The following is a 72,089-nucleotide window of genomic DNA, read 5'->3' as shown; positions in this document are numbered from 1 at the left end:
TCTGTGCATGAATATAATGACCAGCCAAGATTGTAAACTATCACTTTAACTGAAAACTATTTAGAGGAAACAAGTATTAAATGATACTTTGCACAGTTGAATGTAAGGTTTCTTTGTGACAATCCTATGATTTCCATACTATTATTATAAACTCTCACTTTTATGAGTGATGAAACTGAAGATCAGAGAGGTTGAGTAACTTGCCCACAAATATACAGCTAATAATTGGCAACTGCTATCTCGGGTCAGTACTCACCATAGCCTCCGTACTAAGTAGCTTCTTGATAAGAAATGTATAAAACCAGAAAGTTTAAAATATTGGCACACACACTGTGAATTTAAAACTGTCTTCACCTTTCTTCCCAAATATCTTAAGCTTGTTTCATCTTTGGAATGGACACTTATAGCTTTGGAGTTAGAAAAAGAAAGGAGAAAGGAGTGATGAAGAAAAAATAAAAAAATATGAGGAAAGACCTCCTTCAGATCTGTCTGTGACATTTCAGAAGAAGAGGAGCTAAACAAAAGTTATCCTTCCTTCTCTAGCAGTCATATTACTCCCCTATAGTCAATCAAATACATCTGTTAAATTTCACAGACTTACCAGAAAGATAAATAAATCAAAGGCTAACATTTTCAGAAATGAGAACTGTCATGAATAAGTGAAATAATGTTCCCAGTTGAAACCCCCAAAACAGTTTTTAATTCAGTTGTTCGTAAAATATTTGTGAGGCTCTGGATCAGCCCAGGAGATTCAAAGAGACATACCTTTGAGGGGCTCACAGCCCCAAGGATAAAGCCCAAAATCACTATGGAATGTAGACAGTAATAGAAGTCTATACAATGTACAAATAGGAAAGGAGGGATGATTCTGATTTGGACATGAGGGGAGTCAAGAAAGTGCTTATGGAAGAATGTGACATATGCAGAACATCTAAAATGGACCTAGGATTTTACCAAGAGGGATAGATTCTTGCTCCAAGGGGAGAGAACACCAATGCTAAGAACTGAAACAATGAAGGACAATGTTAGCTGCATACCAAGTAGATAGAAGGCTGGTGTGGCACAGACCCAAGTATTCTTACCTTGAGTGGTGACTATGTTTTCTAGGATGAATCACTTAATCTTTCAAAAAGTTATGGTCCCCATTAGTAAAACAAGAATAATAATTCCTATTTAATAAGGTTATTATGGAGATTAAATGTGTACATGGAAAAGGGCCACTAAATTATAGCTATGATGATGATTATATATTTCTCATACAATATACACCAGACAAGCCATCTGGCTGAGCCTCACAACATGTCCACAAACATCAGGACCACAGCTGGCACAAAGGATGCTGAAATGGCCTTTCAAAGAAACTGATCTTTGGCTTCCCAGGTAAGAAGCCAATGAGGGCTGAGGAAGATGAGAAACGTGTGATGTGGAACTTTCACACCCCCAATATGCTTGGAGCTATAAATCTACTCCTTCCAATCCAACCCTGATCATCTTTTTCTTTAGGAGCCTGGAGGCTATGTTTTTCATACCCAACCCGGTTTACCCTCTGCACATGGTAATAAGTTACTGATTCCATGATGTGGGGCCATCTCTGATGTCCTTTCATGCAGCAGAGGCACTGGTGTGGAGGAGAATATGCATCCATGGGAGAAATCTCAGGCATGATACAGAAAGAGAGCTTAAAATAAAATAAGACCTCCAGAGTCCCAGCTTTCACCTCCAGAAAGGAAATTCCAGCAACCTTAGCCTAGTCCAGTATGGACCTTGCAATCTTCCTTAGCCTGGTTTTGTCTGAAACTTGCAATCTCCCAGGTCTGTCGCCTACCTCCTCCTTTCACATCGTCCTTTTGAAATCACTTTCAGGTCCTTGTACATTGACTTCTAGTCTCCACCTCTAAATGTTTGTACTGGACATGTCCTTGGGATGGAACACCTCCCTCTGCTCAACCTTTCAGCTAATTAACGTCTATGAACCTTTCTAAAAAACACTCAGCTCAAACTTCACCCTTCTCCAGGAAGTTTCCTTGACCACTCCCATCCCATTTAGATTCTGATGTTCCACCTCTGAGCTTCGTATTCACTCAACAAATATTGAGCAGCCACTCATTGGCTAATAAGCCCTGCATTCTCATGGCTCTCTGTGGATGTTAACTATCAAATAATTTCACACTATTTTATAATCATTTGTTTATCTGCCTTTCTCACTTGAACGTATGCTCCTTAACGGCAGGGATCATGTTCCATTCATCTCTGATTCCTCAGTGCATAGCGTAAGCCAAAAATAATATTCCCCCCAACTGACTGATGGATCCCTCTCTCAGCCAAGGACCGTCTGAAGTAAACTTGAAAATCTAGTTCAGGCCATGATGGGAGTAAGGGTCAGATATGCCTCATTATACTCTCCTCTCTTTGGAATTCAGAAACAACTGACCAGCATTAACATTAAAACAGAGATCTAGAGACGTTAAGAATGACAAAACAGATTTTTTTGTGTGAATAAGACACCAAATTTCAGCCTCACTCTACCTTATTATCACATGACAGATAGCAGGCCCTGAGAGAAATTGAAATATTTTACCCCTCAATATATTTCTTTGACATATTTTGAAATGGACCTGCAAAGCTGTCTTTCGTGGAGAAAATCTACATTCTGTAGGGAGTCCCCTTTCTTTTCTGGGTCTCTCTCTGATCTGAGAGGGAATTAACCAAGGGTCTGGGACCTTTGTAGGTCTGCTAAGAGCTCTGAAGCTGGCTACCTGGAGGCTTCATCTGCAGAATAAAACTTTTCAACCAATTTCCGATCAGATAATCTTTGAATCCACCTATGACCTGAAAGCCATCCTTCCCACACCCCCAACCCCCACTTCCAGTTGTCCTGCCTTTCCGGACTGAACCAGTGTACATCTTACATATATTGATTGATGTCTTATGTCTCCTTATAATGTATAAAACCAAGCTGAAGCCCAGCCATCTTGGGCACACGTTCTCAGGATCTCCTGGGGCTGTGTCATGAGCCCTTGGTCATTCATATTTGGCCCAGAATAAATCTTTTTAACTATTTTACAGAGTTTGACTTTTTGTCAACACTAGTACAAGGCATTCAATGTATTTTTTGCTGAATAGATGATGGAAAGAAGTAGGAATGAAGGAAGAAGAAAGGAAAGAAGGAAGGAAGGAAGGAAGGAAGGAAGGAAGGAAGGAAGGAAGGAAACGAGGTAAGGAGGGCAGGAGAGAGAAACTAAGAAAGAAAAAAGGAAAGAAAAATGAAGGGTGGACCTCTCTTTCAAATCTCCCCTCCCTGCCACCATACCTCCATGGTGGACAGATCTAATTTTGCAGCCTGTCTCTTCTCACTGAAGTGATCTACATCGAGCCTATTGGTGCCACGCCACTGAAACTTCCTCAAGCCTATAATTTGCTCTAAACAAGCACCTCTGTAGACACCTTCTGATATATATTGCAGACATAGCATGTGTTTGGGACTTCTCCAGACATCTGTTTAATCTCTCCCTGCTACTTAAAATCTCTCTGATGTTAGTAAAGTTATTTTGCATCTTTGACTCATTTTCCTCATCTGTAAAAACTATATTTATTATATCCACTGTGAAGGTAAAAGTAAAAGGACATAAGGAATGTTTGACTTGCGGGGAGTTTTATTAGGGCCTAAAGCAGTCAACAGGGGATCTCTCAACTCTTGGAGTTATTATTAGGTTTTTCTCATTTCATTCCCTTTTTGAAAACCCAAGGAACTCTTATAAGTAAACATTGTAAAAATGTCTCCTTCTGCTTCTTGCAGTCACACACCTAGTACACTAATAAAATTAGACCTGCACTTTTTTCAACTTATGACTCCCTCAGCTTTAATATTTCCTGCTAAATGGATCTTGTAAAAGTCCTTGGGAAAATATTTGCATTAAATATGCCAAGAAAATAAATACATACCTTCTGCGTAACAAGAGTAAATTCAAATTACTGAGAAAAACATCAAGTTCATAATAAAAAAAAAATAGGCAGTGCAGATGCAATTCATGCAAGAGGACAGATGATCATCAGTGAGGTCCAACAGACCCATGTTCCAGGCTGGGCTCCATCTCCCCTCACTCTCTGACTTTTAGAAAATTATTCAATTTCTCTCTGCATCAGTTTTCCCACTCATAAAATAGATTCAACAATAATATATTTATAATTGAGCTAAGGTAAGAATTAAAGGAGAATTCATACTAAACCCATGACCAGCTGTTTCATATCCGTGAAAAATAAAAAAAAAGCAGCTACAATTTATGGAGCATTTCCTACAATCTAGACAGTTGGTCACAGTAAATGCCCAATAAATTTTAGCCTTTTGTTTTCATTGAAATGATAAACTTCCCTTGTATTCAAAGAGACTATGGTTGTTAATTTTAGATTTCATCTGGAGGGGTTACTAAATGTTCAGCTAGCTCTTAAAACATTATTTCTGGGTATGTCTACAAGAGTGTTTCCAGAAGAGTTAGCATTTGAATCCGTACACTGAGGGAAGAAGATTCGATTCTTGCCAGTGTGGCCAAATCCAATCCCTGAGAGGCCCAAACAGAACAAAAAGGTGGAAGAAAGGTGAATTAACTGTCTTTTAGAGCTGGACATTCATCTTCCTTCTTCTGCCCTTGGACATTGGAGCTCCCGGTTACTGGACCTTCAGACTAGGACAGAATTATACCACCATCTTTTTGGTTCTTCCATTTGCAGATATCTTGTGAGACTTTTCAGACTCCTTAAACTCATGAGCCAATTTTCATAGTCTTCTCTTATATATCTATATATTCTGTTGGTTCTCTTTCTCTGGAGAACCCTGGCTAATACGATAGTGAGATGCCATTCATGCCGACTTCATTAACAAAATTCATTAGAGTGGCAATACCCAGTATAGTTGATAATCTGGTCTGCTTACAGTTTGCTAAAAGCAGGGCAAAAGGATTCCATTCTTTAAAAAAAAAAAAAATACACAGATTGAGAGTCATACAGAGAATTCAAGAAATAATTTTAGGCTTTCACTCAAAATTCTACCCCATTCCCCATATTTATTTATCCTAAAGCAGGAATTTCCAGCTTTTCTCATGAACTATGGGATTACCACTCAGAGGTGAATGACTAATAAACTTAATTTTTGCCCATTATACATACATTGTAAATCTATGCAGTATTTTATTAGGGAGAAGGGAACTTTTCTTCCAACCAAAAAGTTATTCTTTTAGAAACCCGTGTTCAAAGGCAAGAATCTAAAAGAAAAAAGATTTTAAATACAACAAAGTTTAACTAAGCAATAACTTATATAAGATTGAAAAAAAGTAAGTAGCCTAAATATCCAACAGAGTGTAATGATTTTTAAAAATGGATTGTTCACTTGATAAAATATTTTGCAAATTTTAAAAATAATCGCTATGAAGGCTTTATTCTAACACAATAATGGAGATATACGGAGGAGGAAAGTTAAAAGAAAGCCAACGTTTTAACATATACTGCTAATTATATGTCAAACACTGAGCTGAGCATTTACATAAAACATAGAAAGTACTGTACTATCTATTATTTGAAAGAAATAGAATTCAATACACTATCCATCATTATTATAACTTTACCCAACTCTTTATGTTCAGAGTCAAGGACTATAAGAGAATTGGGGAGAAGAAAACGGCCTTGATTTTCTGAGATGGAGAGGTGAATTTTTTTTTTCTTTCTTCAGTTTTGTTTGTTTGTTTGTTTGTTTGTTTGATACTGGTTTTGCAGTAAAAGGAAATTATACCCAACTCTGAAGATAAATTTGTAATAAGACATCATAATTTCCAGTCTAAAAGGGTACAACCAAAGTGCTTCCCAGTTTCCAAAAATACCTCATAAACAGATTGTTGAAAATAAGCTATTTTATACTAAACATTCTTTCTGTTGTTACATTTTAAAAATTAATAGAAACGCACCAATTTCAAGACTCCAAATAGAAACTAAAAATTGCAACAGCCTACCAGCTTCCAAACTTGCCCTTCTCTAATTGATTCTACTCAACAGCCAGAGTGATCTTTTGAAAACATAAATCAGATTGTGCCACTCTCCTGACAAAAAAAAAAAATCCAAAGGCTTCTGATTGCACGTATAAAATAATCCAGGCTCCTTATGGTGGCTTATGGTGCCCTCTCTGACGTAGTTCTCATCCCTCTCACTGGACGCCTCTCTTCTCATCATCTCTTGCATTTGTTTTGTCCTCATTCTTCTGTCTCAAACGTGCTTTATGATTCCACCTCAGGGCTTTGCACTTGCTCTTTCATGGCCTTAAACATGACTCTCCCTCATATTTTCTCAGACCCGGGTCCTTCTCATCTTTCAGTGTCCAGAAAGAGAAGGTAGCTGAATTAGAAGTTCTTGCCTACAAATCTTTATTGAACTGTCCAACTCTTAGAATGTACCAGGCTTGTATTCAGTGCTAGTTGTGAGTCCTAGTATTCAAAGAGCTCAAGATTTCTTGGAGTGCTCAGGAAGAAAACAGGTAAAAACAGTTCCCTATGATGTGTGCTTTGGTGCTGGGAAAAAGGGGAGATCTGGTGTTGAGGAGTTGAAATTACAGAACCAAGACTTGCAGGATTAGGGGAAAAAATATCCAGAGGAAGCAACATTTAAAGTGAAGGATGGGCAAGCGTCAGCTGGAGGAGAGGTAAGACAAATTGCTCCAGTCACAGGAAATCAGAAAGAGTGTGTCTCCTTCAGGGGCCTGCAAGCGGTTTGTTTTAATCACTAGTCTACTGGGTTCATCTAGAACTCTGCATAAACAGATAGAAGAGCAGCAAGTCATCTGATTTAAGAGGTAGGAATTTGGAGATCTTGACCAAGGTTTTTGCACACATATGAGGGCCAATTGCAAATTGAGTTATGTGCTGCTTCCTTCATAGCTGCACAGACACCCAATGCTGACTTTATTTTCATCTCATCCAGGATTTTCAGAAAAATGATCATAAATCCTAAGGCCTCTGAATGAGATGCTGACAAAGCTCCCTTTTCCTTCTAGAATAATCAAGAGTGTCTAGGGTAGTCTACTCACCCAATCTGCCCAGAGATGAGAAGGGCCAGAAGCCCCAAGGGGCTGTTATGCTTAACAGCAAGGAAACCACAAGCAATAGGACAAAGGCAAGACTGTGGGCTTTGAAAGGCTCTCCGTCGCACACTCGTCAGGTGCAGCTTCTGAATGGCATGGGGAGAGAGGGGTTGTATATTCAAGGACTGGATGTGTTTTCTTATGTTCTACAGACATATCCTAAAATGAGGGGCAGTGAGGGTGGAGTGAAGAGCAGAAACAACTCCCCTCCCCTTCCCAACGACAAGCAGCTCCTGGGAAAACACTGAGGTGCCATGAAACCTGGTCCCTACCCTGCTGACTGTAACTGTCTTGAAAATTTCCTCTCTTCTTTGTTGTTTGTAATTGTTTCAACAACAATTACTTACAGTTATAAAGTACTGTGTGCCAGATACTAAGAGTTTGATGCATATTAACGTTTTTTCTTCATTAACTACTTTTTTCTCAAATTTATTATTTTTCATTGACAAAAATGGTTTAGGAATATGTATACATTGTAAAATTGAACTAGTTAACATATGTATGATTTCACATCTTATTCTGAGTGAGAACACAAACTCGACTCTTTTAGCAATTTTCAAGAATATAATACATTGTTATTAACTGTAGCCATTATGTTTTACCACAGATCTTTTGAATTTATTCCTTCTAACTGAAATTTTGCACCCTTTGACCAACATCTCTCCAGGACTCCCTCTCCCACGTCACCTCCACCATTCTACTCTAGCTTCTATGAGTTCATCTTTTTAAGATTCCACATATAAGTGATAATCTTGTAGCATTTTTCTTTCTGTGTCTGGCTTGCTTCACTTAACACAATATTCTCCAGATTCATCCATAAGGAAATAATATTTCTTTCTTTTATGGCTGAATAGTATTCCACTCTGTAGGCCTAACACATTTTTTTTAATCCATTCATTCACTGATGGACACTTAGGTTAGTTCCATATCTTGGCTATTGTGAATAGCTCTGCAATCAACAGGGGAGTACAAATGTCTCTTCAAAGGCACTGATTTTATTTGCTTTAGATAAATACCCAGTATGAGATTGCTGGACAATATGGTGGGTCCATTTTTAATTTGGTGAGGAACCACCGTACTGTTTTCCATAATTGCTGTACTAATTTATATTCCCACCAACAGGGTATGAGTGTTCCCTTTGCTCCACATCCTCATCAGTCCTTGTTACCTTTAATCTTGTTGATAACAGCCATTCTGAAAGGTGTGAAGTGTTATCAAATTGTGATTTTAACTTGAATTTTTCTGATTATGAGCATTTGAATTTTTCATGTTGAGAATTTTTATATACTTATTGGCCATTTGTATTTCTTCTTTTGAGAAATGTTGATTTAGGTATTTTGCTCATTTTTATTTATTTTATTTTAATTAATTTATTAACTTATTTTTTAATTATTTATTTATTTATTTATTTATTTATTTATTTATTTATTTTGAGATGGAGTCTCACCCTGTCACCCAGGCTGGAGTGCAAGGCAGAATCTCAGCTCACTGCAATCTCCACCTCCCAGAGTCAAGTGATCCTCCCACCTCAGCCTCCTGAGTAGTTGGGACCACAGGCATACACCATTATGCCCAGCTAAATTTTTGTATTTTTTAGTATAGACAGAGTTCACTATGCTGCCCAGGTTAGTCTCAAACTCCTGAGCTCAAGCTATTTGCCCGCTTTGGCTTCCCAAAGTCTTAGGATTATATGCATAAGTCCTTTTCTCATTTTTAAATCAGAAGGTTGGTTTTCCTATTATTGAGTTGTTTAAGTTGCTTACATATATTCAGCATTAACCCCTTACAAGATATATGATTTTCAAATAGTTTCTCCCATTTTGTAGGTTGCTTCTTCATTCTATCCATCGTTTCCTGGCTTGAAAATATATTACAAAGCTGTAGTAATCAAAATGAACAATACTGGCATAAAAGCATAGACCAATGGGAAAAAATTGAGAGCCCAGAAATAAATCCATGCATTTATAGTTAATTGATTTTCAACAAAGATGCCAAAAACACAATAGGGAAAGGGCAATATCCTCAATAAACAGTGTTGGGACAGCTGAATATCCACATGCAGAAGACGATTGGAACCTTATCACATACCACATACAAAAATCAACTGAAAATGGATTAAAGACTTAAACACAAGACCTGAAACTCTAAAGTCACTAGAAGAAAATGTAAGGGGAAAGCTCCCTGATGATTGGCTGGGTAATAATTTTTTGGATATGATCCCAAAAGCATAGGCAACAAAAGTAAAACTAGACAAATATGATAACATCAAAGTAAAAATCTGCACAGCGAAGGAAATAATCAACAGAGTGAAGAGACAACATATTAACTCTTTTATTCCTCAAGCAACCCCAAAGAGGTAGGCACCATTATTATCCCAGTTTTAGAGATCAGAATATTGAGACACAAAGAGGCTAAGCAACTCATACAAGATCAATCAAATAATTCCCCCAGGGAAAGAATTCTAAACATGCAAGGAACACTGAGTTTGAGAGACCCAGCATAAAACAAGGAGGGCAGGGCTGGCTGGGAAAAGGTAGTGAGCATGGTTATGACAATTGGAAGCCACAAAACACACCATCAGTGCTTGGTATTAAATGAGTGGATCATTAGTGACAAGATCCAAACTCTAAGTTAAGCTCTTTAGGAGGTCCATGTTCCATATGCCAAAAATGATTTTCTACTCATCTCATTTTTACAATACCTGAAAAGAGAAACATATTAATAAAATAGATAAGAGGAAAAGACAGGTCAACTTGGAGTTAACTTCCAAGGAAGATATATGCTTATTCATTCAACTTTTAAGAGGCTGAACCCACATTTGTGGAAAGGAAATTTGGTGGCAGTAGTCCAGGGAATTGTTGCTGTTTTCTGAAACATGGTAATTGGAAAAGGAGCATTTCATGAATGCTGCTTAGAGCAGGACTGTCAGGGATGTAGCCCCTGCAATTAAGGCTACTGTACATAAAGGATGCATATTCAAAGATGTCATCGTGAAAAGTCAGATGAAGGGGTAGAGTTAGTGAAATAATGGAAGTTAATTTCTATTTTCCTCTGTCTGAGTGAATGAGGCATATAATTAAATCAAATCACCTTCACCCACTCACACGTATGCCAAGCACGTGTGCATGTGCACACACACATACGCGTGCACGCACTCACACATACACACCGCCTCCTGAGTTCACAGCCACTCAGATTAGAAGGGCATCGAGCAAAAAAGTAATAGATGTACATGAAAGAACTACACTTTCTTTCATTTCACACCCACCACCATTTTATGGTATTAGTTAGCTGCTTTACTAGGAACATATTTGTTGTTACTTTATGACAGGTAATTTAGATAGAAGTGGATGCCAGTCCTGGGTACGTCAAAAAGAGATTTGCTTACCCTGACCCTAAATTCCCTCACCGTACGTTGATATGACAGCATGGAAAGGGGCAGCAATTTCAGTGTTGCAGCTACTCTTACCTTAAGAATGGAGACTTCCTCAATGAGGCACCTAAAAGCTGTTGTAAGGAAAGAGATCATATTTTCTCACTGTGAAACTGCCTAGGCTAGAACACCTGCCCCCAGGGAAGGCTTCCTTCTGGTTTGTACATGTGTTCAGCTGGACATGCAGCCTTAGCACATTCCTGAGTCAAATCAGCTGGCAAACCTACCAAATCCTGAGCACCGAAGGGCTGATGAAGACCAAGAACTCTACCATGGCCAACTCAAGTCTCTGTATTTCTCAGGGTGGGGGTTAGGGTGAGTCTAGTGAGATGCCTTGAGTGGAACATTAAGGAGGTAGCTGCCTATCCTTGGGTTATGTAGCTACCTACCCTTCCTTACATTTTATACTCTGGGTGCCTCATTCATCTTACCCTAGTCCCAGCCTGATCTTTCCCCAGGTGGCTAATGTTCCATTCCTAGAATCATATCTCTTACTGTAGCATCCCTTACTGCTTTGGGGGGAAGCTGCTGATATACCACTTTCCTTATACAGCATCTCTTCTCCTCACCAAAATGTTCAGATAAGCTTCCAGCAGTTTAACCCACAACTTAAGCAAAGTTCCTTTTCTTCTCTTAAGCTATCAGGGCTGGTACTATTTACTGGGACAGAAGCGTCTTTCTGTCTTTTGGTTTATGACTTCAGAGCTTTCTGGGGCAAAAGGTGAAATACCCACTTGTGGTCCCGGAAGGATATATATCGGAGACAAATTTAGCATGAGGGCAGTTTCTCTCAATCTTGTTTTCATTATCACAGTCATCTTCTGGGCCAGATCCATAACACATGTATTCTCAGTGAAGTCAATATCCCATAGGAGCTTTATGGACTTTGTTTTTGTCCCACCTGACCCATGAAATTTTAATACTACAAACATACTATATATCTGCTTATGTTGTCAGGTAGAGTTGAGTTTTGGAGCACTAAAAACTATGATAATGCTTAGGATTAATTTTACTAAATTTTTACTATCCCAAGAATCACTTTTAGGGGTGACTTTGCCATCATCCAGAATGCATATATTTGGGAGCTGGCCCAAGAAGATGGTAGCCCGACTCTCCCTATGGGCTGTGGATCTCCTCCTACAAAGGAGATAGATTCACTCTTGGTTGACCATGGTCCCAGGGGTTAAGTTAATAGGTTAAGAGAACTGAAACATCAGGAAAGTGTCAGGAAGAGTACCGGCCTTCACTTTCTTCCACCGTCCCCCAGTCTCCCAGTTCCATGTGCGAGTTTCCCTGCTTTATCTCCCCACAGGTCAAAGGGGATGCTTAGCCACCGGTCCACATTTCTTTCTTGGTGTAGCTAATCCGCCAAGAATTTGCAAGCCTTGTGGATTCAATCGCCCATTTCCTTTCTTCCCAGATCTGTCATGAGGTGATAATTCCACTCACCTGTGTCTGCCAAATGGCCCTAAACTTCACTTCAACTGGAAAGGCCTTAAATGTATACTCAAGGAAGAGGATATTAACACACTTCTTTGGCTGCAGTTCTAAAGCCATTAGCCAATCATTTACCAACAGGAAAAGTGAAAATCTGATCCCTATCTTTCCCATTTTTTAATTTTCTCATGTGGTTTTAAATCCAGGAGTGGAAAAAGAGATTGTTATTTCTAGGAACCCTAACCCTCTAGTACATAGCGTTTTCACATAGGTTGTAGGCCTCTGAGAGAACACACCACTTGTCCTAGAACCTAGTATAATATATTGCAGATAGTAAATTTTGTTGAATATTTGTTGGATACTTGACACAGAGCTTAATGAATCAAATATTTATTTAACCTGCCATTCGAACCTTTTTATTCCAGTCTTGACTCTGGGATAAATTAGCTGTGTGCCCTTTAGTAGATCATTTCCTCTTCCTGGGTCCTTGGTTTCCCCATGTGAAGGATGAAAAGCAACTTTGCCTACGTGTTCTGAAGATCCTTTCAGCTCTGCCATTCTAGGATGCTGGAACACAGATGCGTAGATGTAATGCTACTGAAACGTTTAAAGTGATAGGGTAGCAGGCAATGAAAGAAATCTCATGACATATCCTTGGACCTAAACCATAATTTCTCACTGGAGTAATATTGCTTCTTCTCAGTTTCTCAGGATCTGGGTGACAGCTGTTCAACCTTTTTTAATAATCCTGTAGCAACTAAGAGAAGAAAACAAGGTAGGAGGGAAAGGATGAACAAGAGAGGGAGGGGAGCAAATGAGGCAATAAACACAGAGATGGTCGGAGAGAGACAGGAACAGAGGGTCATAGGGAGTCAGAGAGAGGCATAGAATGAAACGGAGGAGAGAGTCAGAGAGTGAAACACCAACATAGTATCACAGAGAATCCGAGAGACATAAACAAAGGAGAAACACACAGAAACAGAGGCGAGGAAAAGGAGAGACAGAAAAACAGATCTAAAATAAAATAGAAGCAAAAGAGAGCCACAGAAAGAATCAGAAATAGACACAGGCAAAGAATTCAGAGATAGAGACAAACAGGAGAGAAGGTCTTCGGGGCTGATGACAAGACACAGGCGCAAAGATTTCCAGGGTGGAAAAGGACAAAAAGAGGTATTTTTATCACTTTTCAAAACAATCACCATTACTAGATTTTTCCCCTCTCAGGTAGCGTGGGTGGGGAGGGAGCCTTGGGCCCCTCCTGTCTCTCTCCTCCTCTAACACTCTGCTTATGCACAAAAGACAAAGTTATTTGAATCCTGGGTGTCGTTAAATGCTCTCTTGCCTTCATTTACAATGTGCTAGAACATAATGTTCCTTGGGAGATTTCGTGTAGGAGAGAGTCCCCGCAGCCAAGAATAGCAGGGGCTGCCAGTCGTCCTCTTGAAACCACAGCGCAGCCCAGAGTGGGAGCACGTTCACACTTCAACTTCATGCGTTTGCAACTTCAGTTTAATAGGCCCAGCAGGGCCAGCACCAAACAAATCCACCCCTGGCCCAGAAGCAACCCCACCCCCGGCTGAGCTCCTAAGAAAGCACTTGCTTAAAATGTGATACCCGAAGCCTGGTGAAGACTCCACATACTGCAGATGTTTGTTGATTCTTGGATTTCCTTCAGGGAGCCTTTGAGCTCCTTGAGAATAGAGGGATTTATTTATTCATCTCAGCTTTTCTGAACTTTAGGCTCTCACAATTTGAATGGTACCTTCAGTCAATTGCCTCAAGTTGTGGCTCAGCATCCACATCAGGCCATGCATTGCCATGCTTTTCTTTGTTTGCTTTTTTAACCCCACATTTTTCCCCAACATTTCTTTTCCCTTCAGTTACTCAGGCATCCATTCTCATTTCTGTTTCGTGCATGTCTTTTCCAAACCACCCTCCATATGTTGAATTGCAGACATGTGCCTCCAGGAACATGGGCTGTACTGCTCTGCATGTACCATCTCATTTTTACGTAACTGACATTGCTGTCTACCTTTCATGCTACCTTGTATTCACTGCATTTCTGTTTTAAAAGCATCTTACATGGTGCTTGCCACTTAGTAGGTGCTCCACAAGTATTTTGAATAAAATAATGAATTTCCACATCTATTTATCACTCTTCCTTACAACAGTATATGACCACTGCATATGGTTTACACACAGGGCTTCAGTGCTTTCTACAAGTGGGAAGGCATAAACTTCCTTTTTTTACTTTCTGAGCTTATTCACAGAAGGCTTGAATCATCCTGGGAACTCCAAGGGTAAAGTGGCATCACCATTGGAATGGGAATCTGGAGATCTGAGTTGGTATTCTCAGGTCTACACATTTGTTAATCAAGAGATCTCATTTTCATTATTTCTAAAATATGGACAGCAAAATCTACCTTGCTAACTTCTCATGGTGGTCAAATGTGCTAAAACTTGGAAAGGTTTTGGTAAATGGCAAGAACTTAACCCTCCACCCTTATGTTAGGTTATTTATACTGTCATTAACTTAGAGGTCAATAAAAATTAGTTCATTTTAAGCTCCATGGGGAATAGTGCCTGGCCGCATAGTAGAAACTTAACCTTCATTGAATGGAGAAATGATCTTGGTCCCCTTTGATAACTTTCTCTCATTTATTTTCTACATTCTAGTACCTAGCTTCTTGCTATTCAGCTTTGTCTTCTTTTTTAAGCCACACACACGTCCTTGATATAGAAGACTGAAGAGTCGCCATTTTCTCATGACCTTCATTGCTCGATTGGATATGGAGGTACTTCACCTCTGATTGCATGAATATCACTGTCTCTAGAATGCAAGTTCTTTGAAGGATGTTGACCACAATATCTTCCTTAATTCACACTCACATTTTTATATCAAGTCAATGACCAAAAATCAAAGATCTCTGTACAACAGCTCATGAGAAAGGAAGAAATTAGTATCAGAGTTGGCACCAGAGATTTAAAAGGCAATACTCTGCCCTGAAGTCTTGGAGAGGTAGCAGAAGCAGGTGTTACAGACCTGGCACCAAAAGGAAGGGATACAGTTGAAGCCATTTGACCAATCTCCGTCCCACCTAAATAGTCCCTTACAGTACTTTCAACCCCATGCCTGAGGTTCAAGGGTCAGTCCCTTACAATATCAAAGGAGATCAGCAATGCCCCATCTGTGAGGATGAAGAAGATTTCTTCATATCTACAAAATTCCTAAGGAGAAACAGCACTACTTTTGTTTTCTCTGAACACTTTCCCTGAAATACTCTGCAAATAAAAACAGCTTTGAAATTCAGGCTCCGTTTAAGTTCAAATTTCCAAATCTTCGCTGTTAAGCCTTTTTTAATTGACGTGGAATGTATCCTCAATTATTAACAGAAAGTGTACTTTTTGGAGTCTAATTAAATGCCCTAATCACATTCCTACCATTAAAAATGGTTTTAGGTTTTTGTTGTTTTTTGTCTTTTAATGAGCTATTTACTCTGCTGATAACTACGGTGTGGCCAAAAGAGGAGATTCAAAAACAGCTCCACATACTCAAAATGAAGTAGCTTTGTTATTGACAAAAATAATAACCTCATGTACAGCAGGGGGTGGTAAGAAAGCCTAAATTTATGGCTGCTGTGTTGAATGCACAAATGTCACTTCCTTGAAGAGGGAAAATTAGTTTTTAAGCCTGGTTTAGCAGCCAGAATCTCTGGCTGTCTGCATAATATTGGATTTTTCAAGGCTTCTATGATGCCCTGGGGTGGGCTGTTTTGCATGCAAATTGCAAATTATATAATGTTAAAGATGTTATTTAAGGAAAAAATGAAAACTGAGTTCTCATTCTTTTTTTATTCATTCTCCTTTTCAACCTTTCTTGTCCTTCAACTTTATCTGACATTTATTGAGTACCCATTGTGTCTTAGGTGCTCCTATATCATTTGAAACGCATGACAATCATTTGAAAGAGGTGGAGTTATATAATTTCAGTGGATGAAGAAACTGAGTCTCAGAGAGTCTAAATGATTTGGCTCAATGCTCAGCTACACCAGAGCTACTGAAACTTGAGCACGCATTGGAATCCCCCAGAGGGCTTGTTGAAACAGAAATTGCTGGGCCCCACTCAGAGTTTATGATTCACTAAGTCTCTGAGTGAAGCCTGAAATTGTCTTTTCAACAAGTTCCCAGGTAGTGCTGATATGGCTTATCAGGGGACCACACTTTGAAAATCACTGCTCAACGACCTTTTCCTCGGACTTTTCGGCCTTGAAGCTGGAAAAGATTCCAAGAGGTCATTTGATCTGTGTCCCTGCTCTCAGATAGATAAGATATTAATTATGCCTATTTTATAGATGACTCATTCAAGAATTGTTATGGGCAGCAAAGGGAGAAAATGTCCTGACCAGAGTCAGCCAGGTGGTGAGTACTGGGCTACTCTCATTCATCATTAGATTGACATTTAGCAGATAGGACACTTTTAAAGTATAAACTCATCTTGTAAGCTAATTTCCCACTCTACCTGCTGCCCTATAGGCCAAGCCTCAATTGAAAGCAAGTGAGCTGGTTGGAGCCAGTCCCTTCCAGACACCAGGATCAATGCCCATCGCTCACGATGGGGGTGAGAGTAGTGGAAGAGGAGAGTGTGGGAGGCAAGAAGCATCCCTCAGTCTAAGCCTAGCCTTCAACTTTGCCAAGGCCTTTGTCCACTCAAGAGGAGGTTATCCAGGTGACTCACAAAGTTACAGTGAGGGTCTGGGGTTGAAGGAAGACATTTATCATTTCGTTTTACCTTGTGTGTTATACTCCCAGTCATACCCTATTTTAGTAATTTAGTAAGTTATTGTCTTCCTTTGTATTTTTGCACCTGCAAAAAGTTTAATTGAAAAATAAAGCGTTAAATGTTTCAACATACATATTTAAAATAAAATATTATTTCTATAAGCCTGTTGTCATATTTCTTCACTTCTTCAAATTAAAATGACCTTCACAAGAGTGGCCTCTCCCCCTCTGAGAGATACTGACCAGGGTACCCATGGCTGTACAGCAGCAAAACTGCAGGAAGCAGCATTTATCAAAGTATAAATGAGAGGAGAATTGCAGAGAAGTCCTGGATATGTGTTCAGGGCTGCACACTCTGGGAAAGCCCCATTCTGTTCTGGAGAAGTAGGAGGAGCAGAGCCTCCAGACAATGCCTGATTACGAAATCAGAGAAACCTCCATCTACAGAGAAACCTCCAAACAACCCCCATCCCAACCCCTATTCTTCTGAAACCTGTGCTCCACCCTGCACCAGGGTGTTTGCAGGAAAGCTTAGATCTGAGCATTTCATGCCCCTTGTTGGATCTTCCACAGGAACATCGCTCTAAAATAAAGCCCACATCCCTGGGTACAGATCACAAGACTAGGCACACCATGGGCCAGAGTTGAGACCAGCTAATTCTAATTGTCACTGATTAATGGCACTGGTTTGGGTTGCATGCCATCTCCAGGTTTTTATTAAAGAAAAGAAAAAGTTGTGTATAAAATCCCAATCACGGAAAGATTGCATTACCATGTAGGATTTTACAGCCATTGTTTGGATATGATTGCAAGGAAGATGGGGGAGGTTCAAATCTAATTGCTATGGAAACATAAGTACTTTTCATCTTGTGTTTTTAATAAAGTCTCAGTACCTCTCCTTACATTTTCATTAAATTTGAACTTGCACATTTAAATACCAGCCTATCTCTAGAACTGAAAATGCTGAATCTAGAGACAAAAACAGTCCAAAATCAGAGGACTGGAGGCATTTATCAGAAAACATGCAGCGGGAAAAACATAAGACTGAGATCTGCTCCAGACGCCTCTCGTTTCCAAGTCTGTGCTCTTCACTGCCTGGCCACACACGGCATTAGGTGGGGCAGAGGACAGGTAGAGTAGAGTATCTCCTGAGAGCTAGACCTGTGACAAACCCGCCACCATGCACAGTAAGGCTGGCATGCTGAACTTACTGTATGAACCTGGCCAATTTCTTTATTCAATTTGAGCCTTAAGTTTCTTTTCCCTTAGTGTCCTTCCCACTCTGAAATCCTGATGCAATAAAAACATTTATCTCTACTCATCTTTACAGACTTCATAGACAGGAGATAAAGAAAATGTATTGATTGTTTAAAAACTTCTTGCAGACCTAAATTAGAGGTTAATTTCTCCTACTTTCTTTCTGCTTTTCTGTCTGTCTGTTGTTCAACATCCTCCTCTTTCTCTATCTTTTCTTATTTTTATAAGAAAAATTTTTTCTCTCTATGCTTGCCCCTTGGTTTTTCATTCTTTCTCCTTTGCATTCTGTAAACAGCCAGCATCTTCCACAGCTCACTACCCCTCAGATTGCTAAGTGAGCAGAACTACTTGGGCAAAGGTCACAAGTGTGCTGGGTGATTATACTAATCAGCTTGGCCTACTAGAGCAAAATACCACAGGCTGATTGACTTAAACAATAGAAATTTATTTTCTCACAGTTCTCCAGGTTGAAAATTCAAGATCAAGGTGCCATCAGGTTTGGTTTCTGGTGAGGCCTCTCTTGCTGGCTTCCAAACAGCTGCCTTCTCTCTGTGTCTTCACATGGCCTCTTCTTTGTGTGCTGTGAGATACAAATAGAAAGACAGAGAGAGAGAGAGCACTCTGATGTCTCTTCCTCTTTTATAAGGACACCAATCTGATCAGATAAAGATCTCACCCTTAGTATTATCTCACTTAACCTTTATTATCTCTTCATAAGCCCTCTGTCAAAATGCAGTCAGTCACACTGGGGGTTAAGGCTTCAACATATGAATTTGGGGGAGGACATAATTCGGTCCATAATGAGGGTCTAGAATAAGCACGAACCTTTTTGCATCTCTCACCCTCAAGTGATCTCTTAGATCCTACATAACACGTTCGGCATATTCTTCTCTCACTAGGAGCCAGAAGAACCATTGATGGCGCCTCTTTGCTCCTGCCCACCTTCCCCAATGTCACCTTCTCTTTTGTCTTCCATTTGACTCCATGAAAGATGTGAGATTTCCCAGAAGTGCAGAGGGTCCCCATTCCATCTGGGAGGAGAGGAGATGAAGGCCTCAGACACTTCTTGGCAAGCAAGCAGCCAGCTAAATGGTGCCAACAGTGACTGATTAGCAAGTTCTGATTCAGCAACCAGGGCAGCCTAAGGGCACTCTCAGACACTGGACCCCAGAGCAATGAGCAATATGAATCTATTAATGACAAATCACATTACAAAAAAATGGATCCATCTTGGGATGAGCTTTGTAAATGAGGGCATGAAAGGAACAGAGTGGCTTTGATGTTGTGGACCTGAGGGACACTTCCAGCCACAGCCTGGTGACATCATGAGAGTGGCAGGCATAAGTTTAAAGGAGAATGCAGTGACAGATGAAAAAGTAGTTGTGCAAACAATTAAATTAACCAGAAACTCAAAAGCACAACATATGGAAGTCTTTTTTACTGCTTTCAGATTGAATAGTTCTGGCTGACCATGTTCCCTCTCCTCAGTGTCTTGGGTTTGAGTTTGTTCATTCAGAAGATGTACACCATGCTGGGGTCAGGGTAGAATCTTTGCTCAGCAACAATTTTATTCATGGAGGAAAGTACTTTCAGTAGTGGTTCTGAATCCTTGTCGATAGGATATGAAATGTGAAGCTTCAGATCACAAAATGAACCCTTTTTTATCCGATCCTTTTTTGCTCCTCAGACCTTGTCTACTGACTCAGCCATTCCAGCTGAAATGCTTTTCACTGGTTGCTACATAGTCACAGCCTGTGTTCCTAGAGTAATCTCCACCACTTAACTGTTAATTTCCCTAAAACTTTTCAGCATTTCCCAAGACTCATTAACTAGTGATGCCTTGCCCTACCAGGCATGTCCTGTTCTTGTTGGTTGGAGTTTGTGGCAGACAGAGATAGTCGGCCCAGATCCTCCTTCAATGAAGAATTTATCATTTCATTGCCAGGAATCCAATCATCAGACACTATCCAATATTGATTTTGGCTGTAGAGACCTGGACCATGTTCCTCTTGGAATAATCATATCAAACAAATGAGCAGGATGGAGTTTAAGGGCCTGGCCATTTCAGCTCAGTGGGGAATACCCCAAGAGGCAGGAATTTCTTGGAACTGCCTTTGATTGGCCAAAGCTTTGTTGGGTCTGGATCTTGGTGTAACATCATCCCCTGCCCAATCTTCCTACCTCTTCCTGCCACAAGTCAACACCTAATAAACCTTTGGGAGAGCTAATTCTGCCCCAGCATCTGCTTCCAGAGGACCTGGCCTGCAATAGTGCAGATTTTGTGAGTTGTTAAATGTCTTTAGTGTCAGTCCTGCTTATATAAACTGAATTGCTTTTAGTTCCCAAGACACCCCCTATTCACTCGGGTTTTCAAATCTTAACACCTGTTGTTCTTGAGTGTGCCACCACTGTTTGTCTGAATTATTCTCATTCTTTCAAAACCCATCCTAATAGTCAAAATATTTCAGTCCTGAGAAGCCCCTCATGATAGTATTAGAGTTCTATAGCTGTGCAACAAACTTAAAACAAGACAGAGGGACTATCTCAAAGTTTCATACGGGCATGGGCTAGCTGCATCCTCTGCTCAGGGATTCGCCAGGCTGAAATCAAGGTGCTAGCCAGGGCTGCAACCTCATATAAGGCTTAGGGTTCTCTTCCAAGCCCATTTATAGTTTTGGGCTGAAATTAATGATATTATCATTAATATCTTGTAATGATATAATTGTTTTCCCGTTATGTTGTTGGCTGTTTGCTTTCTTCTAGGAAAGCAGAAGAGTGTCTTTTTGACACTTCATTTTCTTTTAAAGGGCTCACCTGATTGGGTCAGGCTCACCCAGGATGACCTCTCTTTTGATTAACTCAAAGCTGACTGATTAGTAACCCAACCATAGGAGTGATAGCCCATCATATGCACAGATTCTAATCACATACCTGGGAATAGCCTCTATCCACAGCACAACCAGCCACCCTGGCAGAGGAAATAGAGTTTCATACTGACAATTGAATTCTCTGGCCTAGAAGTGACACCATGCACTTTAGCTCACAATTCGTTGACCAAAGCTAAACACATGGTCCATCCAACCACAAGTGGCCAGGAAGTGCCTTGGAGGTAGATAACCGGAAATATTTGACAACTATTACCACAGACTACCACACAGCGTAAAGATTGTATCTTTTAATTATGGATCCTTGGTACTTATTCGATGACTGAAAGATTGTCAACAAATGTGGACATCAAAAAAGAATATTCCCATCAACATTTTTTTAAGGAAAACATTTTCAAGGTACCTTACAGACCTTCTTTTCTTCCCTTCTACCACTTTAAAACCTAGAAAATGAAAATTTGTTCAACTGTGTTTTCATGACTGTCTTATATTTACTATTGGCTTGACAAAAATACTGTTAGTAAATTTTTTTTAAAACCCACATTTTTGAAATCAGAGAGCATAAAAACATTTCAATGCTTCATGTTTATGTGAAACCATGGATCTCTAAAATCTATCATTGTTATCTTCATTATGTATTTTAGGCCTTAGGGGTCTTCAGGGGACTATCCCTTAACCTATGTGCTTTGGGTAGCTATTCTTCCTGCAACCCTAAAAAAGAGATATTAAAATAGGGTTAAAGTTAGACATGGTGTAAATTAAACATTCATAGCAATCATTTTTATTATTTTTGTAAGAAAATGCCCTTGAAGGAGCAAACTCAGAATATTCCCTACATTGTAGTATCTTTTAATCCTGTTGTCAGTATGACACAGATAAACTTCAGAGCAACAGTGCACAAACAGTTCATTTAAGCAGCCAGAGCACCGGAATTACGCATTTGGGAGGAACAATGAGCAGATTGAGGCTGTATCAGCCTTTTCCCAAACCACTAATTTAAAATAGAACATTGTAGTTAGTCCAACATTTTGTCCACCTAAACTATGTCTAAAGAATCCTCACCAATGATTCTTCTTGTACAGTAGTAGATTTTAGGTTTCATTATCAAATTAATGAATTTTAACATCCCATAGAAATGAGAAAAGTGGAATAACAGATAAGTAAATATGGAAAAGGTAGTCTCTTCCAGTACTAATAGCCAAGGCTGCCACTCTGTCATCAGACAAGTCCAATTCCTGTTCTGTACAAGCAATACTGGGCATGAGGATGGCAACCAGGGTTAAGGCTGCTAAGAAAACCTGACCGGCTAGTGTCACTCCCTCAGTACTGGGGCTACAGAAGATAGTGTCATTATTTGGAATTCCAGATACCAGAGCAAAGGAGCCTTGCATATTCAGATTCTAAGACGCAGAGATCTCAGATCCAGGCTAAGAAGTCCAGGGAGAGATGAGTCAAGTCAGTAAGAAGCAAGACATGTAGGAATCCAGGTGAGCAACACAAATACAGACTTGTACACACACTCCACGTAGAAGGCCTGGGATAGGTGCTTCCTTAATAGATGGTGTGGTGAAACCAGACCACATGTGGCAGGCTAGAACATCAGACTTGGCAGACAGGGGCAGAATATAAGACAGACCATGAGGGCAAGAATAAAACAATGTGAGACCAGGGCTCACAACTTGGCAAAAAAACAGGGAAAGCAGGCAATGGCTAAATGCAGAAAGAAGAGGAACTGAAATGTCATAAAGACCCAGGGTTAATACTAAGAGGAATGATGAACAGGTATGCCTTAGGAACTAGGATCCAGGTGGAAGGAACTCCAGATTAATTTCCTGAAATAACAAATTGAGTACTCAGGGATTCTTTTCGCTTTTTGTGCCCCAAAACTTAACAGCAATTTCTAAAACTTTGCATAAACAAATGAACAGGTATAAATACCAGTATGTCTGGCGAATGAGCTGAAGTCCAGCATGAAAGCGCCCAGGTGATAGCAAAGCTAGTTGCTAAAAGCATCAAGCCCTAGAGAGGCAAAACAATCTCCAGTCCCATCTAAACCAGTGTTGGTACCTTAGGGGAATTTTCTGAAAGTGAAGTCTGGGGTGAAGGGAGAATAGTTTTAGCAATTGTGGTTCTCAACATGGAGAGTGAAGGATCAGTCAGTAAGACGTTACTCATCACTCAACAATGAATACTCGTCATTCAAACTCATTTTTCTAAGGGGTAATGCAGGTGAAAAAAATAGATTTCAAGAAGCATAAGAGTTAGGAAACCAACATTTCTTTGAATTCCCATGATAGTCCCATTTAATGTCCCATTAAAACCTGGGACAGTGAAAGACCTTTCCCAAATGCGGTTACAAGCAATTAGAAAAGCAGTACTGGCAATGATCCCTTTGTAGACTCTAATTCTTGTCTGAGGAATCCAAATCTAAGGAAGGTTGATTTGGTCCCTCATATGGTGATGACCTTAACCTACATTTATCACCTCTTCTCCAGGTATTTGAGTACCTGACTTATGCTCCAGACATAATGAACTATTGCTTGATGACTAAAGTATCTTCTCTCATTGCATTTCGTTTGCTGAAACTGCCCTTGATTTTTCGATCTTTCTGCCTGGATTACTCCTGAGTGCCCTTCAAAACTCAGCCTGAGAGTTTTTTTTTTCTAGCTACACTTCTCTGGTCCTCCAGAACGCTGATGTGTCCCTTCCAGAGCACCTTGGACTTAGCCCTCTGCTCATATTTTCCATCCTCGATTATGGATGTTTACTTGTCTGTCCCATCAGACTCTCTGTCCCATCTGTTTACTTGAGCAGCTGTGAGTTGTTCAAGTTGCTCAAGACTGTAAGACCACTTAAAAGCACCGTGTCAAAAATAATGTCTGATGCCTTACTAAGTGCTGAATAAATATCAATGGCAAAAACCACAATTACTTTTGCACCAACCTAGTATCTGTTGGGTCTCTAAATGAAAGAATACATGAAGTGTCACTGAGGCTGAGTTTCTAAAATCTTTCATTTTACCACTGTAGGTTAAAAAAAAAGAGTCCAAACACCTTCAGGATTAGTTTGGTTATTATGTCATGTATGTACAGAGTGAATGCAGTTTCTCAATGTTGCCATCACTGACATAAGGCCTCAGTTTCTCAAAACAATCAGTTGGAAGAACCACATTGATTTAGAGGCTTGTGTTTGCTAAAACTGGTTTTATTATTTAGAGTCACACCTTCCTCTCGGCGAGTTTGTTTTGTTTCAACTACTATAAAACTAGCAAATAGAATCCTAGGTCTTTAAAATTATAGAACCAAAGGTCAGAAAAGGTGGATCCCAACAAGCAAAAGAAAGGAATTCCATGGCCAAGGACAGTGCCCTAAAGGATAAATCTATCTTATTACTATTTTTGTGTTGTTATATACTTTGAACTTTCTAAAGTGATGTATAAGCAACATAGAGGAGAAAAGTGGTTTGAATATCATGCTGTATATAACTTCTAGAAAGCCCTTTCAACCGTTTCTTCATCAAAGAGTCCATTTCTTTTTGGGTCTGGCCAATCTTGCAGACTCCCCAGGAGACCTAAGTTTCATCATGGAAACAGTCAATAATGTGTCCCAGGTTCAGAACCTCAATCTATACCCAAGTTTCCAGGAACAATTTCTTGTGACTCCCATGACTTCTATTTACTTGTTACTTGGGAATCAGAGAACCAAGTTCAAGCTCTTTCCAAACTTACACTTTTAGAATGTTTCTCTGACAAATCCAGAACCAAAGCCCAAATGCTTTCCTTTAAATAATTTTTTCTTTTTAATGTCAAGTTTTGAAACTTGAAAAGTTATTTTCTAATTAGTTACGTTATCAGAAGAATATAGCCAAAAAAATAACATAAAATGACAGAAAACCCTCAAATAACTTTTTTTTTCCTAGCAAGTAACCTACATATTTATGTTTGGCTAACACATGAGCATGAGTTTGTGTTTAATGACTGTATAGTACTCCAGGGCAGAAGAGTGGGAAAGAGGTTATAAATTACATTCATAAAAATAATGATGATGCAGTATATTTAAGCAGGTTTCATAATTCATAGCATGCTTTCACATTTTCATTTCCTTTGACTCTCACAACAGTTCTATAAGAGTTGGCTGGGTGGAGAAGCAAGATCACTTACTAAAAAGAGCAAAGGTTTTAAAATTAGACAGCCTAGCTTCCAACTCCAACAGTGCCATTTATTTACTCTGTAATCTTTATCTAGTGTCATGACACATTCCAGTATCAATTTCTTTTTTTTAATAATAGAAATGGGGTCTCTCCATGTTGCCCAGGCTGGTCTCAAACTCCTGGGTTCAGGCAATCCTCCCGCCTCGGTCTCCCAACGTGCTGGGATTATAGGCATGAGCCACTGTTCTCAGCTGCCACATCAATTTCTTTATAACTAAAGTAGTAATAATACCAACTTATGCTCGCATCATTCCCTCAAGAGACATTTACTGAGCATCTGTCATGTTCCATGTCCTGTATAGGTTGGGGAGACAATGATGGAAAAGATATATTCACACAAATTAATATAAAGACTAAATGGGTTAATGTACAAGAAGTGCCTATCATGATAGATGCTCACTAAATGTGATTATTTCCTACAATTATATTTTATAGGTGAAGATATTAAGTTCAGAACAGTTATATGATTTGTCCTTGGTTGCATACCTGGTAAATAACTAAAAGCAGCATTTCAAACATATCAGTCAAGATCCTAGCAGAAAACTGAAACTTCAGTTGGGATTTTAGAAGAGATTTTGTAAAACTGTAACTATTTACAGAAGTGTCAGTCAAGTTAAAGGAACCCGAAAGAAATGTTGAGGCATCCAGAGACTAATAGCAGTCCAGAGATTGGTGCAGAAGTAATTACGGTTTTTGCTATTACTTTTACTGACAAAAACCACAATAACTTTTGCACCAACCTAATAGTAGTTCCCAGTCCTGAAAGAGAAAGGGTTGAAGGGTGGGAGTTGTAAATCAGAAGGTCCACCGAATGTAGCCAGATAACCTCTGCCAAAACCACTCTGAAGCAGTAAGGGAGAAAAAAAAGCCTCAGAGTTGCTCTCTTCCTACCCTCTAATCTCCTACTGGCACTGCCCTTTAGTTAAACTTAAAGAAAGCCAGGGGAGGCCGAGACGGGCGGATCATGAGGTCAGGAGATCGAGACCATCCTGGCTAACACAGTGAAACCCCGTCTCTACTAAACAAATACAAAAATTAGCCGGGCACGGTGGCGGGTGCCTGTAGTCCCAGCTACACGGGAGGCTGAGGCAGGAGAATGGCTTGAACCTGGGAGGCGGAGCTTGCAGTGAGTGGAGATAGCGCCACTGCACTCCAGCCTGGGCGACAGAGCGAGACTCCATCTCAACAAAAAAAAAAAAAAAAAAGAAAGAAAGCCAGAAGACTAAGGAGTCCTGCTGCTGCAATCTGTAGAGCTCAGCCTCTTGAAGCAGAGAGATGTAGAGAGAAAGGCAGAATCTACCCTTTTGCTCCAGTAATTCACACTCGTTGATGTACAAACTACACTTATCTTTTCTCCAGACCCACCAAATCTTATCAGTCATGCCATCTGGCTTGAAATCCATGGTTCATAATCTGTATCAAGTCTGGATGTAAATGAGGTTATTTTAGTACAGTTCTTTGCATGAGGGTCTTCTTGAACCAAATAACTACAAACTAATAAGACAAGTTATCTGTTCCCCAAATACCCAGCATGCAACGGTGAGATAGGGACAAAATAATTAAAACAGACATATTTAAAAGGAGAGGAACATGAGGTGCATAGCATTCACTGGCCCATAGCAATTCTGAAATCCAGCTGAGCACATGTCAGGTTCTCTGTTTTCAAATCAGGAAATTTTCCTTGATTTGGGCTGAATTTTGCAATCCAAGAGTGATTCCCTAGTCTACTGTTCTTTTCAACTCTTGACTCTAAGGTTTTCCATGGGTGAAAATGAAAGTGGCTTATCCCACTTTAACTCATAATGAACCAGTAAAAATTGTGTCTTCCTGTACCACCACTTTGAGCTCAGCTGGTTTAGACATCTCAGTTCTCAAGGGATAACGTCTCCACAAGAGATCACAACTATAACACCACTAAACAGGAAGCTGAGCCCAGCACCTGAACACTTTGAATTCCTCATACCACTGAAACTATAGGCAAAAAATGGGACTGCTGAACAGAGGAGGGTGACAGATTCTATCAAAGAACTTCAGCTAACAGCAACCCAAGGGTCAGAAGTTGTGGGCCTAGAATACAGAAACTTCTCTCTAGTACTCCCATGTCCTGTGATAAAAGTTAACAGAAAACTACAATAATCCAATATAGACAGAATAGCAAATAGCATAAGACCCTCAGGAACAAAGGTTTGAACATATAGACAAAAACCATAATCACTTGAGGTACTTACTGAGGGCAAAAATAATATAAAATATGGTAGTGGAAGAAACTTTAAACACCAGGTAAAACTATTTGATCATTTGCATGTCTGAGGACTGTGCAGTTTCATCTTTGCTTTTATATAAAATGTATTTATTTGCATGTATAGTAAGTATTTCCCCTACCACACTACCCCATTTGATGCAAAATATTTTGAGAGTTGTTAACTTTATTTATCAATATTTAAGTTATGAGATACCAAAGGGAGACTGTGATTGAGCTAGAAAGATGGGTACCATCAACAGGATAAAGTGACATATGAGATCTTGTGCATTCTTTTGAAATAACTGAATTATGTAGAGTTGAAACATGATTTTACCATTACTTAATTTCCAAGTTAAATATTAAAAACATACAATAGAGTTGTATGAATGCAAAGTTGACAAGGATAGACCATGCTACATTTTGGTCCATCAACCAAGCTGGAAGCTATGTTTCTTTAAATCACCTTCCCTATGTGGTGCTAGATTAGAATTGGCCAAAAGAGGAAACTGTATGAGGTTTGGAATAACATTAAGTGAAACTCTTTGTGGTCAGATATGTGACAGATGCAGAGATGGTAGACAGTTTTATATCATGCTCACTCTCTTCTCCATATCTCACTCTTCCTGATTTTTGACCCAACTGACAGTCAGCATCAATTGCCACATAGTTAAGGCCATCTTAAACCTTCCAGATGGCTATTTCTCTCTTGGGTGAGACCAACAAAACGATTACCTGTAAGAGTGCAGTCCCATGAGATCGAGAGCAAATGAAAATAGTCTTTGTTTTAATATACAAACCACTAAGTTTTGGAATGGCTTTTTATGAAGCAGTAGATAAACAATACACTTGGTATTAATAGTGGCAGATGCTAGTAAACAGGTATTTCAAATAGATAAAATTAATATTTAAATACATTTGAACCTTGGACAACACAGGTTTGAACTATGCAAATTCACTTACATGCAGATGTTTTTCAATAAAAATTACACCAAGTGTTTTGGAAGAAGTAGGGCTAACAATGTAGCTTTTCTAGATTGTTCAAGACTCTAGCAGACAGGCTTTAAGGAGTTTGTCCTCTGTCCTTTCCCAGTGGGGAGACTGAGGAGATTGGAGCAGAGGAATGACATGACCAGAACTTGGCTTCTGCATTCCCCATTTCCCTTTTACATCTTTCTTTTTTTTCTGATGTTTTTCCAATCAAATTTACCCAAAAGACCTATGTTATAGGTCTTATTAGAACTCTCACTTTGCAGATGAACAAACTGTGGCACAGAGGGACAGGGTAGTGAAACTAAGTCTTTTCCCTAACAACAAATGCTTTGGAAAGAATGTCCCACTATCTCTTCAGCACATGCATCTAACTCTCTGCTTTGGTTGTTTCTGTGCTTTGGTTGTTTCAAACCTCTTGGGGCAAGGAAAAGAAAAGAAGAGAAATACATTTTGGCAGACCTTTTTCATGTAAAGAACGTTTCACATGTATATATATTCTTATCTGATATTCACATAATACTAATATGAATGGACTTTCCTTGGTTGTAAGGCCAAGATGCTCCCAGGTTTGTGTTGATGAGTGGAAGAAGTGTACTTGCATTTCAAGTGTACCTGCATTTTCTGCCTCCCCTTCCAACTCCTCTATTGAGATAAATTACTAGATATATCAATGGACACTATAAACCTTAAGGGATCTTTTTTCACCAGCTCAGTGATGGCTCACATTGAGCAGTGTATGTGAGTATGTGTGGGGGAGAGGTGGGGGGTGGAGGTGTGTCTGTTGGTGTGAATCTCCAACACCTATCAGAAAGTCCAGTATACAGCAGGCAGTCAATAAACTTTTTGAATTGAATTGCTTGAAAACATTTTGAACCTCATGGAATAGTGGAAAGTTCATGATCTTTGGATTTAGGATATTCTATGATGCATCAATTCTATACCAACTGTTAAACTAATGCCAAATATAGTACAGTGATTAAACAAGTGTACTATAGAGTTTGATTATTTAGGTTTAGTTCCCAGCTCATATATTTACTGCTTATTTCACATTGGGCAAGTTTCTTAGCCTTTTCTATACCACTTTTTTGCCTGTGAGAATTGAGTGGTTTAAACCCAAAAAAAATGCTTAGAATAATGCCTGACATTTGGTAAGCGTTCAATAATTGTGAATTGTGTGTATGTTAAGTTATAAAACAATCTTCAACCTTTATTTCTTCATCTATAAAATGGTAATCATTACATCAACATCCTAGGGCTGTGAAATTGCAAAGAAAATATGTGCCAAAGGTCTTAGCACAAGGTCCATCTCAAAAGAGACTTTAATCATTTTTGCCTCCCTGTTTTCCCCTCTTCACTCCTTCCCCTCATCAATGCAAGACTGGGAGCCTCTTGGCCTCACAACCACGAAAAGTCCATTCATATTAATGTTACCTGAGTATCAAATAAGAATATAGATACACATGTGAAATGTTCTTTATATGAAAAAGACCAGCCAATATTTGTTTCTCTTCTCTTTTCTTTTTTCTTTTCTTTTCTTTTCCCTGCCCTAAGAGGTTTGGAAACAACCAATGCAGAGACTTAGATGCATGTGCTAAAGAGATAGTGGCATATTCTCTCCAAAGCATTTGTTATTAGAGAAAAGCCTTAGTTTCACTACCCTGTCCCTCTGTGCCACTGTTTGTTCATTTGCAAAGGAGTTCTATTAAGACCTGTAACATAGGTCTTTTGGATGGATTTGATTGGAAAAACATCCCCCCGCCCCTGACAAAAAGGGTCGAGGGAAGTGGGAAATGCAGAAGCCAAGTCCAAGTTCTGGTCATGTTATTCGTCTGCTCCAATCTCCTCAGTCTTCCCACTGGGTAAAGGCAGGGGACAAACTCCTTAAAGTCTGTCTGCTAGAGTCTTGCACAATCTAGAAAAGCTGCATCGTTAGCCCTAGTTCTTTCAAAAGACTACCTTTATCATCAGCACCAAAATACCTGCTATTCTCTGAATATGCACTGGACTTCCAGACTTCCAGGTCTTGATTCAAACTTTTCTTTTTTCCTTGAAGACTCTTACCTGAAATTTTTTCCTGAGAAAATCTCCTATTTGAAGTCCTCCCAACACCACAGTTAAATTGTTGTGGCTCCCTCCTACTTAATCCCATTGCACCTGGCTTGTGCCACCATGCAAACAGTAATTTTACTTTATCTGAGATTAAAAGGCAAGGGAAGTTTCTCCCCGTCCTGTCCAAATGCAAAAGATACTTCTCTTCTATTTGTCTATCAATTCTTTGAGAGCAAAGATAGTAACTTATTAATTTTTTAATTCCTCATTTTGATTAGCATATTACCTTACACATTTTATAGGTTTAATAAATATTTCTTCCATAAATTAATAAATGAATGAGTGGGGTTGAAGAAAGATTCCACATTTTTTTAATAGTTTTATTTGGGGATGATAACTTGAAGTCATAAATTAAGCAATTTCAAAGTTGTTTTAAAAAAGCTAAGGTCTAGAACCTGCACCTAATCTACCCAAAGAAAAATGAATGCAATTGAAAAATAATAAATGACGAAACAAGGACTTTAATTTTCTTTTTAGATTGTCTTGTTGCCACTTGGCCATTATAGACAAAGAAACAATTACTGTCAGCCTTGGTAAGGTGTAAACGCTAACTAAATATAGCAATTTGAATGAGATTGCACTACGTAAATAGTATTGATATTTTTGTTTGCATTGGAGTAAATCACCATTAGAAAATAGCCTTCCAAGTCAATGGTTCTAATTTAAAACCTAATTATTTTAATTATTCCCCAAAGCAATCGCATTTTATTCTATTAATATATCCCAGGAAATTGTACTGAACTTACATATACACATATTGCATTAGAATCCCAGTTAAAGTTTGCAGCTCATCACTCTTTATTTGTATGAACCCTACTCAGGTCAAAACCTTTCTATGTGTGTGTGTGCGTGTGTATATATATATACACATACACATATATATACATATATATGTATGTGTGCACACATATATACACGCACACACACACACATGAGTATATGTATACACATAAATATGTGTGTGTGTGTATACATATATATATATTTTGAGATGGGCCCTCACTCTGTCACCCAGGATGGAGTGCAGTGGTGTGATCACAGCTCTCTGCAATCTCCTCCTCCCAGGCTCAAGCGATCCTCCCACCTTAGTCTCCCAAGCAGCTGGGACCACAGGTGCGCAACACCACCTCCAGCTAACTTTTTATATCTTTGGTAGAGAAGGAGTTTTGCCATGTTGCCCAGGCTGATCTTGAACTCCTGAGTTCAAAGGATCCACCTGCTTTGGCATCCCAAAGTGCTGGGATTACAGGCGTGAGCCACTGTGCCTGTCAAAAACCATCTTCTTATGGATGCACCCCTTTCACCCCCACTTAAGTGTTCTTGCAGAGCACTTCCTGTCACTACCATAGATTGACCCAACATCTACATTTTCATCATCATTTATTTCATGGTAATTAATTCCTGGTTCAGAGTCAAGGTGGGGTAATGTGAAGGTGACAAGGTCTATAAAGCTTTCCATGTGTATTGGGGGTCCCACCTTGAGTTCAGACTGGGTCAGATATATTTCAGCAGGTGGTTGAGTGTATTAGTCTGTTCTCATGCTGCTGATAAACACATACCCAAGACAGGGTAATTTATAAAGGAAAGAGGTTTACTTGACTCACAGTTCCACATAAGGTTGGGGAGACCTCACAATCATGGCAGAAGATGAATGATGAGCAAAGTCACGTCTTACATGGTGACAGGAAAGAAAGCCTGTGCAGGGGAAATCCCATTTATAAAATCATCAGATCTCTTGAGATGTATCTACTACCATGAGAACAATTTGAGGAAAACCACCCCCATGATTCAATTATCTTCACCTGGCCCTGTTCTTGACATGTGTGGATTATTACAACTCAAGATGAGATTTGGGTCAGAAACACCCAAAACACATCATTCTGCCCCCAACCCCTCCCAAATTTCACGTCACTTTCACATTTCAAAACATAATCATGCCTTCCCAACAGTCCCCCAAAGTCTCAACTCATTCCAGCATTAACCCAAAAGTCCCAGTTCAAAGTCTCATCTTAGACAAGGAAAGTCTCTTCCACCTATGAGCCTGTAAAATCAAAAGCAAGTTAGTTACTTCCTAGATACAATGAGGGTACAATCATTGGGTAAATACACCTGTTCCAAATGGAAGAAACCGGCCAAAATGAAGGAGCTACAGGCCCCATGCAAGTTCGAAATCCAGGGGGGCAGTCAAATATTAAAGCTCCAAAATGATCTTTGATTCCATGTCTCACATCCAGGTCACACTGATGCAAGAGGTGGATTCCCATAGTCTTGGGCAGCTCCATTCTGTGGCTTTGCAGGGTACAGCCTCCCTCCTGACTGCTTTCATGGGCTGGCATTGAGTGTCTGCCACTTTTCCAGGTGCACGGTGTAAGCTGTTGATGGATCTACCACTCTGGAGTCTGGGGAATTGTGGGCCTCTTCTCATATGTCAAGGGTGGGGTCAGGCGGAGATAATGGAATCATAGGGGGTGGCTTCCCCCATACTGTTCTCATGATAGTGAGAAAGTCTCATGAAATCTGATGGTTTTATAAATGGGAGTTTCCCTGCACAAGCTCTCTTGCCTGCTGCCACGTAAGACGTGACTTTGCTCCTCATTTGTGGAGGCATCCCCAGCCATGTGTAACTGTGAGTCAATTAAACCTCTTTCCTTTATAAATTACCTAGTCTTGGGTACGTCTTTATTAGCAGTATGAGAACAGGCTAATACAGTAATTGGTACAGTAGAGTGGGATTCTGCTGTAAAGATACCCAAAAATGTGGAAGTGACTATGGAACTTGGTAACAGGCAGAAGTTGGAACAGTTTGGAGGACACAGAAGAAGACAGGAAAATGTGGAAATGTCTAGAGCTTCCTAGAGACTCGGAGAGCTCATAAGACAGGAAAATATGGGAAGGTTTGGAATTTCCTAGAGACTTGTTGAATGGTTTTGACAAAATGCTGATAGTGATATGGAAAATAAAGTCCAGGTTGAGGTGGTCTCAGATAGAGATGAAGAACATGTTTGGAACTGGAGCAAAGGTAACTCTCGTCATGCGTTAGCAAAAACACAGCTTCAGGCAGTAGTGAGCTCATACTCTTTAGAAGTATGTAAGCAAAGAGACTCAATCTCATCAATGATGTTGAGCTAATCCTTTGGCTGGGTGGAAGAGTAACTACTGATGAAAGTAAAAGTGGCTAACATATGATTCCAGAGAGAAGAATTAAGGTTAGATGGATGAAACCTACAAATAAATCGATTTGAGCTCATTAGAAAGAGCTTATTGTCAACAAAGCAGGCAGCCACATGAGTTGGCAAAATAGCCCTTTATCACCAGGCATGTTCAAGCAGAGCTTAACTGACTATATAACAAGGTTGTTTTGTTCTAGATAAAATTAGAAAAACACCAGTGTGTGACAGAGAGACTGTTTAAGTGGGTTCTTAACAGCAAAACCCTCTCATCAAGTGAACTGATGTATAAAATTTTAGTGATGATGATATACATGCTATTAGTCATAGCAGAAAAAAATGTATATAGCACTTGCTATATACCATTCATTGTTCTAAGCACTTTAAATGTATTCATTTAATTCTCACATCCTTGTGAGGTAAGTAGTGTGGTTATAATTGCCATTTTATAAACGAGGACCTTGGACCCAGAGAGTGCCAGTAACATGCCCTGGCTCTGACAGCTAATAACCAGGTCATAACAGTGAGTCTAACTCTACTCTCAATGCTATGAACTGCCTGCAATATCACCTAAAGTAGGACTGGGGAACTCATAGACTCACTCATTCAACCTTGACAATATTGAGGTATCCAAAAATCCAACTCACCTTGGAGCACACTGACCTAAAAGGACTGCAAATTTCCTTCTGACTCTAACTTCCATATGAAAAAATTCACAAATGCAAAACTCAGATGACTTGGGCTCTGCTGAGGAAAATGAATTAGTTCTCCTCTTTACCTGGACGGCATGCCCCAGGAGGGGCTATCCCTCAGTGAAGAGCAGGCTCTGGCCTGGTTACAAAGAGAACCATGTTGCCTGTGGCCTCTCTTCTTTTCATGGCTTTCCAATAAATAGAAACTTGTCTCACAGAAAATCTCTGTTCATCTTTTGGGTCACAAATTACCCCCCAAGGAACTCATTAGCAAAAAAGGAAAGGAGAAAGGGAAGAAGGGGGAGAGACAGGAAGAGAAGGAGGCAGAGAGAAAAGGTGGGAGAACAGACTCAAACCAAGACAGATAAACACAAAGACAAACACAAAGAAAGAAAAAAATATACAATTCAAGCTTCCAAATGCGAAATGTCAGCCCCCTCAGTGGAGAAAAGCAGCCTTCACTTATATAATACCCCTAACTAGACTAGTCCTCTCATTCTACTCTCTTTTCTGTCATTTGAGAGAACTAGGAAGATACACAAGCCAAGGATTTAAAAAGAATCCAAAATTTATTCCAAAGCCACCATATGCTAGGCTTAAAACCAAACTCTCTAGCATATGTGCCCAACAGCAACTGAATTCCAACAATTACACTGAAACGTCAAGTGCAGAAGGGCTTGGTGTATTTGTCTTCAGGAATTCCCAGAGCCTTTCAAAGCTTTGCAAATCCTGCCAGCTTGCATTGGTCCTCTTTGGGGCACTTCTAGTTCGTAGATCCTGGGGCTAAAATGCTTTAAACTCTCCAGGCATTCCTTATAAATAAATACAACACACCCACTAAACCAACGTTAAACAAACATATTACAGAGAAAAGCGCAGAATGTGAGTGCTGAACGAGAGGGATTTCAGAGACCATCAAATACAACAGCCTCATTTTTCAGATGAGGATATTAAGCCCCTAGCATACTAAATCAAGACTAGAACTCAAATTTCTGGTCTCTAATTCAGCATTTGAGTTTTTTGGAGAGAATTCCCCCCTCATTATTCCAGATAACATATATGTCTTTCCAGAACATTTCATGTCTCCTACTTATATCAATCCCTCCTACTTATTTCAATCCCTCCCATGAAGTCTCACAAAAGATTCAGTCAATGTTTCTGACTACTCCTATGTTAAAATGTAACTAGATATTTTGAAATAAGACAAAATCTACAAGAGTTCTATTTGGTCAGAGATAAATTTTATAACAGAACTCTCGATTATTGCATTTTAAAAATGTAACCAAGTTTCCTAAATGTATAGGCACTCTTCCTCAAGATAAATAGGTAACTTCTTGTTCTACTTACTTGAGAATAGCATAACGGGTCGCTGGTGCCTACCTCTATTCAGGAAGCGTTCTAGAAAGAGCTACTCTGTTCTCTCTCCTAGGTTTCATGTGGCCCTTTAGTTTCTTTTTGTTGTTTTTCTCTCTCCCTCTCTTTCTCTATCTCATATTTTTACGCTCTATCTCCATATCCACATACAGAACCAACATGCTGATATAAATATAATTATTTCAATTCACCATGGAGGGGTAGGCTGAGGCCTTGAGCTTAGTCCACATCTCCACTCAGCTTTCTCAATGCCATTTCAAACCCAGTCAAGCCCATGGTGAAGTGAATGCTACTTGTACATAACAAATAATGGTAGTGTGTTGGATTTTAACCCATAGAACTCCACAAATACGCTCTACTGATACAATAAAATAAACATGAAAATGAGGAAGTAGAGGCAGTAGAATTCCAATAAATATAGAAGGAAAGAAGGAATCTAGAATCGCATAGGCAAATGCCACAAGAATAAATGATGTAGACATGATCCACAAATTAAAGTGTGAGAGTTAGAAAAGAAACGAGATTTGCATAATCTCAAAGTATCTCACCTAAGATATTTGTCAACATCAAAGGGAAAGATACTAACTTTACAATGGAAAAACTTGGCAGACACAAGCGTAACCAAGTGACTGAGGTAAGCATCACCAGTAATAAAAAATGTCAACACCATGAAGCCCTGGATATTTTCTGCTGAGAAGGATGCCACCATGTTATTTTTGTGGCATTCTTGGAAAAAAATACATAACCTCATTTCAAAAATAAGAAAATATTGCACAAACCCAAATCTTGGGGCATTCTTCAAAATAACTGATCATTACTCTTTAGAAGTGTGAAGGTCATGAAAGACAAGGAAAGACTAAGGAACTGTTACAGACTGAAAGCAACTAAGGAGATATAATAACTAGATGGCAACATAGGAGCTTGAATTGGACTATTTTAAAAAAATAAAAATAAAAAAGAAACATTACCAGGAGCAATGGCTCACACCTGTAATCCCAGCTACTCCAGAGGCTGAAGCAAGAAGATTGATTGAGCCCAGGAGTTTGAAACTAACATGAGTTATAATCATGCCACTACACTCCAACCTGTTCAACAGGACAAGACCTTGTCTTGAAGATGAAGAAGAAGAAGAAAGAGGAAGAAGAAGAAGGAGGAGGAGGAGGAGGAGGAGGCAGAGGAGGAGGAGGAGGGAGGAGGAGCAGGAAGAGAGGAGAGGAGGAGGAGGAGATGAAGGAGAATTGGTGAATTTTGAAAAAACTGTAATTTAGTTAATAATGTCATACCAATATAAATTTCCTGGTTTTGATCATTGCACTACAGTCTGTAAGATATTAATATTGTTAACTTTAGGGCAAACGGGATAAGGTATATAAAATAACGGTTTGTACTCTTTCGATAAGTTTTCTCTAAGTCTAAAATTAGTTTAAAATAGAACATTCGTTAAAAAAAGAAGAAGAAGAAGAAGAAGAAGAAAGCACGCTGCTATGATTTCCCTTCCACTCTTGTACCTTGCATGTGTTTTCCAGAAGTATGATGCACCTGGTCTGGTACTAATAAAATAACAAGCAAACTCAATGCTGATTATTTTTAGAATTCATAACAAAAATAAACAGTAAAGAATGTCAAAAGAGTCATTCAAATTGTTGACCCAAACTATAATTAATAAATGTCATGCAACATAGTGAAGCTCCATCTCTACAAAACTAAAAAATTAGCCAGGGATGGTGGCACATAAAAAATTAGCCATGGATGGACCTAAAGTCCCAGCTACTCAGGAGGCTGAGCTGGGAAGGCCACTGGACCCCAAGAGTTCAAGACCAGTGTGGACAGCATGGCAAGTCTCAAAAAAAACAAAAACACACACAGTATAGATAGGTAAAAAGACATTGTAAATAGTACATAGGGACAATATGTATGTGAACAGCAAAGAAAATTCTAATCACAATTTGTACATCTATACAATATGCAATCTAGCCAAGGAGGCTTACGCATACAAACCTGGTGAGTTTTAAAATAAATAGCAGGCTGGGCGCGGTGGCTCATGCCTGTAATTCCAGCACTTTGAGAGGCCAAGGTGGGCAAATCACGTGAGGTCAGGAGTTCGAGACCAGACTGGTCAACATGGTGAAAACCCATCCCTAGCAAAAATACAAAAATTAGCTGAGTGTGATGGTGGGCGCCTGTAATCGCAGCCAGTCAGGAGGCTGAGGCATGAGAATCACTTGAACTTGGGGGGCAGAGGTTGCAGTGAGCCAATATCGCACCACTGCACTCCACCCTGGGCGACAGAGTGAGATTTCATTTTAAAAAAAAAAAAAATGAATAGCAGAACTCATCTCTTGATACACTGTAAAATGTCTTTCAAACATCTCACCTCCTCCTGTACCATTACCCATTCTCTTCCACTTCTACAGCACTAGGCAAGTCATTTTGAAAAAAGAAAAAAAAAAAACCATTCCCTACTTCCCAGTATTTTTTAGGTTGAAAACACAAAGTTAGATTTTATATTTTTTAGTGAAGGTAGCACATAAAACTCTTATTTCTGCCAATTGAGTCTCTTAAGATAGAAGCCTGATTCTGATGAGCAGATTTGTCAATTTTACTCTGAAGAAAAAGTACTAAGGCACCGTACCCATGACTTATGCCACCTTACAACCAAACAGTGGGAAATACGATTGCTATTTATCATCAACTACTATGTCTTAGGTACTGAACATAATAATGGTGAACATTAACTGAAGGTTCTCTCTGAGTCAGACACAGAGCTAACTGCTTCACAGAGATCTTCTTGTTTAATCTTTACAACCATTCCATTTCCAAGAAGAAGGTTCTAGAATTATCCTCAAATTGGAAGAAGAAACTGAGGCATAGAATGGTTAAATAATCTGGCCAAGAACCCTGATGAGTAAGAAGCAGAACCAATTATTTATCCCAACTGTGCCCAATGCCGTAGAGCCTCACACAATCTATTGGAAAGCCCAACAATATAGTCAGTGATTTTCCTGGGGCAGAAATGTGACCCTTGACTTCCCAGACCTCATCAATTATAGGCAAAATTAGGAATTACTATTATAAATGTGCTCTACCCTAGTCCCCGTCCGATTTTGTTCTAAGTAGTAAATGTGATCAGTTAGAAACAGCCATGGGTAACTTGAGCTAAAAAAAAAAAAAAAAAAAAAAAAAAAAGACAAAACTCTGTGTTCTGGTGGCACATCTTTCCTATGTGAAGAGACCAGGAGAACATATCTGGTGGCTTAAGCCCTCTGGGACTCAGACATCTCCACTTGCTGGGAAAGAAAGCTAGATCGCAGGCCTCCCAGGGATATCTTGGAGGCACGCTGTAGGGAAGCAAACTGAATGTAGGGCAAAGGAAACATTTCAGGTAAAAAGCCTTAATTCTATTTATCTTTCACTGAGTGTCCAGCCTGCACACTCCTGCACTCCATTCCTGCACTCCCATGGTGTTGTCTAGGATGTGAAGAGTTTGAGTAACTTGTTCAGGATACACGGTTGGGTAAGTAGCAGAGCAAGTACCCCAAAAGCTTTCTATTCCCTGGTCTGTTGTTCTAATGACTGTGTTGTGCTGTCCCTTAGCTGAGGCTGACAACCTCATGGGAAAGAAGAATGGGTTGCTTAGGAGCCACCCTGCCATAAACGAGTCCCGTTATGCCTCGTACTTCAGTTTATACTCCCTCTCCTTGCTCCATAACAAGAACATAATAATCTCTCCATCCAAAGGCTTACAGAGATTAAATAAAGTTATTGTGCATTAGTGTGGTAAATAACATAGAACACGTTTATAGCAAAAGAGCCTCAAATTGATGCTCAGACTCCAGGAGATCTAAATATCTCTCATTTTTCTTCTACTTGGAGAAAGTTAAAAAGAATGGGCATTGGCCGGGCGCGGTGGCTCACACCTGTAATTCCAGCACTTTGGGAGGCTGAGATGGGCAGATCATGTGGTCAGGAGATCAAGACCATCCTGGCTAACACGGTGAAACCCTGTCTCTACTAAAAACACAAAAAATTAGCCAGGCGTGGTGGCGGGCGCGTGTAGTCCCAGCTACTGGGGAGGCTGAGGCAGGAGAATGGCATGAACCCGGGAGGTGGAGCTTGCAGTGAGCCGCGATCAGGCCACTGCACTCCAGCCTAGGGGACAGAGCCAGACTCCGTCTCAAAAAAAAGAAAAAAAGAATGGGAATAAAAAGATAAGGAGGAGAAAGAGAATAGATGGTGGGGAAAATAGCAAGAGAAAAGGAAGGAGAAAAATCAGCACACTGGCTAAGGAAATCCTGACCAACTGAAGTTCTTTAACACTGTCATTCTCCTTCTCCATATTCATTAGCCTTTTCTCTCCTTCCTGGAGTGAACCTAAAACCAGTCCCTTAGGAGTTCTAAGAATCATGTTCAATGAAACATGTTGGAGATGATGGGTTAGCAAAAGTATGAAACATATGGTTCATACTTTGACAATCTATGGTTTTAAGAAAGAGAAATGGGCAGGAACCAGGGTTACTTGAAGACAGAGTACATAGCACCATTGCTGCTTTGCACACAGTGCTGGTGAAATGCTTGTGTCAGTCAGAGAGCTCAGCTACAAAGAACAAAACCTGATTCTGGGGGATTTAGGTAGAAAACGAATTTATGAAAAGGATTTTGAGATCATAGTATGGCTAGGAGGCTGGACAACCAGAGTTTGAAAATGGACAGGAACAAAAGATAGCAGACCTCATCATTGCCATCAGAAGTCTGGTAAGACCCCTCTGCTGCCCAAGAATCCACATGAGCTTAGCAAGGTAGATTTAGAGATCAGCGAAGGTAGAATATTGAGTTCAGACCTGTTTCCAGCTTCATCTCCTTTGGCTCAGGTTGGAACCAAAAATGACAGCGACCACCGACGTAAGGTCTTCTGTTCTCTAAAACACAGGGTACAATGCTCCGGTGGTGGAGTCAGAAGTTCTGAGTTCTAGGAGTGTCTTGATCACTAAGTAGTTGGCTTGGGAATCACTTAACCTCCCTCCAAGTTCTGCATTTGCCAGTGGGAGGTAGTCATCCCCAACCTGTTCCTGCCCAGGGCTGCTGTGAGAAGCAAGTAGAAAAGGATGTAAGTGGTCTCAAAACGCTTATATCCCCGAGAAATGCTAAGAAGCCTTTTCATGACCACTAATTTTTAATTATTACTGGAAAGTGATATAGCACATGTAGAAAGCAGTGATATACGTCCAAAGATATATCACTCTAGAGTCAAACACTGGCTCCACCTCTTATCACCTTTGTGGCCTTTGAAAAGCCTTGTTGACTGTCTTGGCCACAGTTTTCATATGGGAATAATGTTGTCTATCCCAAAAATTGGTGTAAAAATCAGAAGAGATATCACATGCAATGCAGAATTCCTGGAACTCAAAGAAATGGTAGCTAGGAATAATCACAATAAGCACTAGTAATAATAAGAGTCGTGGATCACACCTCCTCTTCCCCTAACTAACCTTCTCATCATCTATAACAATTAATCATGTATGATTTGATAATCCCCCTTAAATTATTATTTGGAACTGATAATTAAAATTTTATTTACATTTTGTCACTGTTGTTGTTCATTTGCCATCTCTAGAGGTCTATTTAATTGAACTCATTTTAACCCCAGCCAAGAAAGCTAAAAGTCCTTTAAAAATCCCTGCCTTTCTGTGTGTCATTTTCAGCAAGGAAGGGGTTACTGGGGATTCGGAGCATTTGCTGAAGCACAAGGCATCCGACCTTGTCAGGAGCCCTCGGGCTTTTGCCAGCACTCTGCTTTTTTTCTGCACACAGCCCTCAGTGGAAAAATACTGCCCAGACTCTGTGAATTATTAATCTCATCATGACATCAAATACCCACTAGATAAAAAGAACAAGTGGCCCCCACAATGAGGATCTTAGGGAAAACCAGAAGCTGAAGGTAGCTGACCACAATCAGAATTTTTCCTGCTCCCCTCTGAGGTGGGAGACAATCTCATTCATTCTCAGCACCCCATACACAGAACTCTCAAGAGGCATCAATTTAAAATGCTTCTGTTTGGAGGGGCTCAGGGAGCTGATAGAGAAGAAAAGCCTTTAAATTACTCTCAGCTTTCAGTTGATGATGCCATACTAACTTTAAATGAGTTTGTGTTTTGAGTTCATGAGAACTGGAGTACAAGAAGGAGTTCAAGGTCTTGGAGTTTTCTGTTTTCCCTTCATGGACCAGGCAAGGAATCTGGCTAGATCAAAATCTACTGGAGGGTAGGAAATTATTGACACATGGAAAATTCCAGTAATAAATGATCCATAGGAAATACATCTGTCATATTCCACATTACTTGGCAAGGCTTTGAACCAAATTTTTAGTAAGGCTAACCTCTGAAAGAATAGATTTATTTTTAAGTCAGAGAGAGAAAATGACAGGATAGGAAGATCATTGCTCAAGAGATTTAAGCTCTAGAGCTTGGAGATTTCATTCAAAAAGCACTTACTAAACACAGGTGTGCTGGAGTATACACACATATCCACCAGTGAAAAACCATCTACCATTTCTGCAATACCCAGTATCTGTCAGGCACCCTGCCAGGTGGTTTACTCATCATATCTAATTTACCCTCACTACAACCAAAGGATATATAGTTTTATGCCTGTTTTGCTTTTTTTTTTTTTTTTTTTTGACATTGATAGACACTGATAAGGTATGCATTGACTAAGGCCACAAGAGTTGAAATTCAAACCCAGATTTGTCTGGATTTAAATCCCTTAAGAAACATGTTATTGAGCAGCAGAGCACAATGAGCAAACAGCTAATGCCAATGGAACACACATGTGGCAAGACAAAATCTGTAATAGCCAGAGAAGTATCTGTAGCCAAAACATGTAGAAAAGTAACAGGGTGAAAACCGGCTTGTCAGGACAGAAGGGTTTCTCAGGGTGCAAAAATGTTAATGCTAATACCAGGGCATGCCAGGACAAACTGGGACAGTTAGCACCCCACAGGTAAATGAGGGGTAGGTCCTGAAAGAGAATTTGTGTGAAGGTGAGAAGTTTGACCTTCATCCTAGGAAGAAAAAGATAACTGATCTGCACAGATGATTGTTCTAGAAAGGAGAAGATATTAGGAAGAGAACACTGACTGCTGGGTGAATAGTGGATTAGTGAGAAGAGTGGTTAGGAGGCTTGGAATGAAGAAGAAAGACTGAAAAAGTAGACTAAAGAAGAATGAAGTAAAATAAATTATACATTTCCCAAGTGAAATCTAATCAAGACAGAAGTTTATGTTTTACACTGACTAAATAGACTAAAATATTTTAGCATATAGTGTAGTATCTACCTCGTATAAGTTGAATTGTGTCAACAATAAAAATATGTTGAGGTTCTAGTCTCCAGTACCTCAGATGTGACCATTTTTGGAAATTGGGCTGTTGCAGATGTAATTAGTTAAGATGAGATGCCTAGTGCCCTTATAAGAAGACGGCCATGTGAAGACAGAGACACACGGGGAGATCTCTGTGTGACAACGAGAGTAGAGACTGGAGTTAAGCAGCTGCAAACCCAGGAATGCCAATGATTGCCGGCAAACCACCGGAAGCTAGAAAGAGGTAAGGAAAAACTCTCCTACAAGTTTCAGAGGGACTGTAGCCCTGCCAATGCCTTGATTTAGGACCTCTGGCCTTAAGCACTGTGAGAGATTTCATTTTTGTTGTCTTAAGATGCTCACTTTACGGTACTTTGTTACAGCTGCCCTAGGAAACTAACGCACTAGCCAAACTCTATCCGAACTTGGTTTTATCACAAAGAGACAAGATGGAGCTAGGGCATAATAGGAACACTCTGCTGAGAAACCTCTAGGAAGTAGGCATCAAGCCGAGTGCTTTCTTAGGAGTTTATGGGTGAGCTGTCTCAATCGTCCTCTAACAACCCAGGTCATCAGTAAGAAACGGAGACTCGGAAAGAGGCTGCAGCTCACCCACTGCTACCCAGCTAGGAAGTGGCGACCCAGGGCTTAGACTCATGTCTCTCTGACTTCAGAAACAGATTATTCGTTTCTCACCCCTTGAATTTCCTAAAAGGAGAGGCAAGGCAGCCAAGGCAGAAGGCCAGATAAAACTGAAAAGCCTGGCAGAGCTCTGAGCAATTCACAAACATGAGAAAACACAACCTTGAGGGCTCTGGGTTGGGGTGGTGAGAGGACAGGTGGAAGAAAGGCTTCTTACCCCACAGCTCTGAGTCACCCAAATGTGATCTGCATCCATATCAGCAGGACTTTCTTCTCATCTTCCCTTTGGGCTCTGCAGCTCAGGGGGAGGCAAAGATCAAGCAATGCTCAGGGAGAGCAGAGAGTAAGGAAATCTTTTCAGAAGCCTCTAGGGCCTTTACTTTCCTAAAGTTAATTACTTTCTGGATGAACATCTGATTAGAAATATCATTTGCAAGCCCCACCTGCCACGGATGTCTCCTGTTTTGAAAGTGAATATTCAAAGACTGTTAAAATCCTAATACATATCTTCATCTCCCATGGAAAACAGAACAGTGATTATTTTGAGCCTCGGGAAGTTGGGATCCAGTCAAGGAATTCATCATTACCCTTATGCAATCTAGGAGATGGGGAACAGATCGGGTGAGAAATCTCAAAGGAAAACATGCCGCCTGCAAAATTAGCCTGAGTCATTGCTCCAAGTGAAAGGCTGTGTTTAAATCAGGAATAATTCTTTAAATTTCAACCCATGACCCTGACAATGAGGTTGCTGTCTTTGGAAATGAACCAGTATGTTTTTGTCTGTGTGTGGCAGATACACTTGCTGAAATATTCACGATACAGTGGAAAGGCATAGGGTCAGCGGCCAGAAAACGAGGTTCTGGTCTCTCCTGTGTGACTTATGTAAGTCACATTCCTTTCTCAGTCTCAGTTTCCTCATCAGTGAAATGAACTTTTTTATTCTGATGTGATTACCTCTTCCTGGCTACTCCTTCTCTGTTCCTCCCTCCCTCATCCCATTTTTCTTCCTTCTAAACTTCCCACTTCCTATTGCCATGATAATGAAAGAGTATAAGTCAAGTTGATGCATGGGCTTGGACAAGACACTGGAAGGGTCTTAGCAATGCTACACAAAGCTCTAGGTGAGTATATGAAGGAAAAGACAGGAGGGTAAAATTTTGTTATTGCAAAATGTATTCATTCATTTATCCAGTCATTCATTTCACTAGAGACCCATTATGTATCTCATTCAAGCCCTAGACCTTGAGGCTAAGACAGTAAGAGTAAAATATCATTCCTGTTCACTAGGAACACACAGTCCTAGTAAGAAGAGAGGGAAATAAGTGATTAATAATAATTGGATGCTATATACAAGAAAACACTCAAGGTACAATGGAAGCAGGTATTAGAGGAACTTATCCAGTCATTTTATGTGGTAGAAAGCTCCCAGAGGAAGTAAATCTGGGGAAGAGAGTAGGACAGAGAATATTCTAGAAAGAAGGAACCCAGGACACAGGCAGAAGTTCAGGTAGTTAAGTACATCTGCAGTTCAAAGCTCTAAGACATGCGGCCGAGGCAGCAAATGGCGTCAAATGACAGAGAGACTCATGGGGATTGTTGTGTGTGTGTGTGTGTGTGTGTGTTTGTTTTCAGTTTTTTGTGACAGGGTCTCACTCTGTCACTCAGGCTGGAGTGCAGTTGCACAAACATCGCTCACTGCAGCCTCAGCCTCCTGGGCTCAAGGGATTCCTCCTGACCTCATCCTCCAAAGTAGCTGGGACCACAGGTGAACGCCACCACACCTGACTAAATTTTTTCTTTTTTTAGAGATGGAGTCTCACTATGCTGCCCAGGCTGGTCTAAAACTTCTGGGCTCAGTGAATCCTCCCATCTCAGCCTCCCAAAGAGCTAGGAGGCATGAGCAACTGCACATGGCTCATAGACCTTGTTAAGGAAAACAATTGACTTATCAGTCACGGTCTGCGTGAAGATGGCCGTAACCTCTTTCCTGGTGCTGGCATATCTAACAGTGAGCCCATGGCTCTCATATTCCCATGCCTGAAAGGCATCACTTGTAACAGTAACGAGAGTCATTGTGTGAAGCTCCAGAGAACTTGAAGCAAAGGTTAAAAAGTACAGAAAAGCAGAAACTTTTAATAGCCAGTGCTATTCAATTGGAAGCAACAATAAATTCTCCATGAATGATTGTTCTGCCACTCTCTAGAAAGATAGAATAGTTAGGCAACCTAAGATTAATTTGTATTCATGGTAAACCTTAATCTACGTTCACTTTTCCTCCCAGTGGACGTCAGTTGAGTCATCTATAAAAGAGCAAACAAGACCAAATTGGTGTTATTTCTGAGCGTTTTCACCAAAAACTTTTTTTTCTTCTCCACTTACCCCACCATGGGTCAAATCTTGTGAAGCTTTCTCTCTGCTAGACAAATTATACTCATCAAATAATAATTGTTTAACTTTATATTTGAGTGCACAAACCAAATAGTGCCGTGATTTAGCTAGATATTTCTGAATATTGAAAACAGCTGTAAGTCGACTATTTGGGGACTCAAGATTGGAAACATCCAGAGAAAATAATCTCCAAGGTCTCCTGCAGCAATGACAGTCTGTGACATCAGATATTAGAAAGACCAAAAAAATAGAGTAATTTTATCCTTGAAAGATTTCGAACACATGCTCTGAGTAGAGAAAGCAAAGGTGAATGGAAATCTCAGGGAGAAGAAAAAGCCTTTGGAAGGGAGGTAGTTGAGAACAGTCTGGAACTAAAGGGATGCACAGAATAAAGTGGGTGAAGCTTGGGATGCACGAATGTGCAGGTCTGGCTTGGAAATAGACTTTGATTACAGACATGTGCTTTAGCACTCTCAGACTCCTTTCGTTTTCTGTATATTTGATGAATGACCCTCAGCTTTAAAACACTGTTGCAACAATTAAGAGAAATATTTTATGTAAAGCAACTAACTATGCCTTGCACACAGTAGGTTTGCAAAAAATAGTAGTAACCATGAGAATGACAATGATGCTTTAATCAAGATGTTCAGATACCAGGAGCACTTTAATTTGTTTACTGTGCAAAAATATGCCAGCCTTTATTGCTCTAGTGACAGTTAGATGACTTTAGAAGCAGCCTAGGGATAGTGTGTCATTGTCATTGTAGATAATAAAAGCAGAATTGAGAGGAGAATTAACGAGGAAAGCAGACAAATCCAAAATGCTAGGCCATCATCCGTCTGGACTGCATCAATGCAGGGAATAAAGGGATGACGTAAGTGTTTATTTCTAACTCTCTCTCTCTCTCTCTGAGAATGCTGAGTGTTTTCAGTCTGGCTTTTGCTTTCAGAGCTCCCAACACACCTGGACTCCAAAAAGGATTTTTTAAAAACCTGTGGTTGGCCTGGATTCCTAAAGCAACTGTGTGTATGATAATGTTTTTGGTACATGGGTAGCAAGGTAATAGTGATATTTACCCCAAGAACTAAGAAATTGTACCTCAAAGAGTTAAACTAGAAAATTAGCACAGTTAGAACGAGATATGCAAAGTCACCTCCCAGAAACAGAGTGGGCCCCAGGCCAGCAGGATGAAGGCTAACCTCAATGAAGACATTAACGTATCTAGAGAAAAAATACTTTGGCCACAAGGAAGCTGACCAGCATGGAAACATTAAAAAGGGAACCATACAACCACTGGGTACAGTGTGATCTAAGCCCTCTCCAAGGTCGTGCCAATGATCAAATACTCTGGAATCTGTAGCAGCTTCCTATCACCTTGAGGACAAACCCCCACACTCCTCACATGACCCATGAAACCCTATGTGATTGAGCCCCAACACATTTCATCCCCCATCTCTCTCCAACTTGCGTAGTTCCACTCTGGTCCTGGCCTTCTTTCTGTTTTTACAATGACTAGTCTCTTGGCCTGGGATTCTCTTTTCCCAGATTTTCCCTCATTTCATTGCTTAAATTTAATTCAGTCTTCCCTAGCCACCTTATCTAAAATCCATCCAACAGAGAGTCAGAGCCAGGCAATGTGTTTGTAACTTGTGAAACAGCTGGACATTTTTTTGAGATCTATGAAAAAGTTACACACACACACACACACACACACACACACACACACACACACAGGCAAAAGCCAACAAATACCGTGCCAGAAAAAGCTGGTTTAAAAGCTGAAAGAGAGGTACACTCTGCACAACATAAAGCTGGTGAAATATTTGGTCTCAGCAGATTGCAATGCTGCAGTAGTATTTCCTGAACAAGGAAGAAAGCAATCCAGGAGAAACTTATTTATTGGAGCAAGGTTTCACAGCCATGAATCTGGCTTATAAAGCAAGTGAATACTTTTAGAATACCAATCCATTCTGTCTTTTAGGTGTATTTAGTAAAGTATTTAAATTGTTTTCCCCTAACCCCTTCTATTCTGAGACCTTGATCTTAGCAACTGAGGTTTATGAAATCATAGATCTTTAAGGAAAGAAAGCAATAACACTGCTTCATTCTCATTTGGTAAAAGCATCCCAAATGGAAGATGGATATATCAGACTGTCCCATGATGTCACTATACTCCCAAATCCATTAAACAGTCTTTGCTCTGATTTTATTCCCACCAGGCAAAGTTCTGATTATAATTTGGCTTTTTATGTAGGTCTGCTAGGAAACGAAAGAACTAGAAATGTGAACATAAGCTTTCTGTCTCCCTGTGTCAATTGTATGTCTGGCTGTTCATCAATATATAGCACAAATGACTATTAACTTGTGCTTTCATGTATGTGTGTGTCTTTAGACTGCAGCAAGAGGCTTCCTTGAGGGACTTGATGGGACTGGGAGGAAAGGGTCTCTAGGTATTTTTTTTAAACTTTTGTTTTACATTCAGGAGTGTAAGTGCAGGTTTGTTACGTAAGTAAACTTGCGTCATGGGGCTTTGTTGTATAGATTATTTCATCACCCAGATATTAAGCCTAGCACCCATTAGGTATTCTTCCTGATCCTCTCTTTCCTCCCACCCCACCTCCCATCATTCAATAGACCCCAGTGTGTGTTTTTCCCCTCTATGTGTCCATGTGTTCTCATCATTTAGCTCCCACTGATAAGTGAGAACATGCGGTATTTGGTACTCTGTTCCTGTGTTAGTTTGCTAAGGATCATGGTCTCTAGCACCATCCATGTCCCTGCAAAAGACATGATCTCGTTTTTTTTATGGCTGCATAGTATTCCATGGTGTATATGTACCACCTTTTCTTTATTCAGTCTATAATTGACAGGCATTTAGGTTGATTTCATCCATATCTCTGTTATTGTGGACAGTTCTGTATCTGTAAAGAACTTAAATTTACAAGAAACAAAAACAACCCCACAAAAAAAAAATGGGCAAAAGTCTCTAGGTCTTTACATCAGAGAAGAATGGAAGGAGAAAATAGGATAAGAGTTTTTGGTTACCAACTTCTAGGCCCTTCCTAATAAACATGTGATGCTAATGTGGGGGAAACGTGAAGCATGTAGTGTGTGTGTGTTTGTTCACGCATGCGCGTGTGTGTTGCTGTTCTAGAATTTTCTTTGTTAAGCCAGAAGTGAGGGAATAAATGTGGCAGGGTTTCTAGAGGATCTCTTGAGACCTGGTGAAAGAAAAGGGCAACCCATGTGCCAGCATGGTGTCTTTAAAGGAGTGAGGTTTTGGAGAAGAATGGCCCTCTGAGAGCCAGAGGCTTAGGAGCCAAAGTCCAGGACACATGTGGTCAAACTTGGCACAGGGGAACAAAGCTATCCTCCTTTAAAGGACTGTGAGAGTCTGAACAGGGAACTGGATAAGTAAAAGTATTCAGAGGGAGAAGCATGAGTCAATTCTAATAATTTAAAGATCAAAAATGGGCGGTGACATAAGCCTCATGAGAATGTGGAGACCTTTACACCTGCTATAAAAGAACTGAAATCTCAGGTACCCTTCTCTGACCTCAGTCAGCATGTGGACAAACCAGGATCTGATTCTGCCTGGCGCAAGACCAACACCGAGAGGTCATTTTGCTAACTGCTGCCCAGCCTCTGGGAATAACACTCAACCACTCTGAAGTCTTTTCTTTGAAACTTCAAACGAACTGAAGACCAGAGCCAGTCCTAGAACTTACACAAATAAATACAGTTTCTAGGAGTATCTTCCAAAATGTGCTCCCTATTTCCTTTGAAAATGTTTTTCCTATGGAAAAAAAAAGAGTCTAATGCAAAAAAGCATAAAACAAACAAAACAACTGTGCAGCAGGTGTTATTGATCTCACTTTCTAAGTGAGCAAACTAAGGCTCTTAAAATTTGGGGAAAGCATCCACCACCACTCAGCCAGTGGATGACAGATCTGAAACACAAACCTGAGTCCCTAAGTCTAAAGCTGTTTCAACAAGACCCAGTCAATTTGCAATCACAAAAGAACTTGAAAATTATACAAAAGCATACTTCACTGACCACTTCACAAGTAGACACCTACCGTGTGCAAGAAATCATGTTAGGTCCTGGTGATTAAAGTTCCACTTCTAAAGAGTATAGTTGTTCCTAGGTGGGGGTGAGCACCTGCTCAGGACTTTCTCACAGAAGGTGCTTATAGGTTCTTCTAGGAGAATGGGAAAAGCAGGAGGGGGCGGAAGGCTTCATCAAGAGAAGAATGTTTCTGTATTTCAGGCACAGGCTTGAAAGCAGGGAGAGAGAGAAAAAAAAAAAAGGATGTAGAAGTTTGAACAGGCTGTGAGCAAGGTCAAAGAAAAGCAAACTGCTTATTCTACTTCAAGAATAAAGTACAAGTTGTGGGAGGAACAGGTAAAAGAAAATTATGTACAACTTTAGAAATAAAAACAGAATGTTGAGTTCTTGAGACTTCCAGGAACATCCAGAAAGAAGACAGAATCTAACGACCAAAAACTAAACTCTAAGAACTCTAAAATTCTAGAACTCTGGTTGTTTGCTCACTGTTGCTACTTTCACTATTTTCGTGCTTTAAAATTGTGAAGTCAAAAAAGACCTTGCAGGCTCCTCCTCAGCGGCACAAACACAGGGATCGGAACAGACTTCTAACTGGTGCGCAAAGAAAGCCAACTGGTGGTGGCAGCCATTTTGAAGATCAGGACGAAACAGAATCTCTGTGGCTGGTGATAAGAAACCACAACGAGCACAGGAAGCAGATTTGGCTTGAGAGGGAGCCCTGAGGAGGAACAGGTGATAGGCCCAGGGGCTCCTGGTTAATAAAAATGGCTCCTGCCAAGTCCACCTCCTACGGTTCAAAGGAGACGCACGAGTGGAATCGCTACCCGGTGGGTTCTGATGATGATCTTTCCTAGGCTCTAGACGAGGGACTTGGGAATCCTGCCATTAAACTCTTACCTCTGAATGCTCCTGCTTTGTTTTTTAATCCAACATTCCTAAAGCCTTTCATCTGCATTTCTGGACTCAGCCTATTGCTGCAGCAGATCCTCGCTGGTTGTTTAATGATAGTCTAATGAGGTCTCAGAGTGTCCTGAAGGAACGCTTCTGGCCAGCAGCTTTCCCTTTAAGGAGGGGGCCTTTGAATCTAGGTCTGCATTAAGTATGAATCAAGCTTTCCGTCTGTGTCTGGTGCACACATGAGTGAAATCCACCTCCGTATTACTCGTTCCTGGAGGGGATTTTCTCTCTGTATTACACCTGCAGAACACCATCCTCTTTTCTCTGGCAAGCCTGGATACATGATTAATATTTTAAGCCTCCCAGGTTCCACTTTCCCTAGTTTCAAAAGTGCCTGCATGTTGGACTTTTAAAAAATGTATTTATCTCCCTATCCAGGCTGCTGAGGAGAAATTGCAAGTAGAAGGCACAGCCAGGGGGGCCTAAACAAATCCGGGCAAATCTTTAAATTGCTTCTGCAGTCACTGGGGTTTTCTTTCATTAGCATCTGGGATGCTACTTCTCTCTTGCTGACCTTCATTTTGGAGGGGAAGGCAGAACAGTTTTAAGAGGGCATTATATCTTTTCCTTTGGAAACAGAGACTTGAACTGTATGGCCAGTGTTAGCTCAGTTCAGCGAGAAATATGTCTGGCTTCCCTTCCTCTCCTGGGCACCACTATCCTCCCAGCTTCAGTCCAGGAAGACTCTTCTGATTTTTCTCTCCTGAGCTCCCTCCTTCTGTTCAGGAGGCACTGCAGAAACATCCCCCACAAGGCTTCTGGCATTCCCCTCACGGAGGGCTGCAGGCACCTTGTTATCTCCCCATCCGCAGTATCCTTACAGCAAGGCTCCTTTGCCCAAGAAGCAGAAAAAGCCTTAGATACGAAGGCAGCAAGGGCTGGCTACACAACCCTGAATCTACAAGCTGACTGCTTATGTTCAAATTCAGTTCTGACACTAATTCTTAACTAATTCCAGTCCTAGGAGACTTGGGCAAGTCCCCTAATTACTTTAAGCTTCAATTTCTTTACCTGTAAAACCAAGGATGGTAATAATAGTCAATGAATAATAAAGAGTCAATAAATAATAAATGAGAGTAAAAATAGGACTCACATGTCACAAACATGTATAATATATTAGAAAGATCTACTGTATGCATTTATTACACAGATGACTGGAGTTTGGGAACCCTGGTCCGCAAAGATACTAAGTTCCCATCTACTTGTAAATCCCTAAGCATCAATCCCTATAATAGATAAATATTGAACAATCATGTCTCTGTTGGGTAGTAAAGACACAAGAAAAAATGAGGAGCAGCATTTGCTTTTGTGGTATTTATGACTAGTGAGTCACCTAGACCCACAAACAACCACAAGAGAAGCCCTGATCACTGACTTTCACTTAGCCCAGTAGCCAGGACAATGAAAAGGCATTTTTCATTGGGTAAAGCATACTGACGCCTCAGAAATGTTAAACGTTTGCAGCTGGTAGATGCCTCTCTATTGTACCATGTGTTTCTGCCCCCGCAAGACTTTGGTTGACCACCGCTTGTCCTGATTAGATTGAATCAGAGATCTCTATGTACTGACAATGCATTATGACATGTTAGAGTGGCGAACACAGGTATAAAGTATGAGGGGTGCCTGCCTTCAAAGAACAGTGCCGCAGAGCAGAACAATTACAGGGCTTGAGAGTGGAGGGCCCAGTGCAAGGGATGGTCCTTGGTTCTATGGATTTGGGCAATGCACTTGACTTATTTGAGTACATGTCTCCACTTGTAAAGATAGAGATAATTCTATCTGCCTGTTGATAGTAATTTGGGAAGTAAATTAGATGATGTACATGAAAATATTTTTTGGATTCTAAATCTTTTTTTTCTGGCTGTTTCATTTTTTTAATCTTGAAATGAGAAGAGGAGATGATGCCAATATCCTTTTTGGAGGGTGGGTGTTGGCTCATGCCTGTAATCCCATCACTTTTTTTATTATTATTATTATACTTTAAGTTCTAGGGTACATGTGCACAACGTGCAGGTTTGTTACATATGTATACATGTGTCATGTTGGTGTGCTGCACCCATTAAGTCGTCATTTACATTAGGTATATCTCCTAATGCTATCCTTCCCCCCTCCCCCCACCCCATGACAGGCCCGTGTGTGATGTTCCCCACCCTGTGTCCATGTGTTGTCATTGTTCAATTCCCACCTATGAGTGAGAACATGCGGTGTTTGGTTTTCTGTCCTTGTGATAGTTTGCTCAGAATGATGGTTTCCAGCCTCATCCATGTCCCTACAAAGGACATGAACTCATCATTTTTTATGGCTACATAGTATTCCATGGTGTATATGTGTCACATTTTCTTAATCCAGTCTATCATTGATGGACATTTGGGTTGGTTCCAATTCTCTGTTATTGTGAATAGTGCCGCAATAAACATACATGTGCATGTGTCTTTATTGCAGCATGATTTCTAAGCGTTTGGGTATATACCCAGTAATGGGATGGCTGGGTGAAATGGTATTTCTAGTTCTAGATCCTTGAGGAATCGCCACATTGTCTTCCACAATGGTTGAACTAGTTTACAGTCCACCAACAGTGTAAAAGTGTTCCTATTTCTCCACATCCTCTCTAGCACCTGTTGTTTCCTGACTTTTTAATGATTGCCATTCTAACTGGTGTGATGGTATAAATCTTCTTATAATGTTAGTTTCACAGTCTAGCATAAAAAAGAGGCTACATACTATTCATAATTGGAAAGTTATGGAATCATCCTAAATGCCCATCAATGGTAGACTAAATAAAGAAAATGTGGTATATGTACACCATTGAATACTATGCAGCCATAAAAAATAATGAGATCATGTTCTTTGCAGCAACATGTATGCAACTATAGACCATTATCCTTAGCAAACTAATGCAAGATCAGTAAACCAAATACTGAATGTTCTGACTTAAAAGTGAGAGATAAATAATAAGACTATTTGGACACAAAAATGAGAACAATAGACTCTTGGGCCTACTTGAGGGTGGACGGGGCAGGAGGGAGAGAATCAGAAAAAATTCCTATAGGGTACTATGCTTAGTACCTGGATGATGAAATAATCTGCACAACAAACTTCCATGACATGAGTTTACCCATATAACAAACCTGCACATGTACCCTTAAACCTCAAATAAAAGTTAAAAGAAAAAATAGAAGAGGCTACAGAAAATTCATGGAAGGCATAAGGAAAAGATATGAGAGAGGAAAGGAAGAAAGAAAGAGACAAGACACACAGGTGGCATTTTTTAAACTATAAAGTAGGAAAATATCTGTCAAGGGCCAGGAGGCTATAGAAATTCAGAGTAAGAAGAAATTACATAAAGTAATACAACTAGGTTTGCATTTTATATATATATATATACACACACACATGTACATATACATATATATTGCTTTTTTGTTTTTAATGAAAAGCAACAGGTAATTTTGTGAAAGTCAGGAAACACCAGTATCCTTGTGATCTCATCCTAGATTTTTCTGTCAACTGGATCCACTCTAATTAATAAGGAATGCATTTCTGACCCCATTCCAAATATGTAAAATTAGAAGACATGATTGCATATATAATAATAAAAGCACAATCTAAAGGGTATTATCACACTAGGAATACAGAGTTGTTTCTTCCTGACCTGGAGCAAATATTAAGAGAAAGTCAATGTATTTACAAACAAGATTTAATAATGTTCACAAAAATAGAGTTTGCCTCCAAATGAGAAATTATGCATTGCTTTGTTTCAAAAAGTTACCAATTTAGTGCTTGAAAAATCCAGCAGGTAAGCAGCAGGCCAACAGAGTCTCTTTCTGGAACTGTCTGCTAGCAACTGAGCATTCTCAGTCCAGGAAGCCATTTTTCATGGGAGGAATGGAGAGAGGGAGAGGAAGGCAATATTTACATCCCATTCTGCACGGCTCAGTACTGCCTGTTTGTCTTCTTGACCTTTTCATAACGATAGTCATCAGTGGCCTTCTGCTTATCAGGATGCTTGCGGTTAGGAGGTGACCTCTCAGCCTCTGCCTTCTCTGTGTCGCCTAGCTTCTCTGTGTTGCCTACCCTCAAGAGTCTGGTTTTGGGTTCTTCTGTGTTTCTCTGTATGGGAATGTTGGGCTCCTCATGATAAAATCTGTTGTGCTGCACGTAATTCACAGCCATGTTAGTAGGCATAAAGGATAGCTTACTGTCTTTTTTCTAATTCTGCTACTCTGCCAGCAGATGGACCTTGGCATCCTCTGCAGAAATGACAGTTTTTATTCTAGCATTGATGCCAAGGTCCAACTCAGGAATGCCATTCAGCATCTGGTTGGAAAATATCTTCTTGGTCTTCTTTGCTGAGGAAATGTGGAGGTTTTCTGGAAGTTCATAAAGACAATCCTCTGCATTCCTTGGCTTGACTTTCTGTTCCTCATGTTCCACGATCCCTTTCTTCTTTAGCTCTGTCTCAGTGTACTTCATCATGTCTGCATCCTCATCCCTTCAGTTGGTTTCTGCAGAAAATGATGTCCCCAAGTGAAAGTCTTCCTCTTTACTGATTTTATCTTTGCCCTTTTCCTTCCATTTCTTCATATCCACCACATCACCTGTCTTCATCTGAAAGGGATCTGAGTGATCTCTTCTTGTACCTTCTTTCCCAACAGCAGGGCCACAGCACCCATTGAATCTCTTCCTTATATTATGTACTTATCTAGTCTATTCCAGTTTTAATTGAACCTCCTCTGAGTCCTCCTCATCTTCCTCTGACTCTGAGTCATCCCAGTGCCAACAGAAAGTCTTCCTGGTGACCAGCATGGTGGCACCAGCCCTGTGGTCCAGCCACAGTGCCACTGTGCCTTGAGGTTTGCATTTTAGTATTAATTTTTGATAAAACAACTTCTAGTAGCTGTAAGTGAGACAGACTTGTGAGGCTGATAATAGAGATAAGAAAAACAGTTTAAAAACAGCTGCAATGATAAAAAAAAATAATAAACAGGCAATGTCAACCAGAATGGACAAAATATATTGGAGCAAGACTAAGGAAGAACACATTCCAAGATATGGGGAGGGAGGGAGGTGATACGGTCTGCATATTTATCCCCACCCAAATCTCATGTTGAATTGTAATCCCCAATACTGGAGATGGGGCTGGTGGGAGGTGTTTGGATCATGGGGACAGATCTCTCATGGCTTGGTGCTATCTTTGTGATAGTGAGTTCTTTCAAGACCTGGTCATTTAAAAGTGTGTGGCAACCCCTCCCACAACCTTTGCTTGCTTTTTACTTTTGCCATGAGACATACCTGCTCCTCTTTTGCCTTCTGCCATGATTGTAAGCCTCCTGAGGCCTCCCCAGAAGCCAATCAAATGCCAGCATCATGCTTCCTGTATGGCCTACAGAATTGTGAGCCAATTAAATCTCTTTTCTTTATAAATTATCCAGTCTCAGATATTTCTTCATAGCAATGCGGGAACAGTCTAACACAGCAGATTTTAGGAATAATTTTCAGGTTCCCCCTGAGAATGGAAAAACTGGAAGTTGATGAGAGGGAATAACAGATCAACCCCACAGTAAGTATGTAAGGTGAGAATAATAAAAGTGGGCTCAATGTAGATCCATGAGGAGCACCAATATTTTTACATGTCTCGATGAAGTTGTCAGAAAAGGTAGACAATTCACGTTCAATTGCCAATGACAGTTTAAAGCACCAAATTCTGAGTCAGGCTCACTAGCCTCCCTTCCCAGATCCACCACTTACCAATCTGGGCAAGTTCATTCAATTCCCTGAGGCTCAGTTTTTCCATGTGTAAAATGGGAATACAATAGGACACATCTGCTGTGAAAATTCAATGGAATAATATAGGTAGACTGTTGAGCCCAATGCCTAATACATGCACACATAAATATTTAATAAGTATTAGATACTTTAGGTGCTTTTGGGAAAAGGGCTTCATGTGCTTACATTTTAAGATTTCTTCAATTCTCCAAATGCAAGTTGTTCCCCAGGCCACCAGTGTAAGGAAAGACCTTTAACAGGTTCTTCTGCATTTTCTCCTAGATGGATTGCTGAGCACCCTCCAGCAATCCTTCACCTTTTCCCCTCTCTTGACAGCTTCCTGCTCCACCTCAGCGATCATTCCATGTTCTCCTCACTACGCAAAACTATAGTCATCAACCAAACAAACAAATAAAACAGTAAGATAATTTCAAATAGTTCCATAGACTGACTGTTGATGCACCTCCAAAATTCATATGTTAAAATATAATCCCAAATGCAGGGCGGGGGTAACATAACACAGATGTGATAGTATTTGAAGGTGGATTTTAGAGGTAGATTAGCATCCACCCTTATGAATGGGATTAGTGCCCTTATAAAATAAGCCCCAAAGGACTCCTTTCCCCTTTTGCCATGGGAGGTCACAGTGAGGAGATAGCCCTCTGTGAATCAGAAGGATTTCCTGATGGAAATGGACCCTCCCAGGCAGCGAATCTGCATGCACCTTGATCTTGGACTTCTCAGCCTTCCAAACTGTAAGCAATAAATTTATGTTTTTTATAAGCCACCCATTCTATGGTAGTTTGCAATAGCCCAAATGAAGTAAAACAAATAGTGATAAAATAATGAAAAGTAAACAGAGAGCAGTGATAGAATAAGTCCAAGGTGGATCTTTCCATCAGTGACACTGAACAGAAACTTAGACCCTAAATATGTGAGTGAATGTGTGGAGAGGTATGGATGGATACTACAGTTTCTTATTTGAGCAATTGTTAAAGCCAGGCATGAGGCTGGATGTCTTCCTAGATTTGCATTCTCATTTGCAAACTTTCCTTTTCCCTCTTGAATTACGAAAACCCAACAAAAGAAGTGCTCTCCACTCCCTTTCCAGTCAGCCACAAAGAAAACGATGCTTTGAATTAGATGATAGATTTTTCTGTTTCTGCCACTCTAGGCACCTCCACACTTTAAGGTGTTTGATGAGTGAGAATATAAGGTTCAAAGATTCTACCACGTAGAGCATGAACTAGTAGAATTTCTTTCCACTAAACTAAAATCCACAGTAGCACTGCCTACTTAGAAATAACATAACAACCTCTCAAATCTGCACAGGGCTTGACAGTTTGAAAACTGCTTTTGTAGACTCAATTATATTTAAGACCCACAGCCACCATATGAAACCGTATTTTTTCCAATTTATAGATGAGGAAACTGAGGCTCAGAGGTTACGTGACTTTCCAAATATGCTACTTAGTGTTGAAACTAATATTTGAAGCCATTGCGCATCTGTCTCTGGGTTCACTTTCTACCACTGTTATCCCAGGGCCCCTGAAATAGCCTTGGATCAATTTATAATGTTGAGTCTGTCTGAAATTGCTAGCATTGACTCTCAGTCAGCCATAACATGCTGCCTACGTTTACTGTGGTTTCCCCGGCCTAGGGGTAAAAAAAGACATCACTGTTTTTCTGGCTTACTCATAATGCTGAAAGACAAGACTTGACTGAACGTGTGTCCCCTACCCTCTGGACAGTCTCAAGAAGGTTTATAATGTGGACTTGCTCAGGCTGCCCCTATGCAATGCCTCTGCTGTCCTTGAAGATACCTTGGACACTTGATTCTCGCCTCCCATGCCCACAACTGGCTCCATCTGCCCCTTCCCCTGTTGGCTCAGAGAATGAAACTGCTGCTAAAGGCCCTGGAATTGGTATTTGTAGTATTTCTGTTAAGCATTTTATTCCATGCCCACCTCAGACCCCATGGTGTCAATGCAAGTTACCCTGGAGTGGAGTGCTCCTTACATCCTTTCATTTAGGCCTCCCATAAGCGTCCTGACATGGTCTTAACTCTGAACATCTCTGCGTTACGTATGAAGAAGCAGATGTAATCACCCAACAGGTTCTTCTTGACCACTGCACAGACCAAATCAGTTCACTGCGACCGTTGTCTTGCAGTAAAGAGTTTAATTAATATGAGTCCAGCCACATGAAACAGCTAGAGTTATAACTCAGATCAGTCTCCCTGATGGCTCAGAGGTTAGGGTTTTTCAAGGATAGTTTGGTGGGCAGGGGTGTGGGGGATGGTTGCTGCTGATTGGCTTGGGGTGCAATCATAGAGGTGTGGAAAACAGTCCTCCTGAACTGAGTCTGCTTCTGGGTTGGGGAGCCACAAGATAAGTTGAATCATGAGTCACAAATCTAGGTGGGGTCAACAGTTGACGTAATGCAAAAGTCTGAAAAACAGCTCAAAGATCAATCATAGGTTCCCCAATAGTGATGCTATTTATTGTAACAATTGGAGAAGTCACAAATCTTGTGACCTCTGGCCACATGACTCCTGGTCAGTAAGGGATTATGGAAACTAGCACTACATTTTAGCAGGATTCAGGCTCCTCCCATAATCCTAATCTAGTAGCCTTTTATTAGTCTTACAGAGGTGGTTTTAGCCCCCCAAAGAAAGAGGGGATCAGCTTTAGGGAGGGACTGCTGTTATCCTTGCTTCAAAGTTAAACTATACACTAAATTTCTCCTGTGGTTAGCTTGGCCTATGTCCAGCAATGAGCAAAGACAGCCAGGCTGTGACGCTAGAGGCAAAATGGAGTCACCCGTGCTAGATTTCCCTCACTGTCATGATCTTTGCAAAGACAGTTTCACAGAGCCTCAATGAAGTTAAGCCATTTGTTCAAATCCAAATAGGTAGTAAATGGGAGATTTAAACCCAGGCCTGTCTGATCAGTGAGTGCACGTGCTTAACCTCAATACTCCATAGGATATTGTGATTTATAAAAAGGAGTATGTATTTGGTCTTCATCCAGTTCCTGGTGCAGAGCTCCTAAAACACTTGGAATTTCCTAAGTGAGCTGAGCAGTAAAGATGAGAGTAGAGTCTACTGTTACTCATTACAAACTCCTTTCACACACACCTGAGCTTATGTGAATGAGGTGATTATTGGAAAGCCCAGAGACAACTACAGGATGGGGTCTGGTTGCCAGGGGAACCAACCACATAATTACAGGGTTGGAACTTCCAGCCCCACCTTCTGACCTCTGGAGAGGGAAGATGGGTTGAAGGTTGAATTGATCACTAATAGCCAATGATTTAATCAATCATGCCTGTGTAATGCATCCTCCAAAACACCCACAAGAAAGAGACAAAAGAAAGAGGTTCACAGAACTTCTGTTTAGTGAGCACGTGGAGGTGCAGGAGGGTGGCCTTGCTCTGAAGGGGCACAGAAACTCCACACTCCTTCCCTATCCCTTGCCCTACACATCTCCTCCATTTGGCTGTTCCTGAGTTGTATTTTTTGGTAATAAACTGGTAATACAATATGTTGTGTTTTCATGAGTTCTGTGAGCTGTTCTAGCAAATGATTGAACACGACGAGGGTGTCATGGGAACCTCTGATTGAGAGCTCTAGGGGTCAAGAGAAACCTTCCCCTTTGCTCTTTGAAGATTCACTAAAAGTCAACTGATTGTAAATTAAAAATAGAATCCTAAGCCCTCCACCCACTGAACAGACACCCTTTTGGCCAAGGGCACTCCAAAGAAACGTTAAAAAATTGAGTTCCTGGCCATAAAGGGAAAGGAGGTTGGGCATGTCTCACTGTACCTCTTCCTTTTTGGAGTTTAGACATAACAACTGACCAGCATTGATGTTAAAATAGAGATCATAAGGCTGACAATAAGACTATTTGTGGCAACAAGATACCAAATTATAAACAAGACCTAAGGCTACACAAGGTAAGGGTTAAGTCACACCCAGAGGCTGTCAACCTTGCTACATAAATCCTTCTCTTAAGACATTTCTTTCTGCTGAATCCAAGTTTTAGACAGAGTCTTACTTCTTTAACCAGTTGCAAATCAAAGAATCTCTGAACCCATAAGGCGTAAGCCCCCACTTCAAGATATCCCATCTTCTTGGGTGAACCAATATATATCCTCCACATATTGATTTATATATTTTCCTATAACTCTCACCTCCCTGAAAGGTATAAAACCAAACTGTAATCCAACAGCCTTGGACACACTTTCTCCGTACTCCCTGAGCCTGAGCACCCTGCTTCCCAGGCCTTTGGTCATTCTTATTGTCTAGAAATTAACATTTAAAAAATATGTTTACAGAGTTTGTGTTTTCCATTAACATGACAAAGGCAGATTAAGAGGAGAAATGGCATACAAATTTATTAACATGCAGGTGGAAGAATCACAGAATGATTACCCCAACCCCGCAATTGGTTACAGAGGCTTATCTCCCATCTTGAGGTTACAGAAAGAATGGAGGTTTGGAGCATGGCCAAAAACAGGTTATGGTGGTAAATTCAGTAATAATAACAATATCGGTTATAGGAGGGAGAAAAAACAGGCCTAGCTAGCAAAGATGGTTTTGTTATGTAGGTGAAACCTCACAGGTAGCAGCCCTCAAGGAGAATAGATGGTAAATGTTTCTTCAAGACCTTTAAAGGTGTCAGGCTCTCGGTTAATATTTTCTGGACCTGGAAAAGGGAGGAGCTCAAAGAAAGCCTGGCAGCATCAATGCAGATATTTTCTCCAGATGCTAATCTCACCTATAAAAGACACCTTTTTCAGAGATCCTTCTGTTTAAGTACTGTCTGAAAAGCCATCTGAAAATATGTCAAAGCAGTCTATTTTGGGGTGCAATATTTTAGTTTCATTCATAGCCAAGTTAAACAGGAGCTGTGGATAGCTTGGGGCTCTACTACTTGAGATTGGTGTCTGAAGTGGGGTGCAGTCTTGTGAAGCTTACCCCTTTTGGTGGAATCTGATGCTATCTAGAGACAGCATCAGAACTGAGTGAAATTAGGACACAGTCAGTGCCCATTGAGAAGAAGAGAATTCCTTAATGTGGGTGAGAAAAAACTTACACATTTTGGTGACCAGAAGTAAAGTGTAGTGAGTAAAGAAAAGACACAGTGCTTGTTTTCTTTTTCACTGCCCTATTCCCCTAAGAGAAAGCATTCAGTTTCAGGGAAGGGACACAGGCCCACAAGCTTTGTCCAGCCACAGCACCTCTGCTGCCTAATACGGTGCAGCGCTCAGAATTGTCCCTTGATCATCCTCACAGACATGTCAAAATGCCTGAGATCAAGAAGTTGCAGGTAAACAGCTGAAGAAAAGAAGCAAAAATTGCTCAGCCATCAAAACACTAGGGAGCTGTCTTACACACACACACACATAGACACACACACACACACAAACACACAGTGTCTATGGGATATTTGGAGTGTAAGACAACGGCATTTTAGTTACCTGCCCCACCCTGCTTAACTGATCAGAGAGTGTGTCTAGAGGACCAGTGTATCTTCAGCCCATAGCACAGCAAGTGATACAGAGTAGGCACTCAAAATACTATTTTCAGTGAATAAACAGATGGCCGGAGTGTCTAGATATTACTGTCTTGTTATTGAAGCTTTTGAACTAATTTTTTAATCACTCATTTTCTAAGAAGGAGCAGTGAGTTTTAAAGATGAGAACCCAGTTGAAAATATGCCTGAGTTCAAATGGGACCTTTCGCAGGCTATTTGGTTTTCTGAATTTCAGTTTTCCGAACTGCAGTGAAGAGCTGGTCCCAGAACAGTGCTCACCCAGAACAGCGAGCACAGGATGCTACTCATTCTTTCTCATTCTATATTGGTAACTTTGATCCTCAGTGATCTCTTTTTATCTGACCCTTCAAGGTGCAAACAACAGGAAATAATCTTAGGAGTGAGGACACCTGATCTTAGCACTAAATCTCTGGGCAGTCAGTTAAATCATTCAGGACAGCCACCCCTCACATGCCTAGTCAATAAAATAAGACAGGAATAGGCATCTTAGCAGGTATTTGTAAAAAGGAAATTAGACTCTACCTTCAGCAGAAAACATAACAAATCCCACTTTTCAGTCTTGCTGTGGGGGTATCCTGTGCATTGTGGAATGTTTAGAACTATCCTGGATCCCTCCTTTCTTTGTGTTAAACAAAAGATATTTTACATCCCTCTATCCCTACCCTTCACTTACAAGCAAATGTATACCCTATATAGAATAAGAATTAAAAACAAAACACATTCCTGGGTACAAATTTTAGTCCTCACCACATTTTCATCCCTTGCCATCTGAAGAGAGGCAAGACTCCTTCTCCCTCTTTCTCTCACACTAGCCAAGGCCACAGGCTCTTTTCATAGCCTCTGGAGGCTACTCCAAAGTAAGGACCATACTGCCTCCCTAACCCTTCCTTACTGCTATTTAAAACCTTGTCACAGCCAGCTTGGTGGCTCATGCCTGTAATTCCAGCACTTTGGGAGGCTGAGGTGGGTGGATCCTTTGAGCTCAGGAGTTTGAGACCAGTCTGGCCAAAATGGCAAAACCCCATCTCTACTAAAAACACAAATATTAGCTGAGCATGGTGGCATACACCTCAATTCCCAGCTACTTGGGAGGCTGAGGCATGAGAATCACTTGAATCCAGGAGGCAGAGGTTGCAGTGAGCTGAGATCATGTCACTGCACTCCAGCCTGGGTGACAGAGTGAGACCTTGTCTCAAAAACAACAAAAACAACAACAAAAAACACCTGGTCGCTCATCCCCTGGAAAAGCAGCACATCCAGCCTTACTCTGCAAACCCGTAGATTTCTGATCTCCAACTTCTACTTAATCTTTTGAGAACATCAAGCCTTTTTTGTCAAAATTGAGGAGCCTTGATCCAACAATTCAATTTCTGGGTACATATACAAGATAACTGGAAGCAGGACCTGAAGAGATATTTGTAGACCTATGTTCCCATGTTTCTAACAGTGTTACTCACAATGGCCAAAAGGTAGAAGCGACCCACATGTCCACTGATGGATGAATGGGTTAACAAAATGTGGCATGTTCATGCAATGTGGTTTTATTCAGCCTCAAAGAAGAAGAAAACACGTGCTACAAAATGTATGAACCTTGAGGACATTATGCTAAGTGAAATAAGACAGTACCCCCCCCCAAAAAAACTGTGTGTTTACACCTATAAGAGGTACATAGAGTGGTCAAATTCATAGAGATCTGATGGTTACCAGAGCTAAGGAAAATGAGGAATGGGGAGTTACTGTTTAATAAATACAGAGTTTCACTTTCGCAAGATGAAAAAGTTCTGGAGATTGGTTGCACAACAATGGAAATATACTTAATCCTAGTGAACTGTACACTAAAAACGAGTCAAGATGGTACATTTTCTATTATATGTATTTTACCACAGGCAAGAATAAAATTAAAATAAAAAACAAAAATGGAGGATCCTATATCCTCTCTCCATCTCTGCAACATAGATTCCATAACCTACTCAATAGATTTGTGTCTGCATTTTGCTTGAACTCACTCTTGTTTCTTAAAGTTATAGGAGAACCTGTCCTCCTCTCCGTATGATCCTTCCTTGGCAATTACAATAGGAAGGTTCATCTTCTCCTTGTCCTTCTTTCCACTTCTCACGAGGAGGTAAGGCTTGTCTCACTAGGACAGGACAACACATCTCTCCCTTTCTTCTTTCCCTCTCCCTTTCTGGAGCCCAAACTCTGTGTCTTCTCTAACTCCCACCTTTGTCTTCATCAGGGTCACATGTGAGCTATCTTCTGCATCCTGCCTCCCTGGGATATGCTTTTTCCAGGTCCTGCATTGGGTAATGTGGTTCATTTCAGCCATGGTGCCAAGCTCAACTGTCCAACTCCAGCTTTGCCGGCAATGAAACTGACTTCCTTAGAATTATTATCTGGTTCCTGGGGCTATTTTTCACTTGGTTCGGAACTCATGCAGGAGCAGTCATGATTAGCTTATTGCCCTCTCTACCCAAAGGTCCAGAAACAAAGCACTTTTTTTGGTTTTGTATCAACCTTGAAAAACATGAGAAACAATGGCCTAAATTAATACCCAAATAATATAGTGTGTTCCACTCATTATTCAACAATTATACCGGTAGCTGGTCACTATCTTAATATGTTTTTTATCTTTTATCTTTTTTTTTTTTTTTTTTTTGAGACAGAATCTCACTCTGTCACTCAGGCTAGAATGCAGTGGTGCGATCTTGGCTCACTGCATCCTCCATCTCTCAGGATCAAGCAATTTTCCTGCCTCAGCCTCCTGAACAGCTGTGATTACAGGTGCCTGCCACCATGCCTGGCTAATTTTTATATTTTTAGTAGAGGCAGGGTTTCACCTTGTTGGCCAGGCTGGTCTCGAACTCCTGGCCTCAAGTGATCCACCTGCCTTGGCCTCCCAAAGTGCTGGGGATTACAGGCGTGAGCCACCATGCCCAGTTTATCTAAGCATGATTTGAAGTTGTCACCTCACTGAGAGCATCTTAGATTCCCCTTTACAGCTCCAAGCTCTGTGTCAGGTGCAGAGTAAAACTCATATCTGTTCATTGATTGATTGATGGTAATTAGAACACAGAAGAGAAAATAATTCTCTAAGGACTGCCCTTTTTGGTCACTTTGACATGGGCATGGGCAGACGTCACACTTAGTAGTTGGCAGCATGATAGAGCAAAAAGAATTGGAAACTGGAATAAGAAATGTCTCATCTAACTGATTTAGTTGAATCATTCATCTAAATTTGGTAAATTTAGGCATCAATTTGTGTGGCAAATTGCTCGCCCTTCTGAGTCTCCATTTCCTTGTCTATAAAATTAGGGTCTTTGCACTGGTGTCTAAACTCCCTTCTATTTTAAGCATACTCTTAATTGTATGACTCAATTGTACTTTCAGCTCTGTATTTAAGAGATTAAAGCAGAAAAAACCCTCCCTTGCCCTCCCACTGCCTCTGGCCTGCAGAAGTGTCCAGCAAGCATTTTCCTTTTTGCAGGTGTATGGAGGATCCAGCAGGCTGTTGAACCATGATATCAAATGCCAGTCAGATGATCCCCCACTAGGTTTTTAAATCAACATGGAATGGTTCTGACCCAGTGTGAGAGCAGCTGAAATTGACAATCCAAGAGTGTCTGTGGGAGGTAGCCCAAGGAGCACTCTTGATAATCAAAAGGAACAAAGACGTTCCTTTCATCAAACTATCAAAAACAAATCTAAGCCATGGGTTGTTTTAGGAGGAACACCATCCCACCCTCCTTATTCATCCCTGCATTCCACAGTGCTTCCCTCCCTGGCTCAGCGGCTTGCCACAGGGGGAGTAAGCCACCGTGGGTTATGAGCTGTCAGGCTCTGCATTTAAATATTACTCACCCAGCTCAGTTCAAGGTACAGGTCAGCCCATAGTATTAAGTTAACTACATTGGGAAATACATTATCTTTTGGGTCACAGGGGTACAATGCAGTGAACAGCAACAGGATTTCCTGGTTGATAAATGGTTCCACAAGAGGTTATAGCTTGCCTGCCCTAGAAATAATAGCAATAATCCCCTACATTCATATTCCACTCTGGAGTCTGTAGAGGATTTTCACATTCATTATCTCTTAGGAATTTCTTGAGGGAGTCAGCCCAGCTCAGGAGAGAGGGCAGAGCACAGACGTCAGCGCTCATGCCTGCTTCCCAGTACACCACGCTACGACTGGGAAGTTCTGTTGCCTCCTGGCACCTCAGTTCACGAACTATAATCAGGAAATGCCAATAATATCTGCCTTGTAGAGGAACCAAGAGATCAAATGAAGTGATGTTTGTGCATCTTAAAAAATGATGTCATGGAAAAGAATCTATTAGGAGTGCTCTATAGAAGCAAAATTTAAAAGCATAAAAATAAGCTTTAATTTACCTGCTAAAACCTTATAAAACTACAAAACCAATAGAGCTAAAAATCATTTTAAGATATCTCTTTTTAATTTTTATTTTGCTTGGCATTCATTTTTTGGGTACGCTTGCACAATACCTGTTAAAGCTAACCTCTGCCATCTAGGAACTTGGGAAGTTAAGACATATATAGATATAACTACAACTATGACTTAAGATAGAGACTAGAAATCAGGAAGTAAGGTCAGTCTAGTAAAAGTTGCAATGACTGCAACTTATATGATGCCATTAAAAGAATCCTGAGGAATGAGGTTATGCTGGACTGTGGCACTGATACAAAAGAGCTATCAATTATCAATGTCCCATAAATAGCTATCAATTATCAAGGTCCCATGATATGGCAGCTGCTAGACGCACCTTTCTAATCCTGGCCATCACCCTGAAAGGTATTACTATTATTATCACCATCATCCCCATATTACAGATGGGATAATTGAGACTAAGGAACGTTAAGTATCATGTCAGCATATAAAACATCTGAGCCTGGGCTCACAGTGTTTTCTGTCTGAAGCCAGCGCCTTTGTCTCCTGCCCTGCACTGTGCAATTTGTCTTCTTAGAAATCAGAGAAGAGGAAACCCCTGATACAAGTTTTTTTTTATTTTTTGTTGGGCTCTGAAAGACCCAGAGAGAGAAAGATTATGAAGTAAGCCATTTAGGAGGAGGTCACAGCATGAATAAATTATGAAAAAATATCTTTCTAAATATCAGTCTCCCTAAAGAGGTGTTTGGTAACAAGCTATCCATTACCAGAAATTCTAACCACCTTTTGAGTTCAGATCTCCTAAAGACCAAGTGAACAGATGATTTCCAATGATTCCTTCCTCAAAAAATGCCCAGGCTCCTGCCTCTGTAACCCTCCTTGTAATCATTACAATCACTCTGTTACTTCCATTTGTCCCCATCTGCTCCAGACCAATCCCCAGTGCAAGTTCCATATTTACAATAAGTACTTGATTGTTCACTAAATGGTGAATGACACTGTCCTGTGCTACACTAGTCTGCTGGTTTGGTTTGATTTGATTTCTATCTCCACTTCTAGAGTAGAAATAGGAAGCTTAAATGCCAATATTGGTAGACCCCCCACCATGACGCCCCACTGAAAATGTCAGAGTATTGTGCTTCCAGGCTAACATACTGGGGACAAGCTGATTTTTCCTTTTTTTTTTTTTTTTTTTTTGACATTGACATTTCTTTATTTTTTTATGTTGACATTGATTCCCAAAAGATAACTTAGTATGTAACATCCATGTTTGATAGGGTGCAATTATGGAACATTCAACAGAGAAGGACAAATGAGATAATGCATGACAGGGACAAATGGGACAGAGGCTCCAACAAATAGTAAACACAGTTGGTCCGTGAACAACATGGAGGTTAGGGGCACTGACTCCAAAATCCTGCACAGTCCAACATCCACATGCGACTTTTGTCTCCTCAAAGACTTAAACACTAATAGCCTTCTATTAACCAGAAGCCTTGTCAATAACATAAACAGTTCATTAACACATATTTTGTATGTTATATGTATTAATATACTGTATCCTTATAATAAAGTAAACTAGAGAAAGTAAAATGTTATTAAGAAAATTGTAAAGAAAAAATGTTTACTATTTACTAAGTGGAAGTGGATCATCATAAAGGTCTTCATCCTCACCGCCTCCATGTTCAGTAGGCTGAAGAGGAGGAAGAGGAGGGGTTGGTTTTTTGCTGTCTCACAGTGGCAGAGGCAGAAGAAAATCTGCCTATACCTGGACCCACACAGCTCAAATCTGTGTTGCTCAAGGGTCAATTGTATAGACAATACCTATACCTCCTTTTCTACGACAAAAAAATAAAAAATAAATAAACAAATAAATAAATAAATAAAGCCCTATCAATAAGAGGAGTCAATGGCATCCACTTGTATCAGTTTAGAGTATCCTGGCTATAAAACAGGTGAAATAGACTCTGCCTAACTTAATGGAAACATTCCTGGAGTTCAGCAAATTAAAGAAAGATTTGGATAACCAGGCTTTGGACAATACATGAACCGGGGATACTCTGAGCATTGGTTCATTCATTTGCTCGTCCATTCCACAAGAATTTTTGAGTGCCAGGAATTGCTCTAGGCACTAAAAATGTACCACATCCAGTGGAGATGGATGTGGTTGCAAAAACTAATGAGCACATTTTCAGGACATAACTGCTGTATGCTCCAATTCCAGTGCCTGCCATCATTGTAAGGCTCCGCGCAAGTTTCCATTCTCATGAAAGAGTCTGAACAAATTAACCTGGATCAGTGTCTACTTCCTTGGCTAGTGTTGGCAGGGTCAGGTGGAGTTCTTGCAGAGGACCTAGATGAACACTCACACCGTGAACACATCCAAAAACAAGGAGGAAAAGATACTTAACCAGAGGAAAATTGTGATGCTTTACCAATAAAAAAAAAAAAAAGGAAAGGGATGCTGAGAAGATAAAAACAATTCTTGTCTACTCTTCTATCTGAGAACATAGCATAAGATCAGGCATGTGAAGATGTTGGCATAGTCCCTAGCACAAAGCAAGCACTTGATGAACAAATAACAAAAATGATTAAAAATTCATCTAGACCATCCTGGCTAACATGGTGAAACCCCGTCTCTACTAAAAAATACAAAAAACTAGCAGGGCGAGGTGGTGGGTGCCTGTAGTCCCAGCTACTCAGGAGGCTGAGGCAGGAGAATGGCTTAAACCCGGGAGGCAGAGCTTGCAGTGAGCTGAGATCCGGCCACTGCACTCCAGCCTGGGCGACAGAGCGAGACTTCGTCTCAAAAAAAAAAAAAAAAAAAAAAAAAAAAATTCATCTACTATGTGATGAGACATCAGAGCATGTGAAGTAATCAATTAGGCTATTGACTATTGCTTTACCTACAAATATATAGTCAACATGTCAGCACTAAGATGTTAACTTTAAATTATTTATGAAATTTGAACAGCATTAATAAAAGTATCTGAAGTGAGGAAAGTGTTTTTCCTGGTGCTGCTTTTCCTGGCGCTGGTCAGACTTCAATTTAATTGAACATATAATTAGGCCGGGCGCGGTGGCTCAAGCCTGTAATCCCAGCACTTTGGGAGGCCGAGACGGGCGGATCACGAGGTCAGGAGATCGAGACCATCCTGGCTAACACGGTGAAACCCCGTCTCTACTAAAAAATACAAAAAACTAGCCGGGCGAGGTGGCGGGCGCCTGTAGTCCCAGCTACTCGGGAGGCTGAGGCAGGAGAATGGTGGGAACCCGGGAGGCGGAGCTTGCAGTGAGCTGAGATCCGGCCACAGCACTCCAGCCTGGGCGACAGAGCGAGACTCTGTCTAAAAAAAAAAAAAAAAAAACATAATTAAGCACATATTATATGCCACATCCTTAGAGCAGTGAACACAGATTTTAAGAGGACTCAGCAAACATAATCCTAAAGTAAAAAACAATCTGAAAACTATGACACATGTGAAATGGTTGAAAAGATGAGAGCATTTGGCCTTAAGTCACAGTACTTACTATGCATGTCTAATTATATGCAATTCTAGTTGAAAGGAGAGAAAGGTTCAGGCCAATATCTTGTGACTAGTGAAAGCAAAGATTTGAAACCAGGGCAGGAGAGTAACTTAGGTATGGCAAGGACAAAGGTGTATGCGTGCACACTCTGGTGCCTGGTGTATATGTGTGAGAAAAACAAAATCTCTAGAATGCTTGCCTTTGGTTTATCCCAAAAGTACTGTAAATGAAACTCAAATGAGTTCTAGTTTTAAATGGCTATTCAAAGAAGGAAACTTTTGAGAAGTGGGAAAAAAATCTGAAACAAATATCATAAAATGGAGGTTCAAACCCTCCTTCTGTCACTTGGCCAGTTGTGTAACCTTGACAGCCAATGGATGTTATCCCTGGCATGCCACATCTTCCACTATTTCTGAGCTTCCAAATATGTTTCTTCTTTTTATGGCTGTGAAACAAACCACCTCAATCTCCTGGGCATAGAATGATAATCATTAATTATCATCTCCTTGTCAGAGGGTTTACTGGGCTCAGCTATGTGGTTCTCAGTGTTTCTCCGGCAGTTGAAGCCCAATAGTGTCTGTGCCTGGAGTCATTAGGAAGGCTGGTTCACATGCCTTTTGGTTCATGCAGGCCATTGACTAAGACCATGCCAGGAACTGTAGCCAAAACACATACTGGATCCTTTCCATGCATCTTGGGCTTCCTCACAGCATGGCAGTTGGTTTCTAAGAGTAAGCATCACAAGAGAGTCAGGCAGAGACTACATAGCCTTTTATGGGTCACTGCCACAACATTCTATTGATTATGGAGTCACTAAGGTCAGCCCATATTCAAGGGAAGGAGAATTGGACTCCATCCCTTGATGAGAGAAATGCCAAAGAATTTGCGGACCTGTTTTAAAACCACTACAGTCCATCCTCTAGCTGCACACATTTATATTCCTTCCACATAAAAATTACCTTTCTATGCTTCTAAGACACCTCCCACCACCAAGCAGTTTCATTTATTATTACTGCAGGCTCCAGCTGTAAGTTCAAGATCTAATCACCAAATTTTTATAAAATGGAAATGACGCTTTCCCTAACTACATCATATGACTACATCAAGGATCATGTTAAGTATGAGTGAGTGTATACACACACACACACACACACACAAAAAATTTATACACAAACACAAAATCATGAAGTTTTTTTAAAAATAGGAACTGTTAATTATACATAAAGCATCTCCATTCGTGCAATTTTTATGTCTTCTTCCAGGTAATTAATTTTATGGAAATATGCAATCTTCCTCCTGCCTGCACCTCTCCCACACACACACTGCCTTCCTGGTACTCTGGGGAATATTGGGCAAACATTCTCACTACAAAATTATATTAAGAAGCTAAATTAACATTAAATGTTGTATGATATATGCATCACACAAGGAATGTTGTTTATGGATGCTGAGATTTTCTAGGCAACCTCAGAATGCTAATATGTTTAACATCAACTATTCCACCCTTGTTCTGAGATGGCATCTAAGATATGGAGATGTGTCTTTTTCTGAATTTACTCTCAAGTACATCTGGAATTTCACTGTTTTTCTGAGTTTGGGCAGTAGCTAGCAAAACATCTATGAGACAAAGATGGCTGGTTATTTCCCCAATATCTCTTTTCCCAGATGATAAATATTTTTGCTGAGCATAGGGCCGTTCAGCCAAAGAGTTGCTTTCCTAATTTCTCTTGAA

At 40.3% G+C, this 72,089-nt stretch overlaps 1 long non-coding RNA gene and 1 pseudogene across 1 annotated transcript; both read right to left on the bottom strand.

The window, feature by feature from the left end:
• Nucleotides 1–15,447: 15,447 nt before the first annotated feature.
• LOC144340967 (uncharacterized) lies at nt 15,448–44,041 on the bottom strand. Its single transcript, XR_013417502.1, has 2 exons — nt 43,905–44,041; nt 15,448–18,603 (listed from the first exon to the last, which is right to left on the bottom strand). It is a non-coding gene; the product is annotated as an uncharacterized LOC144340967 (long non-coding RNA).
• Nucleotides 44,042–55,034: 10,993 nt separating this feature from the next.
• On the bottom strand, nt 55,035–55,907 carry LOC100426349 (splicing factor C9orf78 pseudogene; annotated as a pseudogene).
• Nucleotides 55,908–72,089: the final 16,182 nt, after the last annotated feature.

The sequence above is a fragment of the Macaca mulatta genome, chromosome 5 (genome assembly GCF_049350105.2).
Source record: "Macaca mulatta isolate MMU2019108-1 chromosome 5, T2T-MMU8v2.0, whole genome shotgun sequence".
NCBI lineage: Eukaryota > Metazoa > Chordata > Mammalia > Primates > Cercopithecidae > Macaca > Macaca mulatta.
This window is presented reverse-complemented; position numbering and strand designations above follow the sequence as displayed.